The sequence below is a fragment of the Alligator mississippiensis genome, chromosome 2 (genome assembly GCF_030867095.1).
Source record: "Alligator mississippiensis isolate rAllMis1 chromosome 2, rAllMis1, whole genome shotgun sequence".
Classification (NCBI taxonomy): Eukaryota; Metazoa; Chordata; order Crocodylia; family Alligatoridae; genus Alligator; species Alligator mississippiensis.
In genome coordinates this window covers 14,317,859-14,389,549 of record NC_081825.1, presented here as the reverse complement: position 1 = coordinate 14,389,549, position 71,691 = coordinate 14,317,859, and the positions used below count along the sequence as shown (strand labels likewise).

At 45.0% G+C, this 71,691-nt stretch overlaps 2 protein-coding genes and 1 long non-coding RNA gene across 9 annotated transcripts in view; 1 reads left to right on the top strand and 2 right to left on the bottom strand.

Annotated features, from left to right (window-relative positions):
- CD8B (CD8 subunit beta) overlaps positions 1-19,880 on the bottom strand; it is a 30,697-nt gene extending 10,817 nt beyond the window's left edge. Inside the window, exons 1-2 of the mRNA XM_019478351.2 lie at positions 19,782-19,880; positions 2,633-2,741 (exon numbers count right to left, since the gene is read on the bottom strand). Of these exons, the coding sequence (XP_019333896.1) occupies positions 2,633-2,741; positions 19,782-19,871 (199 nt within the window). The 5' untranslated portion in view covers positions 19,872-19,880. The remainder of the gene's footprint in view (positions 1-2,632; positions 2,742-19,781) is intronic.
- A 6,464-nt stretch (positions 19,881-26,344) lies between these two features.
- On the bottom strand, positions 26,345-68,273 carry KRCC1 (lysine rich coiled-coil 1). 6 transcript variants are annotated; one of them, XM_019478342.2, is made up of 9 exons: positions 66,904-66,994; positions 34,424-34,511; positions 32,261-32,367; positions 31,287-31,486; positions 30,869-30,976; positions 30,614-30,788; positions 29,470-29,751; positions 28,213-28,312; positions 26,345-27,712 (listed from the first exon to the last, which is right to left on the bottom strand). In XM_019478342.2, exons 6-9 carry the CDS (start codon positions 30,786-30,788, stop codon positions 26,911-26,913), a joined length of 1,359 nt encoding a protein of 452 aa, XP_019333887.2. In that variant the 5' UTR covers positions 30,869-30,976; positions 31,287-31,486; positions 32,261-32,367; positions 34,424-34,511; positions 66,904-66,994; the 3' UTR covers positions 26,345-26,910. The 6 variants fall into 6 exon arrangements, with proteins under 6 accessions (XP_019333887.2, XP_019333872.2, XP_014463104.3 ...); XM_019478327.2 differs by lacking the exons at positions 31,287-31,486; positions 34,424-34,511 and adding an exon at positions 67,925-68,273 and having other exon boundaries at positions 28,213-28,309; positions 66,904-67,580; XM_014607618.3 differs by lacking the exons at positions 31,287-31,486; positions 34,424-34,511 and adding an exon at positions 67,925-68,272 and having other exon boundaries at positions 66,904-67,580.
- LOC132248482 (uncharacterized) lies at positions 53,552-64,983 on the top strand. 2 transcript variants are annotated; one of them, XR_009459672.1, is made up of 3 exons: positions 53,552-53,837; positions 58,554-58,674; positions 64,005-64,983. It is a non-coding gene; the product is annotated as an uncharacterized LOC132248482 (long non-coding RNA). The 2 variants fall into 2 exon arrangements; XR_009459671.1 differs by lacking the exon at positions 58,554-58,674.
- Positions 68,274-71,691: the final 3,418 nt, after the last annotated feature.

Here is a 71,691-nt window from a genome sequence, read left to right as displayed (position 1 = left end):
ATACATGCTTGTGCAGGAGTGATACAGGGAATTACGTTTTTTTTTCAGCAGACGCACCAACAAACTCTGTGTATTGTGCAACAGAATAAAAATAATACTGCACAACCACGACCCCTGCCCCACCAACCTGCTTCCTGTGTATGTTTGTGAGGCATGCCTTCAGCGAGACAGGTTTCTCTCACATTTCTGGCCCCTTGGTCATAGAGGGCACATGCTCTTTTAGAAACCTGGGCTCACACATAGCAAGTGTTGCTAATAATAATGCTTGAGCCCCCATCTTGCTTGAATGCTTGATCCACGCAGCTGAATTCTGCACCTGTACAGACCCCACAGACCAGATATCAGGGGCTGACACCTGCCTGCAAGGATCATTGCTTTAACCATAACGTAGCACTCCTGACCCCATTTTTAACCTAGGGTTAAAAATGGGGTCAGGTGGCTACATTACCATTAGCCTAAAACCCGCTCTAGAGTAATGCTTAGCTCAGGAATTCGGCTGGACTAGGGATTAGATTTATGGGTGAATTTCAGGTGCATTCGTCTGGGCCTTTGGAGACAGTGTTGACTTTAATACATTTAATACATTCCCGTTGATCTCTGAATGCTTCTGGGAAGAACACACTCAACTATTTTTTCCAGCAAACGAAAAGCTAAGCCTGGTTGCCTTTATCTCAGCAAAATTCCCATTGGAGTGAGTGGGTGTTTTTCCTGGAAGAGTATTTCTGGATGTGGTCTCCACTCTCAGAGCAGGCCTGAATCTGCCTCAACTTCCTCACATTAACAGTTCCACCGGTGTCTGCACACTGAGGCAAACCAACAGGATTTGGTCCCTTGTAAATACATGGACTCTGACTTTGCAGCACAATCCCTTTTTCTCTCTCGAAAATGTCTAGCACGACACAGGGGATCAGGCTGCCAGTATAATACGCTGATGGCCAGTGTCATGTAATTTTAATTTTTATGTGCTGTATCCAAGTCTGTTTCTGTAAAATCTTATTCTGGCAAATACTTCCTTGTCTTGCAAAGTGAATGAGATGGCATCCATACATGTGTGCGGGATTGTTGTTCTAGTGTCCATAGAATGAAAAAGTCCACGTCATTGCTTACCAAATGGACTACTGTATACATGGGTGCAATTCTTAAGAGTGCTCAGTAGTGGCCTAACCCTATTCCCATTGAAGCCAATGGTAAGGCTCTCAGGGATAGCAATAGGAACAGACTGAGAATATGGTAATGCCAAAAATCCCATCCTAAATTGCACTTAAACATACTCCTGGGCCTACTGTGAGTTCACAGCTAGGGTGATATTGCAGAATTACATCACAGTTTTGTATTTGCTACTGAAGGGAATAAGGATTGTAAGGATGATTTTGTGTCGCAGCCGGATTCCTCTTCACCCGGCTTTCACGGAGATGCTAATGGAATGCTACTCTTTATAAATGTTCATTCCCGATCAGATTTGCCATGGAAACCACCAAAATTACAAACATTTTTCTATATCTAATTTGTGTAATTATAACATTTGGAGTTTCTCAAAATGAGAATGAAGTAAAACTCTAGTCATAACTTGTATCTTCTATTTTATGCCATATTAGTTAATTTAATCCCTATATTCTGTCTTGACTTTCAGCCTTTATGATCTCAGTATAACCAACAGGAGTATAGAGGCTGCATAATCAAGCAGGGGGAAAACTCTACCGAGTCTCCATTCCTGGAAAGAATAAGTAGAATAGTTCATGGTACTTGATACTAAAAACTTAGCATCTAATTTTAAATTCATGGTGCTCTCGCCTTACTCTGGCCTTACACTTAATCAACTATAAAGCATCCCATAAAATTCATAATGCACTAAACCTGTCGGTACAACTCAAGCTAAATTTATATTTATAATATACTATCCTAGTACGTACATATATCGTGGATGTTTTGAATGCTCCAAGCACCATAGTATGTAAGTGCTGTTAAAAGCAATGCTAAACTGTATGGGGTTATAGCAACCATAATACCACAGAACCTATCCTTAATCTGCACCTTTGGTACTATTTCAATGATTAAACATAACATAGCATATTTTAATAACATGTCCATATTTACTACGAGTCTGTGGAGCAGATTCAGCACTTGGTTATATTGCCATAATTTTGGAATACATTTTTATCTATCTGTCTGTCCGCCTATCCATTCCTCTCTCCATACACACTCAAGCAGATGTGTGCTAGTTGAACTGATTACAGAAGCTGGCTTTGTGAACGTATTTTAAACTGATAACATCCTTTCATGTACATCGACTAATATATCTATGGCGGAATCGATGCTAGACCTACAACATCAACCTGGAACATTACACAGTTGCCATATACTACATTACGTTCCAGAAATGAGCATTACGGTTTGGCGACATGCACATATAATGAGATTACATCCATGTGTAATGCAACACAACCGTAAATCAATAACTTCCTTTAATCTATCTACATGGTAACATGTTCTATTCTGTACCAGTGATAGAACACAAAGGGAAGGAGAGTCTAAGGTTATCACCGCGCACCATGGTTTCTCAGTCTCCCGCACGGTTGTTTTTAGAGTTCACTTCTTGTTAATAAGTACTATATACAAAGGGTACCTTTCCTACCTGTGGTATGTAGCCAGACGCAGAGGCAGAGCCACTGCCGCTCCATCTTAGATCTGAGGGCACTTGACATCTGGTGCACTTCTTCACTCTGGGACCAAAAGTCTTGAGTCTGCAGAAACAAGAGAGTGCTGGGGGCGGGGTGTATGACGGAACCCACAGCTAGCGTGTGAGCTGCTTCTCGCTAGCATCTGCTGCAAGGCAGCCTGAGGTGAGGATGAGGGACACTGCTTGGTTGAGCTGTTTGTTCCTGTACAATGTGTCACTGGTATGAAGCTGGATAGGGGTGGCGTGGGAAGTGGATCCATCTCACGTAGCTTGCACTCGGTGAGCTGGATGCAGCATGGCTCTGAAGGTATCTGCACTCCTGGCACAGAAAGGGTGTTACCCACCAGTCTCCTCTCATCAGTCACATATTCTAGCTCCCAGCCCTAGGACAGCAGTCTCTCTTGTCTCCCCAGGGTGATTCTGGAGCAACCATGCGGACCCCAGCGGGGCTGCACTGACACGAATGAGATGCCAGGCTGGCTCCATCTGCGCTCTGCTGGGGAGCTGGATGAATTCCTTGTGCATCCTAATCCTGGCCTCCTCTCCAGGCCTGGGCTGGCTTACTGCCTGGTGCACTCCCAAACCTTTCCAAGCATTAGGAGAAGAGGGGTGATGGCAGGTTTAAGGGAGGGTTGGAGGACAGACGGATCATTTGGCACTTTCCTGGTTACTCCTAGGGGAGGATGCCAGATGGCGGGCAGAAAGGAGGGGGCCAGGCTGAGCGGATGAGCCTCTCTCTTCACTTTGCATATGGCCTGCCTGGCAGGTCTGCTTGCTGGTGAGCTTTCAGCATAATTTTTGCTGTAGCTGAGAGCTGGGAAGGCAGAGAAGTCTTGAAGGTGGAGAAGGTCTGGGTATAACTGCCTAACGGGGTCAGTAGCCCTACATGGTCTGTCCCAAAGCCCAAAGAAAGCAGCAGAGAGATGATAAGAGAACTGCTCCTATGGTACCAGGCCCTGTAAAAGCTCAGGATTACTTTGTATTATTGTTATACAGATAATTTATTAGCATTTAAACATAAGGACGCAGTTCGCTTCAAGTCACTTATTAGAGCTCCAGGTTACTTTTCTCTTTCAAGAATAGCTGGTTGACTCTAATCTGAAACTACTAAGGCTTTTGCTAAAGAAACAGGCATTTTACATAATTCCCCCCTCCCCAGTAAGTCTTGCTACTGCCTTTGCAAGGGTCTGGGGCCTAGTCTTGTTGCTGTCCTATCGCACCAAAAAGCTCCTGCCGCCTCACCCAAATTGTCTCCTAAGATAAAACACTTCTTGGATGCTCGGAGGACTTACACTACATTGCATTGCCAGCAGCACTCTGGAAACACCTTTTTTTTTGTTGCATTCTGCTTTCCAAAAACAAGGGGTGTGTTGTATTTAGTGGTATGCGAGAAAATACACTAATCTGTCCACAGAGGAGTTTTCTTCTTATCCCCTGTCGGCTGCCGGTCAGCGTTAGCCCTAAATCTGACAGTTTATATCTGTGTTGACTTGAGTCTCCAAAGCAATGCCTCACTTTGTTCTGAGATCTACCAGGCTGTCGGTCGTAGTTACTTTATTTTAACAGCTTGTCTTTCTGATGCAATGTTAGCAAAGCCCACTGAAGATAAGGGGAGTCTCCACTCCAGCTGGTCTTCACTCAGGACTTGTATGTATAGGTTGCTTGTCCTTTTAATTACATACTCTCAGCAACGCTGGTCAAAAACCAGATGTTTGGGGGGAAAATACCACTTTCTCAATATTTTTTCATGATATTTTTAATTGGCAAGTTTTAAAAGAAGAAAATGAAGACTAAATGGAACACTTTTTTTGGCTTTTCCTTTGGGGCGCCCCTCTCAGTTCCATTACATCCGTTTAGCTTTGATCGCTTTGCCCCTGACAAAAACAACTATATAATGAAAAAGGTTGAATTCCAGCTTCTGGTTTTTTCATTAAAAATCAGAAATTTTCAAAACATCAAAGATGTACTGAATAATTGTTCACTTTTAGAAAAAAAAATGGGCATTTTTAATTGAAAAAGGGTTGTCACTAGGTTTCCTACCCAGGAGGAGTGTCCATCTATTTACACTTTGACTGGAGGTGGAAATAGCCTCTTCCTTTTCTGTAAGTAAGGCGTTTCTCCTTGTCTTGGATAATGCTGAATGCAAAACTTACTCTCCATAATCCAAACACCAGAGGCACTAAGAGAATTACAGGAAGTTTTGAAAGCTACAGCAAGAAACCTCAAACATGTTTCATGGCTGACAAAGCCACAAAAGTAAGGCAATTCTGCTAAGGTTCATTGCCAGCTGCCGGTGTGTTGCCACATTAAATTCTATCCTCTCGGGTGTACGTGCAGTAATACTGAAGCATGAAAGTTGCTCTGAGTGTTGGTAGGCTTCAATATGTACTACTTTAATAGTGAAATGTCTTGAGTTGATTTAGTTTTTTCCCCAGTTGGGTGGGAGCTATCATCAAACTTCTGTATTTTTGCAGGTTTAGGAGAAACCCAGACAAGTCACAAGCATTTATACAGCGCTTTGCCCCTTCGGGTGACACTGCCATTGCTCATTTTTATTTATGACCTCACACATTTTCCTTTCCAATCAATGAATCAGAAGTCTTTCTTTCCCAGTGGAAGAGGTTCAAGAGGAAGTGCTACCTTGACTACCCCTTAGCCTAATGGATAAGGTGTGCTCCTGCTGGAGACGTAGCAGGAAACAATCATCTCCCAATCTGAGCGGAGAGAAAAATAGGAAGATGACTTTACATAACATTTCAAGGCAGTTTCCATTCTGCTGGCAGACTTCATTTTCCGTTCCCCCCCCCCCCCCCCCCACCCGGGCTTCTCCAGGGTATTTTAACTCCTTGATTGCCAAAATTATTTTTGAAATCAATACAGGATTTTGGGTAACGAAACAGTCCAAGTACATATTTTGAGAAAAACGTTGATACAAATGTCATGGGAAATGCAACTGTCTCTATAAAAACAGTTTGGCATGAAAACTGTTTATTGAATAAAAAGACATCTCTGATGGGAGAGACTCCTCAGGCATGAAATATTGACCAGCTCTATTCCTGCTCATTTTACAGTCCCCCAGACTGAACTGTAGCATCAATTAATAATAGCAGTGGTGTAACGAGATTCTTGTTTTACCTTGTTCACGCACAGTGAATTCCTGCGTTTCCTTGAATCGTGAGAAACATCTCTCCCAGGTTCCTATGACAGTATGCTACCCTGGACAGTTTGAGTGAAGTCATTTTTCCCCTCGGTTTTTCTTTATGATGGAAAGAAAAACTGAGCTGTACCTTTCAGTCCTGTATATATGAATCTGCCCCGTTTTCAATAGTTTTTCTAAGCTTTATGATTGCAATTCAGTTCTCGCTTCTCCAGGCTGCACAAGGAGAACGGAGACATGCATTTCAGGGATTTAAAAATTATTTAGCTGAGTTCACTTCTCCCCATTTTGGGGAGTGTATTACAACCAGCTGCAATGCTCAAGGGATCTGATTCCATCAAACAAATCTGCTGAGTTTATTATGCAAGTAATAGCCCCATTTTCCTTCTCGGAGAGCTATCACAAAAAATCTCATCTGTGCCTGTTTTGGTGCAGGCAGTTTTCATACTTGGTTTAGTTTCATTGGAAGTCATTTCAGATGTGGTAAAACTACCGGCTGCAGAATTAAACGTACCTTTAGAACAAACTTGGAGGTTTGAGCCAAAGCGCAGAGCACACATTACGAGTAACAGCAGCACAATACACGAAATAAGATTCTCAGTTGGTGTAAATCGATGTAGATCCTTTGTCTTGAGGGGGCTATGCTAATGTATACCAGCTGAGGAGCCTGCCCTGCTATCGTCCTACTGTGAAGACTGATACTGGCCCATTGTACAACTCGATATCACACTGGATTAGGCTGAATTTAGGTGCTGGGTGGAGTTTGTTCTTGAAAATTTCACTTTATTCCTGTTCTCCAGCAATGGCAGGAGAGTTTTTTCATGTTGCTGCCAGGATGCATTTTCCTGGGGGCACGTGCAGAATTTGGGTGAAATGCTTAACTCTTTTGTAAGGAAGGAACCCACCTCTTAATAACTGAAGACCTGTGAAGGAGGAGAGTGGAAGGCAGTAACTGCATTCAGAATTGGTTAATGCTCTTTGGGACTGAAATGAGAAGGCAACTCATTTGTCTCCATTGTACAGAGCACAGAGGCATGGCTGGATTCAGCAAGCTATGCAGAGCACAGAAATGGGACTTGAAGCCAGACCCCCTGCATCCCAGTGCAATGCTCTTCACAAGGCTCTTCTTAACAGCAGAAGCAAGTCAAATGAACAGATGATAAGCTATGGTACTTAAGGCAAAATGAGCAAGGTGCCTCCCTAAGAAAAGATCCAGCCTAATGACGTTAGGGAGGGAAAAAGCACCAGAACTGAATGGGTCGCTGGGCTTGGAGCCCCAGGGGGAAAAGGCTACGATAAGAGATCTGAAAATGATTTTCCTGTGACTGTCATTTATGACATTCACCCTTCATACTACACAGCGAAGCTCTGGTCCGGGTGAGGAACAGACAGGCGCGATGGGCACGTGGCTATGAAGGAAGTGGTTTCTGTCAAGCTGGTAACCCTGGCAGCCCTCTCTGAACTTCCTTTCATACTCCTGCAACCCCTCCACAGCCCATCAGATAGGCTGAATAGCTTATAGCATTTTCTTTTCTTTCAGTGGGATAGCAAACCAAACCTACACAAGAAACAAAGGCCTAAACATCTTCTTTGAGCTGTGCTAATCATGGCTCTCCATTCCCAGAGGCTCTAAACACTTCAGCAGCTATAACACATCTGTCCTTGCAGCTGGCATGGAAAGCAGTAATGTGGTCGACCTATACACATGCGGTTGCCATGCCCAGGCATGGCTCAGACACCCTCACCGATCCAGTTACATGGGAGCATCCTTGATGAAAGGCAGAAACATTGTCAACCTCACTGACAGAGATGAATTTGCTAATTGTGAGATGAGCAGAGTGAGGAAGCCCAAAGACTCATCTTCATCCTCAGCACCAGCATTTGTAAAGGAGCAGAGACGTGCTTTGGACTGCACCCCTGAAACACCATTTTGCCACTTGTCTTCATGCTTAGTTTTCCAAGGGGGGTTGGAAATGAAATCTTATTCCAGCCCAATCAAGTTAGCAAAGAGCAAATCCAGCACTCAAAGAAAAGGAAACTCTCAAGTTCCTTGGCCCAGGGCAACACTGGTCCTGAGTACAGGAGCTCAGATGAGATGATGTTATGGGCCTTTCTGGCCCCAATTGTACAGCTTTCAGTGATGCTAGAGCCACTTTTATACAAATTTCAGAAGGCTATAACAGATCAGCTTAAACCAATAGAGCCCATCGGGTATAACTTAGCCATGACTCAATGAAAAGGAAGTCTCAGATATGGACTATAATAGAGAAATCAATGCGAGGGTATGTTCCTGCTTCCTCAGTATGGAGCCAAGCAGCATGGACCTGAGGCATGCTGCACCTACTCCACACCTGCCTTCCAAACTGGGATGAGTATAACCACCTTGATGTAGCATTTGGCACAGCAAGAGGCTGTGCCTCTCAGAAGAGCTTTTTGGTAGATGCCCAGTGCTGCATGAAAGTGTCTACGCTGCTTCTGGTGGGGGAGTAGCAGATGTGGCATGCCTCGGTGTGGCACTGCTTGGTGCTGTAGTGAGGGGTGTAGACACGCACTGAATTGCTTCTCTTGCAGATGGACGTGAAAGACATCCCCCTAGAACAGCTATGCAAAAGCAGCTATGAAGACAGCTCTACTACTTTCCCCCTTGCAGGCAGCCCAAACCTGACATGGGTCACATGAATAAATAAAAGCATTAATATAATTCATTGTTAGTATAATGTTAGTAAGTCCAGGCTCCTACGCACATGCAGATCCTTTTGTTAATCTACCTACAAACTTTGCCCTGAAGAGCTTTTGCTCCACACTTCAGGCAGAATTTGCTGGGTGGAGACATCTTTCTGCTTCTGGCTATAAGGGATTGTAGATGTCAACACCAACACGAAATAACAACCACGTGTCCTTGTAATACGGACATGATCCTGCATCCCTGCAGCAAATGGGAGCACGATCAAACCCATGCAAGCAGACCCTCTCTTGGTGTAAACCGTTGGGAGTCTATTGGCTTAGTGGAGCTGTGACAATTTTATACCAGCTTAGGATAGGTCCCTCCTCATCATTTATCATTACAAGGTGAACAGTGCTAATGTGAACCCAATGCCACACAAGCAGTGCCTTTCAGGGCACTTAAACAGCGAGCACCTTGTGGCAGTGCTCTGTGCAGCTTGGACTTTCTCCCTGAGTGGGTTTGTCACTGTTACATAGATACCTTATTATGTGGGAGCCTTTTATTTACAGAAAGAGGCTCACATTTAACTGTAACCCTGAGAAGTCTGTGGCAACGGCAGTGAGATGTACTTACTTGAGTGGGACCGCTTTTTGTGGAAGCAATTCAAAAGTGTTGGGGCAACTTTACTCTCTCTTCCATGCTGCTTTGGATCACGTGACTCCTATCAGAAAGCAGCTGCAAAGAGCGTTTGCAGTGTAAGGGTTTAATACAATATACGTGTGCTGGAATGTCACATTCAGATTTTTTTTTAAAAAAAAACCCTACCATTTATACACAGTTCAGCTATTTGGTTGAACAATATTTAGGACCGAGGGGTGTAACCACTAGAAAACACCTTTGGAATTGGGCAGCAAGAGTCTCTTAGATGATCCATTGCAAAAAAAATTCTATATTATTTTGCAGGTCTGGTGACAGACTGTTGCGTGTAATAGTGCCACTCCACTATTTGAGACCATTGTAGGGTTTTTTGTAGGAGACTACAGAAAATAAGAGGAAAACAAGACTTGTGAGTTGATGAAAGGATTAAAGAAACTGGCCCCCCCCAATTCATTAATATTTTCATGCTTAAAAGTGCCAAGTTTGGTTTTCTGTTTTGGGTAGGGATGCATGATTCTTTCTTCATGAATTGCTGGATAATCAAAGGATAGGGGGCAAAAGTATTTCATGACTTGTAGCAGACAGATGTCTTATATTCAGAGATTTAGAGCAACAGTGTTCCCAGAAACAAGGCTAGCACTGCAATGGTAACAGGATTGGGTGTACCTCAGCCCCCTTTCTGGTCACTCTAGTGCATTTTCTATGGGTCTGGCCTCTTGCTCTGACTTGTGTTCAGCTGGGATCTTACCACCCTTTCACTCCAAGGCCAGAACCCAGCTGCATTGCATGTGCATGTCACCTGTTCACCACTTCGCAGTCCCAACTGGATTTAAGGCACTTGTGCTTCCTTCCTCTGGTAACCCACTGTAGCTACCAGAAACCTTCTAAAACAGGGTTTGTATTTAGCAGCTAGAACAAAGCATTGTGGAAAAAGGGATTTTAAACCAGCAAACAGCTTTGAGGCCTAGAGCATCTCCTCTAAACTTAAACTGCACTACTGGCTAAATCAGACAGGGTTGATTCCATGATACGGACCAGCCATCTAGTGACAGCTCCAGCTACAATAGCAATCATTATTAAACCCCCCCCAAAAAAACCAAAACACTTCCCATTTGTCAGTGATACCATATAATTTTAGTGAACAATTACACACGGCAACAAATATTTAAAGTAAACATCAAAGGAAGACAGAAACCATTTGAATAATGCTTGTAGGTAACCACTATAGGCACACCTGCCAGCACTGGATCTGAAGAACTGTCTAACCGAAACAAGGAAGCAAAATGCTTAATGAACATTATCTGATAAAAACAACACAGCCAGCTTTTGAAATAACTCATCCATTTCAGAAGGGCGATTATAATGACGATGCACTTAAAAGTCGAGCTGGTTGACACCTGTCCATCTTATGGGAAATTCTATTTCAAATTTACTTTTCTTCTTAATTGGTTGCACCATTGACAGGGCTCCACTGGGGTACCAGGGCAGTTCAACCGGATGGAAGGCTGCAGTGCACCATGGGAGATACAGTTCATTGAATGCGCCTAACCCACTGAGAAAAAAATAGGGACATAAGGCATGCAAGCAAAAATTTCCATGAGGAACCAGAGCAACGAAAGCAGATCTGTACTGAGGTTGAACTGGGCCATGATGCCACATGTCAGCTCCATTCAAACCAAAGGTTTTTTCCAAAGGGAGAACAAAAAATCTAATTTTGAAGGAACTGCATTTTCTGTTGCTGGGAAAAAAAAATATTTCAATGAAAAATTCCCAATCGACTCCAATAAAAAGCTGGATGTGTTTTCATGGTTACTTATTTCCATGAAAGGTGTGGTATCTTAAACTCAGGAGCATTTTATAAAGAAATAAAGCTAGAAATCAAAATGTTGACTGTTCTTTCACTGGATGATATTTCTGCTTCCTTTCACAGGGAAGAAAAAACAAGCAAACAAACAAAGAAACAGTCCCCCTTCTTTGCTTCTCATTGCTGAAGAGTTGCTTGATTGACCATTTTCTTTTCTTTTTTGGGGGGGTAGGGAGGGGGGTTACTTTGCCATTTAGTGTTTTTGTTTGTTTTGTTTTTGTTTTTTGCAGGTGCATTTTTACACACCCAATTTAGGTCAGGGCACATCAGGAACGCAGTCACCAAAGGTATCCTAAGTAACCTAAATTGCAGGTGTAGATAATTCTAGGTACAAAATTGCACCCTCAAAGATTCACTCCAGTGTCTGAAAAGCTGGTATGTGGCAAAGAAATCTTGCTCTTTCAAGTCAACAACCTAAAAAAAAATAGCACGTGAAAATGGTGTGGATTTTATTGAGATGAAACCAGCAGATCTCTTAACTAATAAGCTCAAATGTGCAGGATATACAAACTAGCACCGCAGACCATCAGGGTTCATTACAGGTGCCAGGTGCAAAAACTGTGGATTCAGAGCTGCACAGTAGGACCTGGTGCACTGCCTGTGATCTTTGCTTGAAGCACAGCTGTTAAAACCATTGTGCTCAAGAAGGATGGCACAAACTGTGCAATGTGCGTGCAGAGAAAATGCCTGAAAATCTCCAAAAGAGAACGTGTTGGTTTTATAAGAGTCCAGTCACTTTTTTTTTCTTTCTTTCTTTCTTTTTTTTTTTTTGAAGTGTTCAATAAGTCTGAAAATCCTCCACTTTGGTCCACAAAATGTGAATCCCTGAGCTGGCATTCTAGATGTCCCTAAATGCACAGACTTTGCTTAGATTAACTTTTTAAGGAGTGGGCAGAACTTTTCTGAGTTCTGTCATCAGAGAGAGAGAGAGTGTGGAACGACGCAGCTGGGTTTGCTCGCTTCCAATCCACATGGCAGATCTATGTATTTTAAAATACCTCGGCTATCTTGGGAACAAACTTCTATCCCACGAACCCCTCTTTTACATGAGGACCTCTGATGCCCTCCCCTTACATCAAAAATAACCATCAATAAAATCACCATAACAGTAAAAGCTGGTTGCACAATATACCAGTAGCTGCCCAGCTGTTTAATTTCTTACATTTTCCTGCACTTCCTGGTATTTGTCTCTTCCTTGTTTCTAACAGGTTCCTGTACTTCTTTTTAACTCCACTGACTTCACGGGAACTAAGCTGATTCACACCAGAGAAGTTTGCACGCCAACCACCTACACCTAACTGGGACTCCTTGGAGCCCTGTAAGTGCTGACAGATCTGCAGGTCCCTGCTCTAACTCAGTGGTTTTCAACCCTTTTGTACAAGGCCCCATTTGTAAACATCTATGACCAGTCCTGACCCAGTGCCCCTCACTCCCGACCCGCTGTCCCCTGCCACCAGACACCCAGTGTGTGGGGCAGGGGTGGGTGTGTGGGGCAGGGGGTCCCCCAAGCAGGGGGGTCGGACTCGATGATCTATTGAGGTCCCTTCCGACCCTAACGTCTATGAATCTATGAACCTTGCAGGGTGGAACTCTGCCAGCCTGCTAGGGAAAAGCCACGGTTTCCCACATTTTCCTCCTTTAAAAAGAGAATCCATTTTTAAAGTTTGCTCGTGACCCTGTCATATATTCTTGTGACTTAGTTTTGGGTTGCAAAACACAGGTTGAGAAACACTGCATCTAACACTGCATCTAGTTAAAGAATTGCCCCCCCCGACTCAACAAACATTCACGTGTTGGGTTGGGGAGAGGGGAAGTGGAGTGGAGGAGCCTGCCCTCTCTCCCAGGGCTGCCCCCCCTCCCAGTTCAGGCGCTTTCTGCAGGAAGAGAGGGGAGAGGGAGTGAGCTGCAGGCTGGGGTTTGCTGGGCCTGAGCTGGAGTGGGTGGGGGCTGGGGGTGGGCTCCAATCCACCTACCCCCCAGTCCAGCTCAAGCCAGTCAAACCACAGCACGCAGCTCCCTCCCTTCCTCCAGACAGCCCCAGGGCCAGCCCTGATTGCTCAACAGATTGACCCTAGCGAACAGAAATGTCCTAAGATGCTGCATGTCGGAGTGCCTTCATCGGACCCCTCATTAGATGAGGGTTAAGTTGTTATGCAATCAGCCACTTTAAATGTGCTCTGCAGCCGTGCATGTGTGTCATAGCATAGCTGTAGAGTGCTTTCAGGGCACCAACTGCATGACAAATGTAACTTCTGTCTGCACCCATGGGTCAGTTTCCATTGCATCCAGTAGGCACATAAGTAGACATATGGGCCTGAGGGTGGGGGGAAGGGGCAGTGGCCAAATGGAGGTTCTGGCAGAACCAAATGCAGAAGGTCTGGCTCTATTTAGCTTGAAACAATCAGAGATAACGAATAATAGAGTTCTTCAATCCGAAAGCTTGGCTTGGCAAGCATAACAATTGATGTCATGTGGTACTCCCTTATTAGTAAAAAAAATGAAGCTAATATCCATGAAATTAGAGATGGGGGGAGGGGCGGGGGAAGCTTCAATGGTATTAGCAGCATCAATTTGAATTTTTAGTGTGGATTAATCTATGGAAACTACAGGAAAATCTGATTAATTAGTCATTGGTAGAGTCAGTGTTATCACTCTAGTCTTTAATTCAGTGGCCAGAAATCCCTACCAGTGTCCTATTGATTGTATACCAAACTCTTTGGCTGAGGTATCATTAGTTATAGTGTAATTATTCACTTCCAAATGCACATGCATGCTCAATCACACAGGGATTCATTCCTGATAATCATGCAGTCCATCCAATAAAAGATAATCACCCACAACAATTCATGCCTTACAATTCATTCCTGGTTATAAATCAGCTTAAAAGGTACTGACCTACATCATTCATAGCACCTCTGAAGCCAGGTGATACTCACAAAGCCATGGATGATTTTGGACTCTTCTTGGCTCAGTAAGACAGATGATTAACTGCTCCATTTTGAAGAATTATCTTTTGTTTTGATGTTGAGTGCATGCATGGGTGCAAAGCAAAAATCTCTGACTACTTATTTTGCTCCATCATAATCATGTAATTCTATAGAGTGATCATACTGAATTTTTATAGTAAGAAATCATACATTTAGCATGTATCTGTATAATCATGCACTTTTCATATAGTAAGCCAGGGTGCGTACAATTTGTATTCAGAATTATTGTAATATTTGAGTATGTTTTTATTCATTATAAACGGCAAAGATAATTCTTTTCTGCCTCTTAATACAACCCATGCAGAATACAACTCACAGAAAGTTAAAAACAGCTAGCTACTGATAAGGGATAATTAATCATCATGGCTAAACCCCTCGGGGTAATGAATAAACTAGATTTTATAACAAGGAGTTATCAGGCCAGAATGATAGCTGCCAAACTTGGCAACTGTAATTGGATGCTGCCACCTATGGCTGGGAACCAGTAATACACATACATTTAGAAATAAGAGTGGAAGAAGGGAGGCTAAAATACCAAGATTTACTGTAACAGAGTATATGCAATTTACTAGTGCATACTTTTAAAGTGAATTTAGTACTGGCAAGAGTTGCCAGGCCAACAGACCTGGAAAATGAAGTCCTTCATTCAACTAGAACGCAAAGAGTAGCAGAGTAAGTTTCCCCACGTTGCCTCATTCATGCTACCAACCAGACGTAGGGCTGTTTTTAGTGACACAGTAGTTGGATCTCTCTCAACTCACTCATTCCTTGGCCTTTCTGCTTGTACAAGGATTGCAGAGACTTGCATAAACTTCTGTCCTTTAGGAACTGGAGTGAGACCAGACACTTATTTGCTGTAGGCCACAGAAGCCCCAGTAGAAGGTAAGAGCTTTTTGTCCTGACTGCTCCATAGTGGACCAGTGAGCAGGCTGCATGAGAAAGGGTCCATTATCAATCCCCCTACACCAGTGGTGCTCAAACCCAGCCCACAGAGCCACGCCATCCAGCCCACAGGGCTCTCCATGGGTTCAGAAATTTGGCAGCTGCGAGCAATAGCAATTAACACTGCTGCTGCTCTTCTACTACCAAATTTCCAGGACCTGTGGGCCCTGATGATATAGGCTTGCACACTGGTTTGGGGCCTAATCCAGTATGCAGGACAGGGGTCGTGTGTTGAGTAGGCTTCACATGCTGTATCAGGCCCACTCATCTGGTATGCCATGCTGAAAGGTTGGGCACTGCTACCTTAAAGCAGTCCATATTGCACCACCTTTATCTTGTTTTAATAACAAAGCATCCACAGAAAATATTCAGGGTCAGTTCCTTCACCGTGCTATTAATAGGTGGATACCACAAAGCCAGCAATATCCCATCTTAGCCCTGATCACAGTAACTAATTAGTGCAGCAGGTGAGAAGAACTGAGGAAGTGAGTTCATCGCCAACACTCCCGTACTAACCCTTTTCTGTATGAAACCCTATAGCTTGCACTCCAGGATCAGGCTGCTTTGAACAGGGCAGATGATGCACATCTGGTGCTAGCTTGCACATGGAACAAATGCTGGCACTGCTAACATGCTGCAAGAGTTTACAGCCAGGGTAAAAAGGTTGTCATTTTTAATAGCTAGAAAACATGTAATTTTGCTTGGGGAGTCTATTTGACACTCACTCCATCTGCATAACTATTTGAGTGGAGCTTCATGCATGGGTAAAGTGGAGAAGAGCTCTAAATATGGGCTCTGATATTACTAAGCAGCTGTGCACCAAAATAGTTGGAGCCAGATCCTATCTCACCTACTGGTGTCTGAAGTGGTCCTATTCCACCCTGCTCAAGTCCCTTAAAACAGTTAGCAAAAGAAAAGAAGGCAGGTGGGACTTCCTGCTGGTCACTGATGCCTGTGACTTAGAATTAAGGCTATGATAAGGCTGCCTTACAAAATAGGTCTGTTAGCAGTAAAACAGGTGCTGTGAAAAATGTATGCAGCATGCCAGTGCAATTGAAGAGCAAAGCAAGCACTTATTCATAAATGAAGAACTGCAACATTTATTCAAATCCATGACACCTAGTAGGTTTATAGCATGAGACAAGCATCAAGAATATTGAAAGAACTACACTGTTGCAATTAGTTTGATAAAAATAAGAAAAACTTTATACCCACCAGAAAAACTGAAAGGTTTTTATTTACAGGGAAAGTCAGGTCAGGGAACAAAAGGCCCCAAACCTGCAAACACTTCTAGACTGCTCAAATGTTTGAGTAATTAAGATAGACTGAAATAAGATAAAAAAAAACAAAACACACACAACCATTAACAATGCAAAATTATGTCAATAAGTAACTTCCCCAATCCCAAGCAAGAATTTGTTCTGCTCCATTTTAAAGCAGTGACATATAATATAGTTGCATCTGATTTATTTCTGGGATCTTAAAGCTCTGAAGAGTGATAGGAATCATCACCTCCAACGTATGCTTGAGAAAACTTAGGCAGAGGGATGATATAACTTTCTCGAATGGTGCACCAGTGTGGTAGCTCCTAGAGAGTCTCAGCAGTAGGCCAGGGCCTCAGCAGTAGCCTGTTTGGGGAGCTTGCATTGAAGCATCAGCAGCCCCTGCTGCCCCACCTGCCTCTGTACAAGGAGGTAAGTGCTGGGTGGTGGGACAATTGAGCCCAGTGGCGGGACGCACATGGCATTGTGCCGCTCTCCAGGCAGTAGTAGTGGCAGCAGGGCACAGAGCCCAGCGTGCAGGGGAAACCGCCTCTGCCCCATGCAGAGATTGGGGGGGGCATGTGCCCTCTGGGCCTCCACTGGGGCGTGCACAGCAGCAAGAGCCCCTCTGCAGCCCTGGATGAGCCGCCTGGGCTTTGACTGTCCCATGACCTGGCCCAGCCAGGTCCCCATTGTCCCACCACCCAGCCTGGCTGGGGCCCCATTCACCCTTGCCCCGGCCCCTCTCCTGTGGGGGCCGCAATCTGCCCCTCCAGACTCCTTCCCTCTCCCCTCGCTCCCTCCCCCACAGACTTACCTGCTGGGGGGGGAGGGTGAATACCCACATAATTTTTTCTCCCTCCTCTAATGGTGTAGACATACCCTTAATCTCCTCCTTCAAATTTTACTCCACTGAACTCATTGCTAGAGCGAGGATCTTCCTACCCTTTCTCTATTGCCTCCGTGGTCTTGGCCTTCCCAGCCCTGAACTAACTCGCAAACTGGTTTACATGGCCTAAAACCATGGCAGACACATCACAGGGTCCCCACCCCAAAGTAATTCCTGTCTAATTTTAGACCAGACCTGGGAGGAATAGAATAAGGCTCTCGTTTAGGTGCACATATCTCATAGTTCAGCAATAGTTATTATATGATGTAGATATAATTACTAGCTCACTGTTTGTTGGCATGATGGAAGAAATAAGTCACAAGGGAGAACTGGAATGTGAACTGCGGCCTAGTGAATTAACAAGATCATTTAGATATATTTTCTGAAAGGAATTATCCAAAAACCTGGTGCCTCAGCTGAGATGTGGTGACAGGTTCTGGCTTTTCTTGTTCCTCTGCAGTGCACATCTGCAATACAGCAGAGAGGCTTCTTTCTATGTTCTGTAACATCTGAAAGCTCTTGAACTTGATGTAAAAGATGATTTATGGTCTACTCCAAGTGGCAGTCATAGGACAAAGGTAAAGGGCATAGATCATCCAGACTAAGGGCACCTATACACATTCTGGGGAGGCGGGGCACTTTAATTAGAGTGCCTCCAAGAGCCACTCCAATTAAAACGCCCACAGCATCACGTGCGTTCAGCGTGCGTCAGAGCAGATGTCCTGCATGTGTGTAGGTGCTCCGAGATAATGACAAGCATCTCTGTAGAGCCTTTGGATACACTGCGTCTATTTTTACGGGAACTTGAATGACTGGAATGATGTTTTAAGATGCTTTGAGACACAGTGACCTCTTATAGATTCCTACCTTTAACCCTGAATAAAAATAATTAAAAGCTCATAATAACAAATGTGTAGAGACCTACTGACTCATTTCTTCCATCATGCCCACAAGCAGTGAGCCAGTAATTATATCTACATGTGCACTTTACTGTGGAGTAGTTTAATTAGCTCTGCAGTAAAGCATCATTGTCTACATTTGTGCTGGTATTAGGGTGCTGTAAACTAATTAACTCCACCATAAGATGGTATTGTTGGTGACAGTACTATCTTATGGTGGAGTAATTTACTGAGCTGAAATGCACATGTAGATGCTGACCACGGTCATAAATTGCACTGGATGTCGGCTTGTTCCACCCTGGCTCAAACTGCTGCTGTTCCAGGCACACGTGTAGATGCTGTGGCTAGGAGCAGTTTACTCTGGTTCAAACTTCTCTGGAGTTTATTGCATCACATTAATTGTGTAGATGCACTAAGAAGTAGTTGAGACTGACAAGTTGGAGTTTTGCAAAACTTGATGAGGGTGAAAATATTGTCAGCTAAGAAGCTGAGTGAAAACATCAGTTTTCCCTGACAGCCCTAAACACCCATCAGTAATTTTGCTGATGCATGGGAACCACGGCTGCCAGAAGAAACTGAGACTGATGAAGGTGCTATTCCTGTCTGAAATAAGCAGAAAGGTGGATTCAGTTTTAACCTAAGAACCCAATTAAGGAGCTACTAGCACAGAGAAGTAATAGTACTTTAATGTTGCTCCTGGCCTTTACAGCTGAAATAATAAAAGGCTTTAACCTAAGCTAACAGGACATGGAAATTTGGTGGAAGTGATGTTTCCTCCTTGATTTGCTCTATTGAACATACGTGATAGGGCAGGTTTCAGCTCAAGTGGGATGCACACGCACTGACTCCCATTCTCCAGTCTGATTTGTGCAGGTGGCCTTTACAAGCCCTCAGCGCCCCATGGAAGGCAGCCTGCCTGTATGGATCAGTCTGCTGGACAGGGGCTAGTACGTTTCCTCAACACCAGAGAGAATAAATTGAGGCTGGAATTGTTTGCTTCAGTAAATACATCAGTTATCCTGTGCCCAAAGCAAATTTGAAGACCTTTCTAGCACTGCTCCTCCACCCTGGTGTGGTGGTAGGTGTGCTTGGTACTAGCTTGGGAAGGAAGAAGCCTTAAGCCCTGGATTTCCTTGCCTTTGATCTGTAATGTTTGATCATAGAACTCATAGAGAAGTAGGGCTTCAAGGGACCTCCAGAGGTCACCTATCTGCCTGAGGCAGAATCATCCCTATCCAAACCATCCTATATAATCCATAATCTATTTATTTATAAAATTCTTTTGCTTTTTTCAAGTAGTCCTCCAGAGAGAGCGCTCTCGTACCAAACACAATCAGAGGATACACATATATGGTCTCTCAAGAAGTGCATCCACATGTGACTATTACCTGTTATTTGGGGCTGTACTGAGTGCCTGGATGTCAATGTTGAACATTTTGAAACACACCACCGTGAAACACACACTAAGTTGCGCCACTTGCTCTCTAAGGAGACAAGCACCAGCACTGCTGAACAATACATCTCTATGTTCCCGTCAGCTAAAGAATGTGCACGTGCTTTGATACACCCTTTACATTAGAATAGCCATAAAGCAGCCTCATTATATAGCATCAGGCAAGCTTTAAAGCGCACCTCCGAACAATGAGATGAGCACTCCACGTTCTGCAATTAGTTCCTAAGACAAATACATTTTTCTGTGTACGTAAGAGAACATTATGTGACCTACAACCACTAGGCAGCACTGGGGAGGGGGGTGGGGGAGAGAGCACTGAGAAGACTTACCTTGCTTTCATGGGCTTGAGCGTTATTCTGGGGTGGATAAAACAGCATCAACCAGCTAGCAAAGCACACCATGTGGGGGGAGCAGATCATCCATGGACCTACTGAGCAAATAAACAAAGGGCATATTGAAAAGTAAACCAATTGAAAAGTTGCAGCTTTTTCAACTACTCTTAGACTTATTACGGTCAAATGTTTTCAACTTGGGTCTAATAAAAGATATCAGAGTTACCCAAAGAAACCTGTCTGCCTATGTCCTTAGACCAAGACGGCTACAACCAATACACCTGAAATCTATGTTTAGGTATCTCCACTGGTGGCCTCTGATTTTCTGAGGTGCAAGACAATCCAAGTCAACTGGACCTGGAGGGGATCCGCACTTCTGAAACCCAGGCCTCCTGTCTGGATGCCTAAATACACTTAGTTTAGATTTACACAGAGCAGGAATGTTTTTGTCTAGGCTTACATTTCCAGCTCACCTGTAAAGTCGCAGTTATCCAAGAGATGCAATATAGGCACATAATCGAAATATATAAATCTTACAGTTGTGATCAAATTAAAATACTTGAGCCCCATACTTTTGAGCACCGATACAATACCAAGGCCCCTCAATATGAGTACAGACCTGTGTAGTATTTACTCTCTGCATGTACAAGTTTAGAAAAAAAACTTGTGTTACAATGGTGCTATGTCTGAAAGATATACCAAATCCCATCAGAACATATTATCATTTTTTACAACAAAGTTTTCCATTCCGCTGTATTTCATTTCCTTCCATAAAATCCCAATGAGTGATCTCAGTCCAGTTGCTGTGTTTCTAAATTGTAACAGATATTGTTGTCAACTGGGAACATAATACAAAAACTTACGTGGATGAAACAGATGGCAATCAGATGTCAGGTCACAGGTATACTGCAGGTCTCTGATTCCTCACTTACTACATTAACTTTATTTCATCACCCGCACGGAGAAGGGGGGTCAACATGCGAGGGACAGGGAGGGTTACACCATCACAACTCTTTTTGCAACAAGTGATATACACAGCAGGGCCTTGCAAGCACCTGTTGCTTACAGCTAAGATGTACCCAATCTACACAGCTTTGTGCGTGCAAGCCTACGTGACCCCTTCGCCACATGAACAGCAAAGCAGTCAGTACAAAAGGCAGCCCTAGATGAGTCCTGGCATTGGTATCGAGGTTGCAGGATGTGGTCTGCTGTAGCTGTCCTCTTCCCTTGGGACAAAGGCTCTTTTCCTCATTTGGTAAACTAGAAAGAAAACACATACATGCAAAACGGGGCAACCAGTTACATACCGAAGGTGATATTCTCCCAAGGATTTGAGGTGAAAGCCTAATTCTCATGCATGAAGAGGCACCTTTACATCACTCCGGTAGAATTCAGATGCCTTAAAGGGGATGTGGATGTAACTTATGCCTTGTCCAGTTATTCTGCTGCCCTGCCCTGCCAATGCTGTAGGGATGTTTTCATGTAAACGAGAACCAGACCTTGAGTTTTTGAAAGAATGTTTCTGTTAGACCCCGACTCCGTGCGGTGCCCAACGACTAGGGAGATGACGATCCAGTTGACCATGCATCCTGTTAGTCATTAGCCAGAGCAGAGCAGGGAGCAAACACCAGCACACGTTGCTCGCAACAGCTTTATTCAGAATGGAGACAGCTTTGGACTAGCTCCCAAAAAACCAACAAACCGGGGAGCCGCAGTGAACAATAGTTCTTTTCACATTTTATACGCCTTGATTCATCCTCATTAACATTCATTGCACCCTTGCTCCTCCTATGTTCTGCCCATCTGTCCTCCTATCTCAAGCTACGCCTCTGTTTATTGCTTACTTAGCATGGAATTGCCTATGCATTTCACTCATTTACATGTCTTTCTGCTAAGAGCGCATGTCTAAGACCTTGACTTTACTTCTTTGGTCAATGGGCGAACTTCGACCAAAACCTGGAAGCTTCTTCACCAATCACCTTTTTGCATATGTTCATTTCAGATTCTGCTTGTGTTGTTTTTTCACATTCCAGTCTGTTTTTCAGTCCTAATTTCTACCATCTTCCACATTCCTAAAGCTTCACCTCATTCACAGCACACAGACTCGCACAGACTCACTTGCTGCTTTTTTTTCAGAAAAATGGTTAACACAGTTAAGATGGTTACTTAGCATAAGCAAATGGCTGGCTTAGATATCATTCTGCCTTGTGGTTAGCAGCTTTTGCTAGGCCACAGGTAAAGCCTTTATTCAGCTGTAAGTCCAGTGCTCCCCAAGATCCGAATATAGTCACCCCAACAGTTTCCACATCCAAGTGGATCATAAACTGGAAGCTTTTACACTTACACATCTTGTTACAAATAATTCCAAATGATACTAAACCTGTAACACAAAAAATCCATGCCTGCACTGGGTGGAAAGCACTAATGTGAAGTGGCTCAGGTCTGGTCTGGCCCGTCACTGGAGATGTGCTGCTCTTGTTCTGAAAACCTCTCCAATTCAGAACTGTGGTCACTCAGCATGTCGTGTGAAGCAGCTGGTCACATGTTTGGCCGAATGGAGATGGAAACATCTGTCAGGTCCATGGAAGGTGGCAAGAAGCAGAGTAAGGTCCATTGACTGCTAAGCATGTTGGATGAATCAGAGAGAGGTTCAAGGCCAGGTAGGAAGGCAATACACATATGTAGAAAGCCATCATTCAAGTTTCATCCCATGTTCTTGACAATACACCCCAGTCCTGAACTACAACACTTCCTGATCTAGGCATGGTCAGGAGCCTGCTGCAACGAGGCTCTCTTCCTGCCAAAGCCAGTGCTGTGGCAATGTTACACTGGAGATGAATAATTTCTGTTGGACTTGGGATACAGCTAGAGACCCCTCCAGGGCTGAAAGGGCTGGTAGAGGAAAGCTTCAGGTTTACCAGAAGCCATTAGTGATTTTGGGTGTGCAGCCTGAAACTATAATGAATCCAGATGTTAACAGTGGGAGATGCTATGTATTTTTACTGAAAAAAAAATCAAGGCCCTAAAATGTCACTAAATTGGCCACCTGAATGCTGAGGCAGCCAAAATCACATTAAAAAACTAAAGCCCTAAATCTCTGCTCCAGCTTTACTTTGAAACTATTATTCAAGAGAGTTCACCAGGTGCATGGGGCTGTGGTAAAGGTGGGTGTGTGGTTTTCCTGTAGCTCTCTGAAAACTCCACGTTCATTGATGATTTAACAGCCAAAATGTTGATTTCATAGTAGCGACTGTCAAAATGAGTGCATTTTTGTTTTAAGTATAGATTGAGTATTTCAAGAAGGGATTAATTTTAAGGAATTTCTTGTAGCACTTCATTTTATTAGCCACTACTGTACATATTTATATAGCTTTATTTATGACCACTTTTTAAGAATCCAGGACCCAAGCATCTACACGCCTCATAAATGTTGGCTCCTATGAGATGGGAAAGTTGTTATCCTGATTCTACAGATGCAAAACAAACACATCAAGACATTTTGTCGATCACAATCACAGGAAATCGATGGAAAGGCCAGAAAGAGAAACAAGAGCCTTGACTCTCATTCTCCTACTTTGATGTCAGTAATCTGATGGATAAGTGTTTTAAAAGCCAACTGTCATCACCTTTTTATGCAAGGAAAAAACATTTGTGGGCTCCATTTGACTCTTCTGAAGGTGTAGAATTGAATGCTCCCCATTTCGGTCAGGTATCACTGAAAGTAATGGAGCACACAATAAAGTATGAGATAAAACCTCAAGTTAGCTCTCAGTGATTGTTCAGTGACTTTGCTACAATTTAAGGTCATGTAAAAAAACCCCAAACCTCAGCATTTTATCACAATAACATGAGCAATAACACGTGTGCTATTTAGAGTAATTTTAGGAATGAATAATTTTGAAATTATTAATGTGATGCTCTGATTTTTTTAAATAAATCTGAAAATGTGCCCATTTTATATATTTTACAACCTTTCTAATGCCCCTGTGGAGTTACAGTAACCCATGAAAGAATTACCATACTTCTTATATACTAAAGTTGAATTATGCGGAAAAATGTAAGCTCAGAAGCTGGTCGAAGGACATTAGAATCAGACTATATACATTGTCTTAAATTGAATTTCTCTCTATCCTACAGTGCTGCTGCCAGGACATACTTTCAGAAGAGATTTTAAAGGGATAGGCCCAATTCAGGCATATACTTAAGCATGTTTAAGCACATGCCAAGACTCAAGGTACCTTGTTGAGGTAGGGGCATATCAAGTAAACCCCGATTCATGCTTTTATCTTTAGGTTGCACACTGTGAAGACTCCAAAGGGTCTTTTTTGCTACATATCCTGTTCTGCACTGAAGATGATTTCTATCCTGATTTTGACCATGTCCTATTTAGTCAGAGCCTCTCTCAAATGCATCAATTCTAGGGTATCACAACAAGCAGTTTCAGGCAACTTGTACCACGAAGAAAAGGCAGGTGGCACAGGAAACAGCCAAATCACAAAAAAGGATCCGTGCTTTCCACTCTCATAGTATGTTCTAGCTGTGGATCACAATGTCCTTTTCTAAATACCCTGCAGTCCTCTCTTAGAAGTACATAGTAGAATAATCACCTAACAGACTGTGAAAATGGAGCACAAGATGTAAGTGATTGATCAAGATTGCATGGCAAGCAATTGGTGGAGTTGAGAATGAAACCATACCTCCTCAATTCTTATTGCCTTGTTGTAACCATTAGACTATCCTTTTTCACACTAACCCCATGCTTATGATGATGTAGTCTTTAATTTAGCCATGACATTCTGCGTTAACACGTACACTCTGACTATAGCTTCCATTTATTATGTTGCTATATATGGCCTGTCTCTTTAAAGATCCCTGTTGTATATGGATTTGCTAAAGCATGAGTTTTAGATTAAGTCACTTATCTTGCAACTGGATCTTTAGGCGGATTGCTGCACCTGCAGAAAGCACCAGCTGATTTCAAAGGGCCTCAATACCAATGCCAGGGCCTACCTGTGCAAAACTGAGGGCAGGATTGGTAATTTACTGCTTCAGTTCTCCTGCATCGTTGGTTTTAATTAGGTTGATAACCTTAGACGAGCAGATTTAGCTTTAGTTATAAACACGGTTTTGATCAGATTCTCAGCCGGGGCATCACAGCACCTCAGGGTGCTGCGAGACCCTTTGAAGGGTGGTGTAAGGAGGTATGTCACCACCTAGCCTCCCTGAAGGGAGGTAAGCACTGTGATAATTAAATCAGTTTTTGAAGTGGGGTGCCACACAGTTCACAAAGGCTAAGGAGGGGTGCCTGGAGTCTAAAAGTGTTGAAAACCACTGATCTAGAAACTTTTGCAAGTAAGATGGGAAAACAGTGCATCTTGGAAAGACATGTTTACAATACATGGTAATTTTCCTTTTAAAGGCCTGCCTATTATTGAAAGTAGGTCTCTCATAAAAATACATATCAACACAAATATGGAAATACAGGTAAACAGGTCACTAGAGAACTATGAATTATACTTATTATTAATATAAAATGCAGTATAGCATATTATAAATCTCTTTTTATATAAACTACAGAAACATATCCAGATGCTGGTGGAGAATATTTGACCTGTTACCTGCAATCTTAAAATCACACCCAATGTCAGGCAAATGGATCTGAAGCGATGATACAATTTCTAGATCAAGCATCTTCCAATGAATGGACACACTGATGTGGAATTCAGCTATGAACATGGATACAACCAATACTATTTCCTATGCATCATCAACACAGTTGCATAACTGGTTACGCCTGGGCAAGCTCACTAGAGGCCCAGGGTCTAACAAGGGCATAGTGGAGAGAACCACTATGATTTTCAGATTTCCAGTGCAGGGGTAAGAAAACTTTTTTATTTGAACCTGAACACAATGTGTTTTAAAATCACTACGAGCAAATGAAGTTCCACGCTGGCATTTTCACGTGGTTATTTTCAGAGTAGAATGGCATTTAATTTAATGCAGTCAATTTAATGCTGCATCAGGTGCCAGAATAAGATTACAGGAGACCAAAATCCGCCATTTAACCCCATATACTGTAAGCAGACACGGTGCAAGCTCCCTTCTACCTCCATTGTGCACATGTCTCATCCCAATACAGAAGAATCAAATCTGAGGGCTCAAGGTACTTCCAGTTTCCTTGTCCCACCGTACCTCTGACCCAAGAGCAGCACAGACCAAGACCATAGCTCATCTCACCTACCTGCAGGATGCCCGCTGTTCCATTAGCGTTATACTGCCCAGGTCTAATTCCACATCATAAATGAAGAGCTGTTAAAACCATATTTAAAAAAACGCAAAGCTGGTTTAAAATTTTTTCAAACATTATTTTTTTATATTAACTTCCAATCCAAGACTTCTGGGTGGAGTTTTTTAAGCAAATTAGTTTGAACTGGTGAAATAATAAATAGTATATAGTTTCAATTAACAATTTAAATTAATTTTGCATCTGGTATTATTTCAGTATTTCCTAAACTAAAAATCTGGATTACAGCAATAAGAAAAGCATACTGGACAACATATTCTGACAATCAGCTGCATGTTTAATAAAGACCTTTTCACTTTCCACCCTCAGAGCTGGGTGAAAAAACAACAATAGTAAATAAGAATTGGAACCCAAAGCCTAAATAGGCTTACAGTCTTCTTTAAAATCCTTTAGTGAAACACATACAGAAATGGTTGGGAATATTGTGTACTTATTTTTAATTTTACAAGCTTTGGTATGCTGGAAGAATGAAAGAAGCCCTCCATACTCTGTGTCTTTATTTCTAGTAAAATACTTCTAGTATTCGAATATTATTTGGAAGAAACAATACATGGTGATGGAACTCCAAAATGAATGCTGTAAACTGCTGACCTAGATTTGAAGTTCATACAGACTGTTGCATAACTGCTGTGTGTGTGAGATTAGTAAAAACAGATTCCTATCTACTACCTGATAGTTTCAGAAGATAGGCTCTCGTTCACTTCAAAGACTGGAACCAAAAAGTTTGGTTATTTTTCTTTAAAAAAATGAATCATAATATAGTACACCATGGTTAAGAGACTACAAAGTGAGATGACTTCTTATTGTTAATCAAAACATCTCTCAGTATCCCAGGATAGACTCATCCCAAAGTATCTCCTCATCCGTTTTGCCATCAATTTGGGGCTTCTTTTTATCCTTTTTGTGTTTTCTGCTCTCCTTTTCAGTGACTATTTCTTTAAGTCTTTTATCTTTACTGTGCTTTGACTTCTTTTCAATTGCTGAGTCTGTATCAACCTTCCTTCGCTTTTGCTTCTCACTTTCCTTTCCAGAATCAGGGTCTTCATTGTTTTCCTTCCTCTTCTGCTTTGCGGGCTCTTTCTCATGTTTCACTTCTTTTCCAAAGTGGTGTTCCTCCTCGTCTTGTTTCCTCTGAACCTTTTGTTCTTTCTTATGAGAGCTGGTGCTTGTATCAGAAGAGATGTGGTCATAGCAGTCACCCGATTCTTTTGATTCTGGGCCATAGCTGTTACCTCTGTAGGCGGTCACCTGAGATGATGTCATTTCCAAATAACGATCCTTACTGTAGTGACATGTAAGTGTGTTTTCTAGTCTTAGCCTAGTCTGATAAGCTGGCGACCAGCACGGCAGTCTGTTTTCAACAGCATATGATGACGTCCACGTTTCTGAAAAAGGGCTGCAATACTCGTCTCGTTCAAACTTAGCATCCAAAGGTACAGTGTCGTCATGGTCATTATTTTCTTCAAATTCACTGGTCTTAAACTCATCTTCCTCTGGTTTTCTGAAATATGTTTTTGGTTCCAGGCCTCTTGCTTTCTGCACTTTGATGTAATCAGCTAATTCATCTTGAAAGGAGTCATATGTTTTCTTTGAATTCTTTATGAGATTGACAACCATGGTTTCTCTGCAAAAATTGGATATAAAGTCTCAGTTATTAAAACTGATCGGTTTTGATTTGAGCTACTGTAGAATGCCGGGTAAAATTCGAAACCAGAGAGATTTAAGAATGTGGCGTGCCACATGATGCATCTGGGTCAAATGAGTTAACTAGGCAAAGAAAACCAATTCTCAGGGAGAGGTTCACAAATGCATTACTCCAGTTTTACATGTGCTTGGCCCAGGGGTGGTCAGTGAAGTTACATTGGCATAGAATGGGCTGTCCATGTATAGGACTTCTGCAAGGGAGTGTTACCACCCAAAAGGAGGTGAACATTTTTGGCCAGAAGTATGTTTTTTACATTGAGAGCATCTCTTTCACCAGTAGGATATAGTCACTTGATATAACAACCAACAAAAAGGGACCATACAAGTCTGCACTTTTCCCTTCTATTGTCATTCTCTAACATAAACTCCCACATGCAGTAAAGTGCTGCAAACAGAGAGGTACATTAACAAAATACTTACTTAATCTGATGTTTATTTCCTTGCATGTGGGACTGGTACATTTCTATAGAGGTAAGGGTGATGTTACATATAGGACATATGTAGTTACCAACCCCGACTGCTGAAAGAACAGAGAGTTGGATATTAAAGAGGTTGTAAGCATCACCACCACACAAGAGACATCTCGTTCACTCCCCTACACAACGGACCTCATATAGAGATCATCACCCATAACTACACTTTTTTTCCCCTTTAAACAGAGATGGGTGCTGTGAAGGTAAACCATGAAGCATACAGAGCAACACAGGCACTATTCAAACAGTAATGAGAATGTTATTTATGTTAATTGACACTGATTATGATCTCCCCTCCTAAAATATTTCTAGAGTTTTATTTAATAGCTTTATTAAATACACAGTGTAGGTAATGTGCAAATATCCACAGTATAAACTGGTCCTGAATCTGAGTACAATGGGTACACATGACAGACCTTTGCTCCGACACGTGCTAATTAGCACGTTGGAACAGACTCAGTTAATTGAGTCTGGGGCAGGGTCAGAACAGCTGGATTGGCCTGAAGTACATTGAGCCTGTGGGCCAACACCACATGGGATCCAGCCTCCAGACCTACCTCAGGCCATCCATCTGGCCTGCAGGGTCAGAAAGTTGAGTGCCACAGGTATAATAGCCATCAAATACAAAAAAGGGCTGGTATAAAGAGGATATAGACCAGCGTTTCTCAATCCGTGGGTTGTGACCCAAAAGTGGATAGCCTGAATATATGAAAAGGTCTTGAACAAACTTTAAAAATGGATCAAACTTTAAAAAGGGATTCTCCTTTAAAGGAGAAAAACGTGGGAAACTGGCTTTTCCCTTGGAGGCTGGCAGACTTCCACACCCCCTCTCCCCACACACTCATGCCCTACCCCACAAACCAGGGGGCTGGGGCCTGGGGGTGCAGGGCAGCAGGTTGGAAGCGAAGGGCACTGGGTTGGGACTGGCCACTTACGTTTACAAATGGGTCCTGGTACAGAAAAGGTTGAGAACTACTGATATAAACTATAGTCTGTGTCCAGAGGGTAAAAGATAAGAAATAATGGTCTCACACAGCACCAAGAGAAACTTGGTTTAGGTAATACGAAGAACTTGAAAACTATGAGGGTGGTTAAATATTGGGACAGATGACCTAGAAGCATTGTGGAAGCTCTGTCACTGGAGGTTTTTAAGTGCCAGTCACTTCACTGAAGACCCTGGAATAATTCTCCACTACTCACTTACCATTTGCACTGGATTCTGCAGGAACAGCTTCATCCCCCAGGTCCTTCATCATTTTCTTCCTCAATTCATTCCTTTTGTGCTTCTTACCAACATAGTGCTGATGGGCCACCAGTGGGTTATTGAAGGGAGCTGAACAGAGCTTGCAAAACTTGTCTGGATCATTTAAATCTAAAGTCATACTGGAGGATGATGCAGACTCTTCAGTCTCTATGTCTTGTGAGGACTTCTCTGCTGAGGGCTGCTGGGGTGCTGGCAATGCGGAAGCACCAGTGGGTGAACTTGCTGATAACACAAGAAAGGAAAGTCTGGCACAATTCTTTGGAATAATGCACACAGAAGCATTGAGCTATTCTAGCTGGAGGAAAGCAGCCTTCTGGCCCGGCTGTTAATAACCATGTGTGCACACTCTCCATGCAGCTCTCAGGAGCACTGCCACAAAGTATGTCCTGCCTACTCGCTACCACTCTGTGCATGCCAGCTCCCCCAGATATGGCAAGAGTTGCCTGGAGTGCCCTTGAACTGCACATTAGCTTCCTGTCTCTGGCATGCTTATGGGCATGCGTTCATGGCTGCTCTATGCACTGCTCATTATTGGGATTTGGTACACATGGAGAAGCAGCAAGTGAAGTTGGTATAGATAAACCCAAAGAGTCTACATAATCCTGCAGTTTTCTCCAGAGTGTTATGACCTTATTTCACCAGCATATTCCCTTCTCCTGTCTCCTCCAGGTATATTGGATGGATGGTGTGACAATAAGAGGGTTGCTTTAGAACTCACTCTTAGGACATAGGGCCAGTCTCAGTAACACGTTCCTGGATAGATTTTCTTAATTAGTATAATAGCTGCTAAGGCCTGCAATCAATCCTCACACAACCCTACAGTACATCTTACTCCCATTTCACAAGTAGAGAAATGGAAATACAGAGACACCTGCCAAGGGCCCATCAATGTAAAAACAGGGACTTATGGATCTTTAGCTCCAAACTTGTGCTGAAACAATATTTTCAGCAAGGTGTTTGCCACACTTCAGACTGCAAAAGCACTGAGAAGTAGTGATGGGAGGATACTTCATTTTAACTGTTTCAGGGAAGAACCAGGAATACACATGTATCAAAGCGGACATAAAGATTATTTGGTTCTCACCAGTTTCTGGCTGGATGCTCTGCGCTAGCATCTGAGCTTGGTCTCCTGATAATTGCCTTAGCTTTTTGGCATGGATTTTTCCCACGTAATGAGACTGAGCAACAACTGGGGAAGTAAAAATCATGTTGCAGAGACTGCAGTATTTGTTTTTATCCACTACTCCACTTTCATCCATCTGAAACCAAAGGCAGGTTCAGTTACCAGGCGAACAATGAGCAGTTTAACATTCTCGATAGTGCTCCGAACAGACATCACCTGAAAGTTGATATAATCTGTCTTCTTCTGTTTTCCAGCCTTTTGCCCCTCATCTTGCTTACCGTGGACTTGGAAATAAAGTCGAACTTTCTGAGCATGCTTTTTGCCCTGGAATGAGACTGGAATTATTCCTACTTCATTAGTGAGGACCCATGTGCTTTCTCATCCAGAAATTAGAATGGGCTTGAGCAAAGTTGCTTTTGCACTTTCTGATTGTAGTCACACAGAGAGTGAACCACAAATGAACACATAACAGTGTAATAATATTTACTAAAAAATAATGCTAATACTTGATACTTCTATCCGACAATTCATTCATGGATCTCAAAGCAGTTGTTACAGTCACCAGTCCCCAGGATATCAAGGAAACAAATATCCTTTCTGTCCTCTCACAGATGAAGGCAGGCTACATACACACCTCAGGTTGCAGAGCAAGTCCACTGTAGAACCAAGACTAGAACCCAGCTCCTCTGCCTCCCAGTTTGGTGCATCCTGCCTCACAGTGTGGAGATCAGCTGTTTCTACAGATTTTAAATTTGGGGTGATATCTCCTCACCACTTTTATGCCCACGTCCCTGCATTGCAGTAGTACACGTAGCTCCATGACATATTAGTCACCTACAAATTCAAAAGAAATTTGCTTCCTTTGAGCTGACACTGTCCAAATGGCTTCAAAAGAGCAACCTAGTCTGTCCAACGCATGGACCAGGAGAATCGAGAGGTCAGTTTCCCCAATGATGTCTCCCTAGGACTGTGGAGTCGGGGAGCCATTACAGCTATCTGCAGCTATATCTAAGGTCAGATCCAGCAAAGAGAAACTTAAGCTTGATTTTTGTGGGATGCCAAATGTCTGATGTCAGCTCTAGCTGAAGGAGTTAAAGAAAAGCTCAACCTTGCAGGACCAAGCTTTCTGTTACTACTAAAAGCCAAAAAATGGCACTTGCTTTGGCAGTTCTTTTAAAAACTATTTAACTTGGCCAGGATGAGAGTGAAGAGATCATAGTGTTTTGACTGAAATTGGGGGAAATGCTAGTGCCTGAAAAATCTCTCTATATATACAGGACCTGGTTTACAAACAAAGTATACTGTTTGACATATGTGGCATTTGCTCAACGTATTTATTAGTTCTGAGAAATACTTTCAATAGGATTTGCAGTTTGCTTTATCATATAAGATTGAATTAGGCTACTTGCATAGCATTGTATAAATGCTGTTAACTCAAGATATAGAACTGTAACAGTCACTGCATGCAAATAAAACCAACATTTATCAACAAGGGTAACTCTGAGTTATGTCATTATACAAAAAATAGGTGGCCATAATCTGTATAATCAGCACTGAATATAGCAATGTCATCAGTATCCTCTTATATGTATATCCGCTGTGACCTACCACATAGTGTGAAATCCTTTGGGACTCAAATTGCAGCACAGCTCCACACACTTTACAGAAGGTGTCTGTAAAAAGGTCTTTTCTTGTTGCCTCATCCAATGTGCCATCTAGAATCAGAGATCAGAAAGAGAAGCAGTCACAAATGAGAGCAGGAAGAAATCCCATTTCTTTATTCATGAAAAAAGCAGCCACTGTTGAAGATCTACAGCCAGTAAGTGATGAACAACAAAGGTTCATTTCATACTGTATAAACCAAGAAATCACAAGGCTCCCAGCTATTTTCAAAGGACTTCTGTGAAGCCATTTAAGCCTTCTCACTCACAAAACTGCTGCTCTAACACACCTTCACAGCATTATTCATAGAAAGCTATAAACATAAGTGGACCTCTAAATACAAAGAGAGAAATTTTCATTTTGAGGTGCTTACGTTCTAGTTCAGATAGTAGGACAAATAAAAAATAGCTGAAAAGAGGTGTGGACAGGGGCTTCAGCAGTGTGGATGTCATGGATAGGTCTGTACAGGGTTGAGATCAGATGCAAGGTCAGTGTGGGAAAGCTTGATAAAAGGAACTCAGCAACAGAAAGGAGTGAGTCAGCTGGGAAGGAAATACAGTACTCCAGGGGTTAGAAAGGACCATTTGGGGAGAGGGTTGTTGGTTACGATTGCAAATGGTAAGGGAAAGAGTCTGCTTGATGAGACACTGATGATGATGAAGTGATGATCCACCCAATGAATTTTGCAAACCCTTGGCTGAGCGCTCATAGGACTCTGAATGCAAGCTCCTATGCTACCTCTGCAGAGAGCACGTCCCATCCTAACTGCACACAAGCAAAACCACACCTTTGCAAGAAATCCTTCTATTAAATGAGTACAACTTTACTGGCAGCAGAATCAAGGCCAAATTAATGCATAGGCAAACTAGGCACATGCCTAGGGCCCTGAGCTGCTGGGGTGAGGACTCGGTCCTTCCCTCTGCGGTGGTGGGGAATGACCCGGTCTGCCTCCTTTCCACTCCCTATGGGTGGCAGCGCTTGGGTGGGGAGCAGGGTCTTGAACTGGCCTGGGGCCCACGAGTTTGTTTGCCTAGGGCCCACTAAAGGGTTAATCCAGCCCTGAGCAGCATACACATCAAATAACCCAACACTTGTCATGCTGCTGAAAGGGGAGACTAGCTGGGACTTCAAGAAGGTGGAATACTGAAATGCAGCATTGCAAAACCGCTTGGTACGTTCTTTTCATTTAAGACCCAAAAGGGAAGCTTCTACCCCAACCTTTATATAATTGTACACCTGAGGGTTTGCAAATGCAGTTTTGATTGTATCCATGCACATGTACAACTCCGACTTGTACATGTCAATTGTGTGGCAGTTCAGTAGTGGGGTCCTTTAAAAATTTGGCTCCGACAGTCTGCTGTGCCAGGTTCCTGCTCTAACTGTGCGACAGCTGTCGTGTTTAAGATGAGGGCTGTCAACAGTCATTGGCTCAAATGTCATTTCCTAATAAAAAATATTTTATCCGCTTTTTATGAGTTACAGGGGCCTGAGGCATAATCCTGCAGATGCTTTTTAGATCTACAGCGTGATCCCCACCAAGATTTTCAGTACTTTACCATTTTTGTTAATTTTGATGGGATATGAGAGATGCAGAAAGAATAAGCAACTTTTTCCAAGCCACAAAATAAATTCAATGCAGAATGGGAAAAGTAGTCAAGAGTTAATAACTCAGGTTGGGACTTTAGCCTATAGTCCATTTTAAGTTTCTGAAAATGATGAATGTTCGGGCTTCTTCGCAGAAGAGAAGTGGTGAAAACGTTCCACTGGCCTGAATAAATTAACAAGAACACTGAACTGGAGGTATTCACACCAGGAAAATATAAAAGAAGCAACAACCTCTTATAAAACAAAATGAACTGCAGTGTCACTGAATAGGGGAGAGAATATTACCATGTGCAATGGTTTTCCTATTGCAATTTGCAAAATTTCTAACTAGAAAACGTTTGTAATATTTCTTTGTCCTAATTTCCCTTTTCAAAATGATCTTTCCTATACTACCGGGGAGAATAATTGTAAATAGACTTTCATGACTTTAGATGCACTTTGAGCAAACTTTCCTAGCAGAGGAAAAAACTATAAAATGTACTAGAAAAAACTTCTCCAACACACCTGAGTTTTAATCCTGAGTTCTAGGGCAAAAACATATTCTAGTGCTTAGCAGCAGAGAATATGAATCTGATAACTTCAAAGGACTCATCTGAAACAATGAAAAAGACTGTGAAAATACATGTTTTATCATTGTAGTAGAAGAAACAACCATTGATTTGCTATTTGAGCTTTACAGGAAACAGTAGGTTTCTTAAGTGACCTATCCAAAAAGAAGTCTACTGATAGCTCTCAAATGGATGAAGTGACATTCTGGAACCGATTTCGAGTGCTGGTACAGTCATTTTCACTGATCTTAATACAAAAAAAAGTATCTGGATACCTTTTGCTGCTTTGAAAAAAATCACAGACCTACTGCTCAAGCTGCACACTGCCTGAATACTGCAGATGCTGGCTTACAATGGATAATATTGATCTTATTTTATGTGACAACAATTCAAAGGGGAAAACAATTCTGTATAAAGTAGAATTCTGCAACCATCTTGTATTCTGGATTCCCACTTTTTCTATCATTTTAAAGCAAACCAACCAGGCAAGAAAGACTTCCTTCTTTTATACCAATAGGCAGGAATAGCGCACACAGCCTAATGTCGCTAGAATGTCCAAAAAAAGTTTGTCTTATGTTCTAAAATCCATAACTGGGCATCTAAATTGCCTGATTTTTCAAGTGCCAAGTGCTCAGCGGCTCCCACTGACCTAATTTGGATATAAAAGCAGAAATATATATATAACCTTAGCACTCTTGCTGAACTTCCCAATATCCACCCAGAGTTTGAAGCAATTCCGTTTTCTTGCAGAAGTCTGAATGCATTTACCAAACTCAGTGTCTCCATTACGTTATTACGTTAGCTAGAGATCTGCTATGTAAGTGCTGCACAAAATTAAAGAGCATTATAAAAGGAAGTTAATCATAGCTTAAGACATCTGCAAGACGTTGTTTATGTGCACAAGACTACCAAACTTACAACACTGGAGTTTGAACTACTGGCCATTTCCCCTTTATAACTTCCATGGTTTTGTCAAACACTTGTACCTGAGACTGTCCCTTTATGATCGAAGTGAAATGTAAGTGTGCAACTGCTGTGCTTCTTTGCCCTAAGCGTCATTATGGTGAGGATTTTTTGGAGAAAAATGCCTGTACATCATGTTCCTGCATGCACTTCCTTCTTGGTGCAGCCAGCATCTACCACCTACTTCCTCTCTTCCTTAGTGCCTACCAACTTTAATTTTACATTAAATGCACGATGGGGAGCCACAGAACAATGCTTCCCCTCTGGCGATGGCCAGGGGCAATTCCCATAAGCGGCATTCTTCCATATGCATGCTTTTTATCAGGAAATGAGCAGAATACTTTAAACCAAAGGCGTTGCTGGGGCTGGCCTAGCTGCAATCATTCTTATTTGGGAACTAAAAATGAGAAATGAATGCTGGTCTAATGCCTTTCCCTCCGTCAGCAGCTGAAGTACAGACAACTAACTTTGCCTGCCAGACCAACATGACTACAACGAAAAACCCTACAGCTAACTGATGCTGCTTTCTCAATTAGCTCTATGCACGTGGCAAACAAAGATGTGAAACCATCAACATCTTTTAGACTCATAGCTGCGATAGGTTTAGACATGCTAGCCTGGGTACAAATAATAGTGAAGGTACACGGACGCTGGCTTCAGCCTGTTCCAGCATCCAAACTAGTCCTTCCCACCAGGGACATTGGGCGAATACCCTGGTTACCATCATGAGATGAAGCTTGTGTCAACGTGACTGTTGCTGTGGTTACTTGCATTAAGTATTTTAAAGCTGGTGTGGATTTGCCGGTGTGAACTCCAGTGACACCTTCCTTTTGTTGTGCAGACGCACACAATAGGATTTGTCAGCTTCTGCTCATCATCAAACTCAAAGGCTCAAAGGGACGGGCACACACGACTTGCCCTACTAAGCCAGATGAGCAGTTTGTGTATTCTGATAACCCATATCTAATAGCAGCCAAAACCTGACCCTTCACAAGAAACTTGCTAATGACCTATTAAGAAATCATCTGTAATAGGAAACTTCTTTCTTATTCTATTACTTGCTCCATTATACTTCAAAGCCTGAAGATTTACTTCAGTGGTTTTTAATCTTTTGAGACTCGAGGCACCCCTCAAAACTTTGTGACACGAGTGGCAGCCCATTTAGAAGCTAAATTACGGTGCCTATGTCCTTGCAGAGGGCCAGGAAGTGAGTGTGGAGGAGCTGCAAGACAGGGAGAGTCTGATAAGCCTTATCTGTTCATCTCTTCACACCTGGAGATTGAGTGATAAGTCTTAACTGGTTATCTCCTCGCACTTCCTGCAAGTAGAGGCACTGTGGTGTAGGATCACTGGTTTACATGCTTAGTAACAAAAACAAGTTGAAGCTAATGGGAATTAAGCAGAAAATTTCAGTAGGGGCAGATTAGTCTATTATTGCCTGCTGTGGGTTAATTTTTTATTGCAACTCCTTCTAAAACACCAAATACTAGCCACTGTAAGCAGCAGTGAGCCACTGATTTGAACTGGCATTGCAACTTTTGTGTTTGCTTTCTTATAGCTTTTCTAATCCTTTTCTGAATCAGTAAGGCCACTGTGTTCAGCGATGTCTTGTAGTAATGACTTCTGCTGGTTGGTCAAGCATTGCATGAAAAAAATCCTTGTAGCAGTTGTAATATTTCTTTTCCCTCGTTTCTTGTATCATGCAAAAGCATAAATAGGACTTTTAGACCCTGTGTACACCGTTCTCTCAGTTGTATTGCCTATGATATCCGTTCTCTCTTAGTGGTCTTTATGGTCTTTCTCCATAGATCCTTCCATGGCTATCCTACAGTCTCCAGACATGTGTGCCCCTCTGTTTTAGCTGTATTTTTTCTTGGGGTATGGACCATAATCAACTTACCATAGGAAAAAAAAAAAAAGATGGGCTTTATCAGGTCCCAACTGCTCCGTGGCAACTTCCCACATGCATGCTCTTACACCATGCAAATGGAAGGTAAACTGTGGTGCCTGCCCCCCCTTCATTAAGGGGTAAACCACCACCATTTAGCCCCCATTGCCCATGGAAGTCATGCTGACACAGCGATGTCCCGGGGAATTCTCCGTAGCGTTTTCTACTCTGCTCTTTACACAACCCGATATTTGGGGTAACGCCACCATCAAGTATTCAAAAATTGTATGGTAGATTCCCCCCAAATTACATGATTTTAAAAAAATGGCAGATGTGGGATTTGTATTACTTGCCTTGTTTCTAGAGCAGGAGCTGACGTTTTTGGGCAAAGTGCCAAAAGCACCTGCAACCTCGACTTGTAAGATGGCACGCCAAGTGAGGAAGCCACGAGAGGCCCAATCCCTGTTGTGGCAGTGCAGCCCTGGCCCCTTCCCTGCCACCCGCCCTGAAGTGCATGTGCCAAGCAAAATAGCCTTTGCGTGCCATGTTCTGGCACCAGTGCCAGCGGTTGCCTACCCCTGTTCTCGAGTCTTAAGAGCTTGTAATCGCCAGGTTTTTTCCCCACAGTTTGAAAGGTGGGAAACCTTCATTAAAAAATAAATAAGCAAGCTGAAATTTTCATCTAATAGAGTGACTCCAGGAGCTGAGGCTTTCAGAGGCATTAAATATCCTGAGTCTTGTGAGAAACAGCACCAGAATTTACAAAATGATATTTGTCTGCTTTTTAACAGAGGTTTTTGTTCCTCTGATGGACAAGAGTTAATTTAGAATAAAAGTATGTGCGTGTATGTATGTGTGTGCATGTGCGCACATAACTCAAATGATTCTACACAACCCTCAATACCTTACATTTGACAAAATACCCATTTATTGGCATCTTGCATTGTGATCCTGAAAGAAACTGCACTGGTTATTTTTCCTTTGCAAACCGTAAAAATGTAAAACAGCAAGTAAAGTTGCAACCGATTTCTTTTTGATGATGCATGTGACAGCTGGGCAAGTTGGTTTTGAACTTTCATTGGTAAACTGTCATGTATGCTTTGCAGCAATGCTGAAAAGAATGAGCATTTTGTAGGATTACGGCCAACTTTTTCAATGTGATTATGTTATGTTTGGCACTTAGGTACGGCTTTGCCAAGACTGGGAAAGAGGTTAAAGAACGGTCACACTGCAACATGAGCTAACTTGCACCCAACTACTAGTTCGAGTGCAAGTGTGGAGGCAGACTCACACCTTTGGCAGGCTTACGTGTCCTGCTAAAGCAGGGGTGGGCAAAATGCGGTCCGGGGGCCAGATGCAGCCCTCCAGGCCATTCTATCCAGCCCCCGGGGCCCCCACAAAATTAAGAAATTTAATATTTATCTGCCCCTGGCTGCCTGTCATGCGGCCCTTGATGGCTTGCCAAAACTCAGTGCTTGAGATAATTGCCCGCCCCTGTGCTAAAGGCATTACTTGTATTGGCATTACAATTACAATTTAACTCAGGCATAGCCAGTTTGCATTAGCAGGCCCAATCCAAATCTTCCTCTTTTTTATCAACCAGAAAAGGCCCAAGTGGCCTTGTCTGCAAAGCTGCTGAGCACATGTGCCTCTTACTGAAGTTGGACATATCTGCAGAAGCCCAGCACTTCTGCAATGTCGAGTCATTTCCTTGAGACTTATTTTAGGATGCTGATCTGAAAACATCAGTCATAGGCACGTGGAATACAAATATTTTTTACCTCTGCGTAGCTAAGATTTTAGTAAAACATTTGCCAAGTAATGTGCCCTACTAGTTGATGTTATGTGAACAGAGAACAAACATTACAGAACCGAATTCAGGCTTCAAACTCATGCGATGCCTGACAAAGCCGAAACCGCCAACAGATCACCGAAGCTCTACAGCACGACTTGTTCAATATCAAGCCCACTTCTCAGTGTTCAGACGTGCACACTGCAAAACCCCAGTACTCTGTGCCACTTCCTTTGAATTTGCAGCAGAGGTCAAGAACCAGTCTGCACCCCGCTTCCTTTCAGCAATCCCAAATGTTATTGACAGTGGTAGTACGGCATGAGAATACTTGCACCGACTCGACCCTGAACCCGAGGGCTTCATTCATCCTTGACAATAACTCTCCTGACAATTAAAGTGCACGTTACCACTGAATCAAATACGTCAGAGCGCACAGTTAGGTGGAAACTGTTACTGAAACGAGTGACAAGGCTGCAGGTGCCATTTTGTCTAAGACAAAATTCAGAAATCTACAGCATTCAGGCTAGATCTGCCCACCAAGCAATTTAATCCAACCTACAAAGCTTGGATATTGGAGGCATTGTGGCGGTGGAGCAATTCTGCAGTGGGTTGCATGCATGTCAGGAACAAAAAGTGGTGGTGGCCAGGTTGTAAGTGCTAACCTGATTTGGACCAAGTTGTATTATTCTGGCCCCCAGCTCCTTACAGGATGCTGACCACTGCTCTATGAACAAAAAACTCAATATAAAGCATGAATTCAAAATGACTTTCCTCTCACAAAACAAATAATTGCTCATCCCTACACGGTAGATCCTTGATGACTCGGCCAGGGATTCTCAACCAGGTGACACGAGACCCTTTTAAGGGTGCCATAAAATATTGCCACTGATAGGTGTGCAAACAGCCACTACATATGCTTCACAAGATAAACCCAGGGATTTCAAATAGCAGTCCACAGCGTCAAAATCATTCTCATCCGTTGTGGTCTGAATTTTTTCTGCAACAGAAAAATTGCTCTATTAACTATTGCTGTAAAGCTAAAAAGTAGCAATTTCTGAGGGGTTCCTTGAGACTAAAACACTGAACTAGGCATTTACTTGCATAATGAGAACAACTCAGTTCATCAGATAGGATGAAAAAATGTCGGAAGGGATACAAACCTTTTTGCTTCATGGAGCAAGTAAACCAGCAATGCAGTGAGGTTATAAAGAGGCTTTGCCAATGGATGTCAGTCCCCAACTGCCCACTACATGGTTTCTCCCAAATGCCTCTGAAGCACTGGCTATTTGCCTAGGCACTACATTGAGCATGACTTTCGTATGACTGCAGGGCCTGCTGGCAACTTGGTGGAGCTACTCGTGGCAGGGTAGCTCCTATAAAATACCAATCATTGGCACCAACTTTTATTTTTGCTGGGAGAGGAGGGGGCTAAGATGATGGACATGTGGAAAGTTTTATGAATTCCAGGTGACAGCCCTCTTTGCGAGGTGGACCAGGGTCCTCAGGCCCCCATGTCCTTGGCATGTTTGAACAATGTTGCAAACTCTAGAGTAAGGTGAGTATAGGGGGTCTCAAAACCCTAGCCCCCACTGCCTTGTGGGTACTCCTTGGTTGGAGAAAGGGCAAGGGACATCCCCCTGACAGAAACACGCCCTTGCTCACGTTAGGCCAGGGGTGGGTAAAATGCGGCCTGTGGCCTGGATGCGGCCTGCCAGGCTATTCTATCCAACCCGCAGGGCCCACCCCTCCCCCAAATTTAGCAAATTAATATTTATCTGTCCCTAGCTGCCTGTCACGTGGCCCTCAATGGCTTGCTAAAACTCAGTAAGCGGCCCTCTGCCCGAAATAATTGCCCACCCCTGTGTTAGGCAGTCGGCAGCGGTTCTTATCTGTTGCTCTCTGGCAGAAGCTACAACTATGGAGGCAGCGAACATCTGGACTCAGTCTGCCCTTTGGAATTGTCTCAATGGTCTCAAGAGGGAATGGTAGGTTTGAAGCAGCTTCCAGTCCTCCATGCTTTTGCCTAGGCATCCACATTGAAGGTCTTGGTGTGAAGACATCTCATGTAGACATCCATATCATATACCATCATATCATATCATAGACATTGCATAGACATAGACATCTCACATGTAATCCATGATCAGGAGGATCAACAGTGGCCAAGACACTGGGCAGCGGACCTAATCTGTGCCTCTGTTACTGTTTCATTGTGTAACCTCGGACAAGTGACTTTACCTACTTCCATCTATATAATGAGGATCATAGGGCTCACCCATCTCAGACAGGCTGTGAGGCTCAGTGCCCTGTAAAGTCTATCAAGATGCTCAGAAAAGGGGCATCTTTAGCCATGAAAGACACTGACTGGAATACTGCCATCACACCCTCATGTATGAAGAAGACATTATCTACCCACCTGGGTGAAATCTTTCCTTTACTGAAATAATTGGCCATTGTGCCATCAACTTTAATGACACCAGGGTTTCATCTTGTACGCTGTTAGGGCCCCCGTTGTTGCAGATTTGAGGATGCTCATAGGCATTAATTAATTTATCCTCAATACCGCTGGGAAGTAAGGAACCATTTTTGGCCAGGGATTATTCCATCAGTTTTCTGATCTCATAAATACTACACAACAGTCTAAGGAAAGAAGCGGCAATTCTCCCCCGCGATTTTAGGGGCTATATTTAGCCAATACAGAACCAGTTTCTCGGCACTTCTTTTTCTTAAAGCTGCCTCAGAACAGATTGAACACAAGTCTATCTTGGTCGGTACCACTCCTGAATACAATACACAGCTGAACAAATGTCTATTGGCAATGCATTCCAGTTGGTAAGATCAGACACTACTGTTGCTAAAAGCTACAGGGTCTAGAGGGCTAGGTTAGAACGACAGCACTATGAGGCCACAAAAAAGACATGCCACCAAAGCTCTTTGCTGCCTGAGAAGCAGCTCTGGCGACATCGGTGTACATGACATCATGAAGACTGATGCAATTATTGTAATGCTGAGGCCCAGATCAGGACTAGAACCACCTTGTGCAGGGCGCTGGCACACAGTCTCCACTCCAGTCTGAAGAGGCTCTGGGTGTGACAAGGAAATGGAGAACACGGTGCAAGAGAGCCAGAAGACAGGAGTAGATGTGTAGCAACACCATGCTGCACCTGTTGACTGTGTGCGTGATTTGTAGATTTGATATTTAAAGCGAGAGATCAAGATTAACCAGTTACTAACAGTGTCTGCACAGCCATGATCATTCAAGCACTCCATTCTTGGCTTGTAAAAGCTCAAAAGCTCAAGATCTCGAAACGAGACTGGACGCACACCTTGCTGGGGTGATTTGACCCCAGCCGTCTTTCCTGCCCAGAGCAGGGGGGTTGGACCCGATGATCTTACGAGGTCCCTTCGGGCCCTAAACTTCTGTGAATCTTCTTTTCAGAATTATATGAGGCTAGAAGGATAAAGAAATTAGTTCAGTGTGTGGACCAGGTGGGACAAAACAGACTCACTACAGAGAATTGGGAGAACAATTCTAGCAATTGAGAAGCATGGTATGCAGCCAGTTCTTACAATGGAGTTATTAAAAAAAAAAAAAAAATCACCTTTTACTAACTTTTCTTGTTTAAATACACAGTCCACATGGCATACCCATTAATAAAGCACTTTATAAAATGGAGCCAGTGGAGAAACCGAACCTCTGGAGGGTGGAAGGAACAGAACAGCCAACTGTGACCACCGTGCAGTAAACAGAGACCTGTCTAGCTGTTCATCGCCAGCCCTTCCCAGGTTCCTGTTGCTAAATCACATTAAAAGCAGCTAAAAATCCATGAAATATTTTCCTGGTGTTACTTTTCCCATATATGCAGTTGCCACAGGGATATCTACAATGACTGGGGGTGAATGCAGGTGACAGCGAATGGGAGCATTTGTGTTCCTGCAGTCTAGTAAAATATGGCGACATTTCCACACTTCAAAGGGGTTGAAGAATCCCTGAAACAGAACAATGTCCTCACTTTAGGATCTCCCAAAACAGGTTAGCACTGCTTGACTGATTAAGGCCTTTGGCTTCATGCCTTGCATGTGCAGTAATGACTTAGAGTCAACGTATCACAGGGCTTTTAGTAGAGATGCAGACAGTGTCCATTCAGCAGATTTGCTATCTTTCTGCCACCCTCATTGGCACTTTGAGCATTTACCAACTGTAACGCATTGCCAGTAGACATTGTTCAGCTGTGTATTGTATTCAGGAGTGGTACTGACCAAGATAAACTTGTGTTTGAGCACTTGTGTTTGAGCATTAATCAAGTTTACTAGGAACCTCAATATCATTCTGGATTCAAACGTACTCCTTTTCACCCAAAGCTCAGGCTAACTTATTTGGCTGTAATCTCCAAAGAATATGAAGACTGCTTTCACTCCTATAGAGACTTACACTGGCACTGTCATAGCAATAGATGAGAACAGGTAAATTCTAATCACAAGGAAATGCTCTAGAGAGCTGACATACAAAACTAATGCTAGGATGATCCCAGAGACATACAAGGCTACTACAGATGTATTCAGTGATCTCCCTAGGCCCCGAATCTTGGCATCTGAACCAATGACTTGGAGGAGAGTCTTCGAAACATTATCAAGCAGCACTCACTGGACCGACCCCTGCAGTGCTTACTCAGGAAAAAGGCCCCACTGAACAAGTTCAATCTGACCTGACTGTGGTCAGCCTGATGAGTCATTTGAGATTTTGCATTTTAAGAAACAGTGTGTTAAAAATTGGAAATGAACTTTAAACTTCTGGGTATGTGACTTGCAATAAAATATGCCAGATGTTCAGACAGTGGCCCTATTAGCAACTTGACAGGAGACCAAGACTAGCTGCTTATTTGTATAAAATGTTATAACCAAGTCTCAGATTTATTCATATTAACTACAGACTACAAATCCCATCATGCAAAGCTTCAGCCCAATGGGAGTGGATACTGGAACTTTTTGACCTTGTGGACCAAGTAGGGCCAGCCCTGGTTGCAAGCAAAGTTGCTGACTTGCGTATAATTAGAAGTTACAATCTTCTGAATGACAACTGGCAAAAAGACACATGCAGGGGAGAATGTGCAACGTGCGTTTTGTTTTTACTCAACGCACACTTCAGGATTACTATTAATGATGTAGCTGCAGGGGAATATTGAGTAAATTTACTTGAAGAATGGAGTTTGCAGAGAAAGGGTAAAGTTGGGAATGTAAAAACTGTATAAGTGTTTCCTTCTCTAAAAACTAATTCTGAATGAAAATCCCGCTGGACCTGGGGTCTCAAACATTTGGCCCATGGAGCTGTGTCACGTGGCCTGCAGGGCTCCCGGAAGAGCTATGAATTTGCAGGCAGGGCTGCTGTCAAAATATAGAGTACAGAGCCTTGTTGGGAATATCTGTTGTGGGGGGAGTGATAGCTGCATTAACCCCTGTAACTATTGCTTGCCCTGCAATGAGCCCCACGTGGCTTAGGGGGCTTTCACAGGGTTTAACACCCCTGCTCTAGACCTGCTAAAACAAATCCTGGGACAAAATTCGTCTACAGCCTAGTGTACATTACAACATTGGCAAGTGCATCTACAGCTTGGGCTCCTCTGCTTTGGCAGCACCCTCCTTTCTATGGCAGTTCCACCACCAATGCCAAGCAGAAAAAGGCCTCTGCTGCTGGCTGGCAGAAGATGCATGTAAATATTCCTGTGCTTTCTGTTGCGGTCCTCAGCAGCTGGGCACACCGCATGCTCCGACAGCCCCGCTGCTGCGTGGAGCTGCACGCAACTACCACAAGTCCTCGTGCTCCAGCGGCTTGGTGGCGATTGCTGTCTGCTGCTACAACGTCCGCTGGCAGAGGCAGGTAAACACAGACAAGGCCCATGTTACGTCCTTCAAGATAAGGTTTTTTCCCCTTCCATCGTGCACACAACCTCACGTTCTGACCTGACTGCCAACTTTGTCTGACAATGGGACCACGACCCGTAACCTGGCCCTGATCTAAAGCTCATGCTTTGAAAAGGCAGCCTCATTGGAGTTCAATGTCTTCATCGGTTGGACAAATGCAGCACTGCTGAAGATGCATTAGTTCACTACTGAAAAACCTTTCGAAGCTTTCTGAAGATACTACTACAGAAATAGTCTCCCAAGAGCTTCTGTTCTAACCTTATAAAAATCCTTGTAAAGCTGACTGAACATTGCCAGCCCTGATGAACTGCCAGGTGCTTCAGAAAAATACATGAAACTGCATGAAAGACTTGTCATATTTTCAGCCCCAGAATAAATGCACTTGGTATATACGCCAGTGTTGACCATGCCCTTATTCTTTATTAAATGACATCTGGGATGAGTGCTTTTTAAATTCATCACTCATCTTCTGATGTTTATCTTTATAGAAGGTTTATTTCTACTGTATGCAACCACCAGTTAATCCTCACTTGAGTCAATCAATTCTTAGTTTGGCAAAACTGGATGATCTTTCACCACAGCTAAACACAGTATTATTACTCACCATGTTAGGAACGCACAACAACAGAGAGGAGCAATCTTACACAACTTGAACAGACACGCTCATCTGGCTCACTTCTGCATATGCCCACTAGTACCATCATGCATAATAAAGCCATTAGTAGTCCGTCTTGGCTAATGGCAGAGCAAACAAAGCTTCTTTGTAGGTCCTACATTAATAGGGTCTAATTTTTCAAAACAGGGACCTAATAAAAGCTTCTTTTCTTCAGTATAATACCAAAACCATTGCTGGGCCCAAGTAGCATCAGCTATTCTTATAAGGTCATAATTAAACGCACTGCTGTGATTAAAATTTGTTTCTACTTTTTCTGAAGTGCCTTCCTGTATCTCTGGAATAAGTGTTTTTGCCCCTTCCCATCACATTTTGTTTTGATTGCCTGAAGTTAATACATTTATTTCATTTACTTCCTTGCTTTATTTATACCACATTTTTAGCATACCACATGCCCCCAAATAAGACACACGCAACTTCTTTTTGGAGGGGAGAATATAGAAAAAAAAAAGATTTTTTTCCCCCCCCAGAGTCACGGCTAACTATGTGACATAAAATAAGTTATTCTGGAAATAGAGTGTCCAGAAGTGTGGCATCGCAGGAAAACTGGATGAGACGAAAGGAATGTCCTGGTTTTGCAAGAAGGCAAGAAGGCTAGGTCGCAGAGCCTTACAAGGGCAGTAGCAAGATTGTTTCTTCTTTATTTTAAGTAGTACTTTATATAAGTTTCTGTACATATAGCTACATTCATTAGCACCTGCAAGAAGATTAACACTGGACTCGATCCCCTCTGCCTGCTGGGCCAGAGACAAGAGAAAACCATTTGACAGCCATTAGAGCAGTGGCTCTGTGCTTCTATTCCAGTGAAGAAAAAAAACAGCTTCCCTGCTTAAGACATACACCCCAATTTTGGAGGGGTGATCTGGTGGAAAAGATGTGTGTGGTATGCAAGTGAACACAGAGTAGTTATGCTCTTAAACCACCCGGATCAAGAGGATCTTTACACAAGTTTCAATGAGTTGCAAAATACCCCTTTTTTGTTAACTGCAGCCCAGATAAAATGAACACTGCAAAATTGCTTTGATGTGGTTCTGCTGGATTGTGACCAATTTAAAGACAGGAGTAAGGCACTTAACTGTAGTCTTTTGTATTTAAATATAATTGTAAAAGCTTTTAAAGGTTATTAGTAAAAAAAAAAAATCACGAAGTAATTAAACAGTGAGCAGTAATTAGATGTCATGGGAATCGTACTGACACCAAATGTTATCATTCAATACCCAAATTGAAGTAAAAATGCAACATCCAGCCTTATGCACACATATACTTTGGAATGGCGTTTCCATCCAAAGCTCTGACTGAGCCTTACCAAGGTGGGTTAGCTTTACTACCTGTATTATACTGGTAGGGTTTCAGATAATAAGATGATAAGACCCACCTTTTCATTAGTAGATCCATTTTGAGCATTCACATTTAGATACTGCAGAAGATAAAAGGAGCTGCTAGCGCTCAGCACTCCCAGAAACCAGGGCTGAGGAAGTTTAAGTCAGACTTCCAAAATATCTGGAGTCATAGTTGGAACTCAATTGTCACTGAATTGTCTACAATCAGAGAGTGAGTTAGTGGTGAGCTAAGGATTCAAATCCCGATTCCTGGCTCCCACTGCAGAAGTATACTTGATAGTATTTTTTGGGTAGTTTTCTGATACAGCAACACATTGACAGATGCAGACCCTCAAAAGTGCTTCTCAGTGTCCCAACCTATTTTTGCTACATGCTACAAGTGCTAGGACATTTCTCTTAACTCTCTCTTAACAAAAATTAGGGATGGCTATTGAAAGATAACATTTGAAGGGTGCATTTAGAGCTCCCAGAGAAATCCTCTCTGCATGCAATCAATTTTTACTTCCTTTTGGTCTTTCACTCTCTAAGCAGCACAGAATTAAAGCAGGTAGGGCAGCCTATTCTGAAAACATTAGAAGACAGGTTATTTGGAAGACATCCTATTTTAGTCAGCAACTTTTTGATTAAGGTGCACGTGAAAAAGTGTGCTCAGCTTCACTATTTCTAATGTTTTGTCTTCTCTGCTCCTCAAGGACATTTTGACAGATACCATAAAGCTGAAAGAACGCAGCAAAGGAAAATTGTGGGCAAAGTATGGCCCTTAGGGAAGTGTGTGCAATGGGGCTTCAGCTTGAAGGTACCCAGAATACACAAGGATATAGCCAAGTTTTGCCCCCAAATACCAGAGGTGGACTTGGTAACAACATTTAGAAATGGAATATTAAGAGGCATGCATTGGATCCCACAGCACTCTACTCCCATGAGAGGTACAAGATCTATTTATTGTTAAACAGACTTTTATTTTTAAAGGCTGACCCTTAAGGCTGGTTTGAAAAACAGTGAAAACTGCGCTGTGAAAGAGAAATGTGTTGCTAGGAATGAAGACAGAGTAGAACTAGACAGGGGCTTCCAGAGGTGGCTGTTCAGAAGATAAAGCTCCCCGTGGAAAGATGTCATCCTGTTAATGCACTGCAGTTTTCACAAAATTATTTTAACTAGTAAAAGTGCATTTGAATGTGAAAATAGGCCAGAAAAAAAATCCCCAAGTTATTTTATAATAACTGAACATTAAAAAGTCTATCTTCTTGCTTGGACAAGAATAAAACTGACTGCCACACTTCAGAATTCAGTAAACTGGCTTTGCTTTTTAAGGTACCAGATAATTGAAGAGACACTTCTGCAAAATCTTAGCCCTAGATTTCCTGTTTCTGTTCAAGCCAACTGAATTTTACCATGGCCGTCCATTTAAGTTTGGCTGATGCTGAGTGCATCTGAAAAATCACTTGTATTTCCAAGATAAACAACAAGTCCATGACACACAGATGTACAATCTGACATGGGATAAAAGATAATAGAGCTTTACTATGCATTAACTACCTAGGTGCACACTCTTACCCTGGTAAGCGGAAGTTAAACTGCAATACCTTCAGTGAAGGTGGGTTAAGCTACACCTTAGTTTCTGCTTACAACAGGGTAAAAGCATGCACACAGGCAGTTGCCACAGAGCAGGCAATGCATGGTAAAACTCGACCCTCGCTTGGAAATGATAAATTGTTCATCTGCTCATGCCTTATTTTAGTAATTGCCTGTGTAGCTTGGTGAACAAAGTTACTTGTGAACCCTCATTCCATATGTGCTCACCTTGACCTAGGCATAGTCTCATTGACTTCAATGTGCACAAATTAAATATAAGCATTAGCAGAACCAGGGCCTGTCACCTGGTCTAATGCCACAACACAGGGACTCAAGAGGGACTGGTGAACCTGAAGCTGGCCATACCAGGTCATGAGACAGTTTGGTTCTGACTATACAAGTTATGTCAAAGTAATGTGCTGTAATTATGGCACATTAAGTTTAGTACTCGTGGGCACCTATACATGAGCGCAGAGGCTAGAATTAATTGAGTCTGCTGGGAATGTGGCAATTACTGAACTCCAGCAGTCTCCTGCATCTTGTATATCAGTGTCCCTGCACTTAAAAATGGTGGCAGGGGACCTTGAACTAAAGCTTGTTGAACGGGGATGCTGATACACGAGATGCAGCAGTGTTTTAATCAGAGTGACTCTCAGAGCCGCTCTAATTAAAGTGCTGCCTCCCACCACATCCCCGAAGCACAAGTAAAAGTGCACTGAAATTACAGGTACAAACTTAATGTGCCGTAATCGGCACTGCTGTGCACTAGCTGATGCATGTTTTTTTGACACTAGTGCACAGTAGACTAATTCTACTGCGCATTAGCGTGTTTTTTGCTGGCTGTGCTAATGTGCAGTAGAATTAGTCTACCTACGGCACCTGTAGTGTCTCATGTAGATGTGCCCACTATGTTGTGGGCTGTGGCTAAAGTGAACAGGCTTTTGGACCACCTCGACACAGAGCAGTGAAAAGATATTGTGCTTGACTTAATGTGAAATGGGCATGTTTTGGCAAAGCTGGCCACAGAGGGAGTACAGCTACAACTCTCTTGTAAGATCCCAAATGGGACTGAGGTGCTTAAATTCTGTCTAACTCACAGAAATCAATTCCCATTAAACCCACATAGCAGCCAAAAAACCCAGTTAGGTGCCCCTGCTTTGGCCTGAAAAACTTTGCAGGCATTTTGGGTTAGGCTTGCACATGTGCCCATAAGCAAGGACCAACATTTTTAACTCCCACTTAAGCTTTGCTGTGATGCAGCTGGGTGCTGGAGGCCTGCATATGCCTAATGCCCTGGTCTGTTAGGCCTCTGCAGATCATGCCTGATTCATGATCAATCCAGGCAACACAGAGCTCAGAACAAAGCACAGCGCATCATATGGTCACTCTTTAGTTGAGATGCTCCCCTAGGAGGGGAAAATCAGTCCCTGCTGCCAGGTCTGCTTGTATACTCAATGCCAGTCAATTTGCATAAAAAACAGAAATAATTCTGGCAGCAGACAAGAACTGCCCCCCTGCCCCAGAAGCCCCACTGGACTACTGGGTCAGGCCCTCTATTGTTTTCTTGCTTTTTGGGTCTAGCATCCAAGCTTCGACAGGAAAGATGGACACCCTGAAACCCCTCACTCTCCTAGTCTAATCCATAACCTAATGATTAGGGAACACTCCTAGGAATTGAGAGACAGGGGACTGAGTTTCCTTAAGCCAGGGAGGGCCTGCAACCCAGGTCTATCACTTACCAGGCAAATGTTCTAGCTGATACAAAAGGTGGGCAACATCTGCCCTCATGTTCAGGAGGGAACACAAAGCACTGTGCTTTTCAGTGCAGCTAATGGTGCTGTCACTGTATTTAGGAGCCCCTCACTATTCTGAATCCCGAGAGGACAGAGGTGCTAGTATGCAGCCCAAAGTCAGAAAGCTGAGCTCTGAGGAGTAGTTCAAACACACCCTTGCACCCACAGGCTTCCTGCAGGAATCAGCAATCAGGCAATGTAGACCACTCTTTGGAGGCAACTGTCTCCATTCATGGTATGAAGGGCCCAGGTGCTCAACCCTGTTGATTCGGTTTACTCTCTTCAGAAGAGTCACTTGGTTTGGGGACACTGCAATGGCCGAGAGGAGAAAATGACTATTTGATCTGGCTCGTCCCTTCCCCAAATTTTTCTAAAGTTAGACTCCGCTTCAACAGAGAACTTTAAAGGAAAAGAACTGGTCTTAAAGGATATTAATATGGAAATCTCATCTCTCAGTTGTTGTTGCCCCTGAACACGAAGAAGCCTCTGCTCACCCAGGTTATTCTTTGATTCCCTCTCTCCCATTCCCCTTTCTTCCATTATGTTCTTTTTTCCCCTCACTTTTAATCTAGATTCCCTTTTGTTGGGCGCATGGCTACATATTTCACTGAACACTGCCCATTGATCCACCAACCTGAACTCAATAAGCTCATTACAGTTGAGGCCAATGGAAATTAACACGATTTTTTTAAAAAACTAGATGAAATTTATGTTGTGTCAGTGTCCAGCCACTTTCACTGCAAATATTGCTCAAGGTTTGAACAATCTGGTTTCTAGAACATCTATAAGAGAGAGATTTCACTTGGCAAATACTTCTGAATTATTTCTGAATAACATAAAACATACAGGTTGGTAAGCCCCTGCTGCAATTCACTTCTTAAAGGAAGAATGAATTTTAAGCGTTGTATTATAGAATTGTACCCAAGGCTGACCAAAGCAGGTCAAACCAGAGCATAAACAAGTTAGGGAAATTGTAGGGTAGTAGACTGTATTGACTTCTCATGCCAAAAGTGTTATCCTGTTTTCTGAGGATGGCAGAGGCATTTAACTTTGCATTTCTTAGCTCTTAAGAGCACAAAACAATTAAAAAATAAATAAATATGGCTGTTAAAACATGCAATGCAGCTAAAAATCATTCTGCAGGCTACCAGATACAGTTTTCTACTGTATGCTCTTCTGGCATGAAAGAATGCTTGTTAAGACCAAAGAGACTGGATCTGCTGGCATCCGTAATAGCATCTCCAAAGGATTTGTGCTATACCCAGTACACCTTTGAAACTAGCTTGTGGAACAATGGCTAAGAGCTCGAATGTTAGGGCTATTATGTTTTTGAGGGTGAGTGGGTAGGAAGTGAAAGGGATCTGAATTATAGCTAAGAGATCCACAGTGATAGAAATCATTTCTTTTCTCTGCAGAAAGGAAACATGTTTGCAATCCTGGAGCTATTACGCTTTTTAGAAGCTCACAACGTTTGGTTTCAGTAACCACAACAGGAGTTAAAACCTGAAGAAGCCACCCAAAAAATTTCAGGCTAGGAAAGCCAAGAGGAGGCTGTAGAGTTACTACCAGAAAGGGTTCCCAAAGCCAAAAGGTCCCCCTCACTTAAAAACCCATGCATTTCCTCTGGTAAAGGGAGGCCAGCACAAATGAAAAGCATGCATAGTTGGTTAACTTTGCTTTGACATGGCTGTTTACTTTTTTTCTTTAGGATACTTAACATGTCTCTGTCAGGCCGATTATGCTCCCACACACGGCTGCACAGCCCCCCAGCTGCAAGCGGTGGGAGCTACATGCTGCGCACACGTGCTCCCACCACACTACAGGTGGGCATGTGCCACCCAGGTCGCTCCTGTGTGCTGCACAGCACACAACCACTTTGTTTTACCAGTTCAATGCCCTGTATAGCACCGCACAAGTTCCCTGGGTGCCTCTGGGACAGAAGGGAGGGGAGCCAAGAGACTCCAACAGCAGCAGCAGCAGCTGCCACAGCAGCAAAGGGAGCGTTACTCCGGCTGGGAGCCCAGGGGTCCGCAAGTGACCCGCGAGCTGCTAGATCAACAACTCTGCTCTAAGGAAGAGCAGCAAGTTACGTACTTCATGCACATGGCTGCTACAGCAGGCTGTCCTGGGAACAGAGATATAGCGAGGGTGGAAGAATTTATCATTTTTCAAAATAAAAGATTTTTTTAACCACTGAATTGAGACTCCTCTTAGATGGCTTTATTTTTATCTAATTGGAATGCAACCACTTTCATTGAAAAATGCTGACGGGAAGTCCTAAAACAAAGACCCTTTAAATAGCTAGTAGTGAAGGGTTTTGTTGTATTTTGTTTTTGCCAATGAGGAAATACGTTCAAGTTGTAATCAGTGTTTTTACCCAGGAGCTTGAGCATTACCAAGTTTGGGGGAATGGTATGATTGAAACACCGCATTCCTCCTCCAAAAGGGAAAAACAGCGAGGAAACAAGGCTTTGTATTTGTACTTTTCCTACGCACATTCTTCCGGAGAGAGTAAGCATTCATCTTGCTTTTGCAAGACTGACTCTCTGGCAAGGTTTACTGTCAGTTAAACACACATTTAAAATGCTTCTGTTAGCTTATAAGGAATCACAGTCGCTTTCTGTCTACTTTAGAGTGGAACTTAACTGTTTTACACTGGATATGTGGAGATCTACTGATCACTTAAGATACTTCTGAAGCTTTCATTGACTTAAGAAAATAAATTTGATGCATCACTGGTTGTGCATGCTTAGCTTATTTTGACAACTTTGAATATTGCAAGTGATGAAAAAGTTAGTGACCTAGCAAGTGCTTTTTAATAAAGGATGAAATGAAGCCTTATAACATGGCAAATATATCAGAGCTGCCACAAAAGCTTTAGCAAAACGACAGTCTGACAGCTTGCAGGGGTTTAGGTTGTAGCCGTGTCGGTCTAAGGACATAGGCAGACAAGTTTCCATCCAGGAAGAGCACACACCAACTGCTGCAGCTTCCTTAGCCTGACAAAGGGTTTTTGAACCTGAAAGCTTGCTTAATAACTATTCTCCAACCACTTGGGTTGGTCTAATAAAAGATATCAAATTCACCCAAGGAACCTTGTCAGTCTGACAGCTTGTGTTTCACCAGACAGGAGTTTGTTTTGAACGGGCAGGATGTGGCAATGTCCTTACTGCTCCCTCAGCCACAACCTCTACTTCCCCAGGCCGACGTGTAAGGGGTTGTTTCAACTGTCGCTGACATTTAAAATCCCCAGGGAGCTCATGACACTGCCCTAACCCCTCCCGGCATGGAGGTCTCTCCGTGTCAAATACTCTGCCCAGACGCGTACCCTACCTGCTTTGCAGAGTCGTGCCAAAACCGAACGGCGTCTTTCCACAAGCAAAACGCACACAAGCCACCACTCTCCGTGTGACCCGCTGCCCCTTTACATGTAAGTGTCTTCCTTAGCGTTCACGTTCGATTTGCTTTGAAACACGGGCAGGGGGAGAAACCTTTTATTTTGCAGCGGGGCAACACTTCCACTACCACGTTCCTGCCGCCTTCACGCTCAAGGCGGCCACGGACGGAGGCTCCCGACAGCTGCGAGGATTTCAGCGAGTGAGACTTTAAAGGTCTCGTAGACGCGCACGGCAAAGTCCGGCCTGCCCAGTTAGACGCCTGCACCCCCAGCGCGACGGGCACGGTGGGGAAAGGGGTCGGGGGGGGGGACGCGCAAATGGGTCACGGGCTCGGAGGAAGCTTTGCCGGGCGCTGCCCTGAGATTTAAAGTCTCCCTCGCTCAAACCCCCGCAGCCCCGGGGGGGCCTGGACGCACCGAGCCCCCAGGGCACGGCGACACCCGGGGGGCACAGCCACGGCCTCCTGCAGCTCCCACCTCGCCCCCCCCTGGCGCCCCTCCCCCACCTATTAACCCCTCCCCGCCCGTGCCAGGCCCAGCAGCCCCGGCCGCACTCACCTGCAGTCCGGCCGCCGCCGGGCCCCCCCCCGCCCTCCTCCCGCCCCGCGGGGGCCGCCGCCGCCGCCGCCATGAGGAGCCGAGGGGCGGCCCCCCCCCCCGGCTTGGCTCGCGCGGCCCAGCCAGGCCCGGCGGGAGTGCGCCTGCGCGAGGGGGAGAGCCCCGCCCCTCCCGCTGGCCCCGCCCCGCCCCTGGACCGCGCCCGGCCGGCGTTGCCGGGGCAACGTCCCGGGCGCGCTGCGGGCAGCTTCAGTGCGTGGCTCGTGGGCGCGCGGAGCAGTGCCGCGCAGGGGCGCCCCCAGCTGTTCTCATTAGCATGGGTGCACCCGGGGGTGGGGGGGCAGGTGGGCCGCTTGCCCCCCGCCCTTGGATTCCTGCTCCCCGCAAAGTTTGAAGCCGGCGGCCTGGCAGCGGCGGCAGCGTTTCTATCATCCGGGTGGACCTCTCCATGGAGACCCCCGGAGCAGCGGGGGGGCCAGGGTTTCCATGGAGACTGGCCCCAGCGCGCACAACTGAACAGCTGGGATCTTGCCTGGAGCGTGCGGGCAGCAGATCGCAGCTCTGCCCCAGCTCCGGCCCATGCTGTCACCACTGCGAGATGCTGAAGAAGGCCTGATTTTGTTTTACAAACCTGAAAGAGATGTACATTTAATTCTAATAAGGACAGGACTAAAGCAACACTATCTTTTGAGTATTTTTGCCTGGTTTCTTGTGCTTTTTAATACATGAGAGATGATGCGACAAATGAATGCACATTCTGATTCAGTCAGGGGTGCGGGTTGTAGCCGTGTTGGGCTAAGGACATGCGTCTGCATTCTGATAAAATGATATTTATTTTCGCAGCAATCTAAAACTGACTAACACAGCCCGAGGCCCCTAGCATATTAGTAAAGCTTCTAGTTTCTTTTTATCTGGAGGAAAATATGTGTTGTGTCATACGTGGTGATGCACCTCACCATCTTCACCCTCTTTTCAAAATCCTCGATCCGCCCAGGGCTGTGGCAATGCCCTGAGGTCTGCCGTGTCTACTCTCCAAAGCCTCCCTCTGCTTGATACTGTCCGTGCTTCAATTCTCTAATCCTGCCCTCCTGCCTGACCTTCTGAAAGGCTGCGTCCTGCAGGGTTGCCCGCTTCCCTCACAGTTTTAAAATGCCAAGTTGGGCTGCTTTTGTGTTGCCTGCTTGTATTGTATCTGGCCCTTGGGGGTGTGCGGCTTATATTGTCAGGCCTCCAAGGGAAGACATTGCAACACCCAAAGGGAAAAGCATATGTGCAAAAAAAGGGAAAGTTGCAAAGAGGTGACCTCGGTGCCCTGCAGGCGGCAGTCTGGCAGGAAATGATACAACTGGTTAGGAAGGCCGAATGCCAAACCACAAACCCCATTACTTGAGAGTCCCAGAATAGTCCCAAACCAAGGTTCCTTTAGCCTCCTCTTATGAATAAGGTCTCCACTCCTCTGGTCATCCTAGAAGCCCTCTTTCTACCAACCCTGCTTTCAAATCCACATTTCCTGAGTGATAGGTGACCTAGAACTGCACCTGGTCTTCAAGCTGCGGTCTCACCAGTGCCCTGTGCCATGGCACTAATAGCGTCCTACAGAGCATGTTCAACCCCTGTTATCAACTCAGGATGACATTGCAGGAAGAGAGTCATTGTTGTCCTAGCTCCAGGGCAACTGGGGCTCTGTTAGATAACTTCAAGTTGGAATGGGGATTGGCGGGGGGTGGTAGAGAAAGGCTACTAGGATGACCAGGGGAATAGAGAGCCTAATTAATTTATAAGAGGAAACCAGAAGAACTTCTCTTGTTTAGCCCCACAGAACAAAGGCTGAGAGCAATCTCTAACATTACTCTGTATAACTACATCAGAAAGCTAAATGCCAGGAAAGGAAAACACCTATTTCATCTAAAGGACAGTGATGATACAAGAGCAAAAGCAGATAAACTGGCTAGGAACACATGTGTAGGTAAGTAAAGTAAGCTCCTAAGTGTAGGACGAGTCAAGTTCCTAACCTGGAAGAGTGAGATTTTAGAAGAGCAGGAGAAGCAGGGGCAAAAACCCTGAGTAGGAGGGGTTATGGAGGGGGCTATATGACACAGGTACCAGCAACAGCAAGACACCAGATGTCCCTTCCAGCCTGTATGTCTCCCAAATTTAGGCACAGTTCCCGTGTGTCTTTGTCATGGAGCTGAGCAGGCCCAAGTTACTGGACCCATATTTAGCTGTTTCATGTAGTACAATGCCAAAGGGATATTAACCCCCTTGAATCGACAGTCCTGTAATATGTGTAATGCATACACCTAGTAGAATACTGGACATTTTTGTCTCTTTAATCAAGACAACTATATACATATATAAGTGACTGGCTTAGTTCATGTGACCGTATCTGTGTCTCTGTCCTCCTCCATTATTCTCCTGTTCCCCTATAAAACACTCTGATAACTTTGATTCCCACTCCAAAGTCCCTACTATCATTACAGACCTCTTTTACTTTATTTATTCACAAAGCCACCTACTCTTCAGAATCACATTTCAAGGCACCCAGCTACTTATTGGGAGTGTCTACACAAGATGCAGCGTTGCTGTAGCAATGCGCTACAGGGACACAAAATGTGACACCGCCACTACATCACCGTAGCAATGCACTCCTCCATTATAGCTTGTTGCTATGGCGACCTAGCGGCTAAGAATAACTGTGCACCACCTGCACAGTGCAGTAACGGCTGGTACTGCACCGTCATTTAGTACTTCCTAAATGAAGTACTAATGATGGCGCAGTAACAACAGTGCTGTGCTGTAGGGGCACATGTAGATGTGCCCGCAGTCTCACAGAAGAAGATTCACTGCAGCATGCACTGTCAAATGCCATCAAATTCACATATTAATTAGTAATGGAGAGGGTGAAGACAGTTAAAAATGACTTCAGATTATGCTTAAGGTATTGGAGATGGGCCTGAGCTATGACATTCATTCGGACCTAGGCTGGAATCTGAGGGCACCTATACACATGCCGTATGTCTGCTCCAATGTGTGCTAATCAGTCTGCAGGAGCTAATTCGACTCTAAACATGATTAATTGAGTCTGCTGGAGTATGTGAATTGACGTGCTCCAGCAGCCTCCACATCACAACTATTTAGCATCCCCACGCTTCAAAATGGCGGCAGGGGCGCTTTAACTAAAGCTCATTGAACAAGCTTTAGTTCAAGCGCCCCTGCCACCATTTTGAACCATGGGCATGCTGATACATGTGATGTTGTGAGCACTGTAATTAAAGCGGCTCTCAGAGATAGATGCTGTTGGGTCCCAACAATGCCCTGAGTTTGGAAGGTCTGGGATTTCGGCCATATCCATTACAGGGAAAGGTGGTCAATGTTGGATGTGGATGTGGTTTAAATTTGGACTTCTCTGGACCAGGGGTATTCAAATGGTGTTCAGCAAACCCTTGGGGCTTCATGACAGGTTGTCAGGGGCTCTGCAAAGAGATTGGAGGTAATGGTGCAACGATCCGGGAGGCAGGGCGCCACCATTGCTGGGCCAGGTTGCGGGCACCACATCAGCCTTTAAGAAAGGGGAAGGGGAAGGGGGTTCATGACACTTAAATGTTGTGGATTCAGCTGTGTAGTTGAGAACATCAGGGTGGGCAGCAGAGGGTGCTGTTTGTTTTATGCTGCTACACCGACACCAGCAACTTGAAATCCAGTTGATGTTTAAAATTATAGCAGAGCGTTGCTCTATTTGAGGTTGAGCACATATTCGCAGTTATTATAATTACCATGCGTAAAACTATAAAACCAGAAGTCCTATTCCATGCAAGGGAAGAGAAGCACTGACGAATCCCACTGTACCTTTTCTTAGGCACATCTACACAAGACTAATTAACTGCACAGTAAATGTCTCAGCATCTACACATACGCCCCTACTAAGCTGGAGTAACCTAATTTACTCCACACAGTAAATACAAGTACTTTCCTGTTGCTGAGTAAAAAGCTGTGCAGCAGCGCACATGTACACTGCCTGGTTGGCTGGGGCATGAGCGCGGGGCATGCACTACATTGCCATTTCTTTCTTTCTGAATAAAGGCTTCCTACTGTAACCAGAGGCAAAAAGATGGTGGAGTTATAATGAGTTGAGTGGGTTGATGAGTTCCCCTATACAGAGACAATTTACTTACTAGACTATCCTGCATGTAGGCTTCCTTCTAGGTGGATACACTCAGATGTCATCTGTACGTAGCTGGAACATTGGGCACATGTAGGTAACTGAACTCTTAGGACCAGAAACTCTGCTGGTTAAATTAACCTGGGCATCAAGGTAAGCTGAGGATGATCCTTTTTTCTCTAGAGGTTTATTAAAATTCGGATGCTTGTTGATATCATTATATATTTTTCCTCCAAAAGTAGATTGTGCCAGATTAATTTGGTATATTTCTTGATAAGATGATTGATTTTCCAGGCAAAGAAAATGCAGGAGATCTTATCTAATTGGACTTAATGGAAGTATTTGATATGGTGCCACATAGGAATTTGTTAAACTGGATGAAATGGGATTAGTAAAAGAATTGTAAGGAACTGCCTGAAAGGCATATAGTCACATAGATTCATACATGCTAGGGTTGGAAGGTACCTCAACAGATTATTTAGTCCGACCCCCTGCCTGGGCAGGAAAGTGTGCTGGGGTCAGATGACCCCAGCCAGATGCCTATCCAGCCTTCTCTTGAAGACCCCCAAGGTAGGGGAGAGCACCACCTCCCTTGGAAGCCCATTCCTAATTTTGACCGCCCTTACTGTAAAGAAGTTTTTCCCGATATCTAGCCTAAATCTGCTCTCTGTCAATTTGTGACCATTGCTCCTTGTTATCCCAAAAGGTGCCCTGGTGAACAGAGCATCTTCGATCCCTTGCTGTGTCCCCCTAATGAATTTGTAGGTGGCCACAAGATCACCTCTCAGCCTTCTCTTGCAGAGGCTGACGAGGTCTAGGTCCCTCAGTCTCTCCTCATAGGGCTTGTCCTGTAAGCCCCTAACCATACAAGTGGCCCTCCTCTGGACCCTCTCGAGTCTATCAACATCCTTCTTGAAGTACGGTGCCCAAAACTGGATGCAGTACTCCAACTGCAGTCTGACCAATGCCGCATAGAGGGGAAGTATCGCCTCCTTGGATCTATTTGTCATGCATCTGTTGATGCATGATAAAGTGCGGTTAGCTTTGCTGATGATTTCGTCACACTGATGACTCATGCTCATCTTGGAGTCCACTATGACTCTGAGATCCCTTTCCGCTTTTGTGCTGCTGACAGGGTCACTTCCCAGCCAGTAGGTGTGCTGGATATTTTTGCGCCCTACGTGCAGCACTCTGCACTCGTCCTTGTTGTATTGCATGCTCTTGTGTACTGTCCACTTTTCTAACCTGTCCAGGTCTGCCTGCAATCATTCCCTACCCTCCAGAGTGTGCACCCCACAATTTAGTATCATCCACAAACTTGGACAGAGTACACTTCACACCCACATCCAAGTCACTGATGAAGATATTGAAGAGCGCAGGTCCAAGGACCGAACCCTGCGGGACCCCACTACCCACATCCTTCCAGGTTCATACCGACCCGTCTACTACCACTCTCTGGGTGCAACCCCTAAGCCAATTTGCCACCCACTGGACCATGTAAACATCTATGCCACAGCCTCTTAATTTATTTATGAGAATGGGATGAGATACCGTATTGAAGGCCTTACTGAAGTCCAAGAAAACAACATTCACCTCTACTCCTGCGTTTAAGCATTTTGTGACCCTGTCATAAAACGAAACCAGATTGGTCAGCCATGATCTACCTGCTACAAATCCATGCTGATTTCCCTGCTGCATTATTTTTCCTGCTGGACTCCCACAAATATGATCCTTCATAATCTTTTCAAAGACCTTTCCAAGGATAGAGGTGAGATTGACTGGCCTATAATTACTCGGATCCTCCTTCCTCCCTTTCTTGAAAATAGGGACCACATTGGTCCTTTTCCAGTCCTTTGGGACCTGACCTGAGCACCACGAGCGCTCAAACAGCCGTGCCAGTGGTTTTCCTATGACACCGGCCAATTCCTTCAGTACCCTCGGCTGCAGATCATCTGGGCCTGCTGACTTGAACACATCCAGTCCATCCAAGTGACTCTGCATCAAGTCAGCATCGACAGTTGGTGGGCTGGTGTCCCTCTGATGCCCATCATTTAAGAACCCCTTAGGAGACTTATCTTGAGCCCTGTTCAGGAACACTGAGGCAAAAAATTCATTGAATAGCTCAGCCTTGTCCCCCTTCTCTGTTACTAATTGCTCCTTCTTGTTCAGTAGAGGTCCTATGATGCCCCACACCTTCCTTTTACTCCCTACATACCTAAAAAAAGACTTTTTGTTGTCTTTAATTTGTGTTGCCAGCCTCAGCTCTGTAGTTGCTGTGGCCTTTCTAACTGCCTCCCCACAAGTGTGGGTCAAGTAGGTATACTCCTGCTTGGTAGCTTCCCTCTGCTTCCACCACCTATACACCATTTTTTTTTTTGCCCTTAGGCTCCCCTGGATTTCCCTGTTTAGTCAAGGAAGATTTTTGGCTCCTTTCCCCCTTTTCCCTCGGACTGGGATAGTCTCCCTCTGTGCCCAAAGGATCGCTTTCTTTAGGAATGACCACCCTTCCTGGACTCCCATCTCGCCAATACTCCTATCCTGCAGTGCATCATTGACTAGACTCCTAAGCACACTGAAGTTAGCCTTCCTAAAGTCAAGCACTTCCACCCTACTAGCTATCTTACCCACCCTCCGCCTATGGTGAATTCAATTGATTGGTGGTTGTCATGACCCAAAGGTCTGATTTTTTTGTGTGTGCGCTTCGGCACTAAGAATTATCCCCGTGGGTATGTCGCTTCATTGCGCAGAGGAGTTCTGCTGCGCAGAGAACCCGCGCGCAGGGAAGTGTTCCCGCCACTTTGCAGCGATCTTTGCAGGGTGCATTTCCTTTGCAGCACAGAAATGCATGGTGCAAAGGTTTCCCGCTCGTCGTATGCAAATTCGTGCCCCGCAATTGGCTAGTTCTAAATTATTCACACGTGGCGGCTAGCGATTGGCCTGCTAGCCGTATAAGAGGCTTGAGCAGCTTCCGCCCAAGCCGAAGAGGACTCCGCATCCATCTCATGGGGACTCTGGGTGTGCGCGGCAGGGTAATAGAAACCCTGTGTGTCGCTCAGAGGAGTTTGGCGGCCTGATCCACCGCCCACCTCTTCCCGTCTTCGGACGGAGCCTACTATAAGATGTAACGACGAGTTTTATGCGCGCTTGTCCTGGACATCCGGAGTTTGTCTGCGTGGAGCCTTGCAACCTCCACGTGTGTTCATGTTTTTTGTTGTAACCGCAACTCAAGCAAGTTCTCAGCCTACACCACGACCATCTCGGTGTAAGTAAAATAATCTTAAAATCAACCGTTACGTGTCTGTGCCTAATTCTAGCTCGGCGCCCACCCTCTCCAACCCGGCCTGCCTGGGCTGCTGGCCACAGCCCGCGTGCAGAGCGACGTAAGCGACCCGGGGTCAGACCCGGCACGCACATGGCGATGAGGATGGGATCGGGATCACCACGACCCATGATGGGATTGGGATCACCGCAACCCATGATGGGATCCGGTGAAATCCTCGCCGCGCATGTGGCGACGAGGATGAGCTCAGGAGAGGGCTCGCTAGAGTTAGAATTAGTTGAGAACTGCCCTTGGAGAAGTGGGAGACGCAGCATAGCAAGCGTCGGAGAACTGGAGGCGCACCTCGCGTACCACCAGGCGGGCGGAACGGGCCGGAGATGTGTCCGTGGACACCTTTCGTTAAGGGGAGAAGAGGGAACTCCAGAAGTCGGAGCCCTGGAAGGGAAAGAGATATATCTTCACCCCGCGGCGTTCGGGTGTATCATGGGCGATGAGCGGGTCCTGTATAGGCCCCTCGAGGCTGTGACCCTTGCCAAAGTCGACCCGGCGAGTACAGTAAGTCCGACCCCCACCCGGGAGTGTGTCCATTGCTCACGGTGTGCCCGAGAGATGGGAGAGACGATGCCAATCGGCTGGTTTTCCCTGTGTATGGTGGTGCCTAGACTGAGGGGTCGTGAACGTCCATCCGAGCTCCGCTAAGACCCGGGGACGGAGGATCGCGCCGTAGATGAGAGAGTGGTCTTACGGTACGACAAGGGGGGAAAACTGAACACAGCTTTTCAAACTATGGCTGATTTAATGACTGAAACTTTAAGTTTAAAGACCCAGCTGCATATGGCCGTTTGAGCGGTCGGAGAAGCGGCTGAGAAAGGGGATCTTGAAAAGCCCCAACAAGATGGCGCCGAGCAGAGGGAAGACCGCGTGGAGGAGCTGGAAGTGAGGGATGAAGCTTCGGGAGAGCCCGCGAGGGTTCGGCCGGTGACTCTGCCCAGCGACGCAGAGTCGATTCTGCCGACCACGCCCCTCTGCCGAAGGGAGGGGGAGTCAAGCGGAGGAGTGCATCCGCCCCTCCCGCCTGAGACAGCGACGACTCCCACTGTAACAATGACTGCAGCTTCGACAGAAACAGCAACAGCAACGACAACTCGCGAAGAAATTGATTAGCCTGCAGCATCGAGCAGCCCAGTCATCGGTCCGCAGAGTGCAGTTCAAGCTACCACCTATTACACTCGATCCAGAGCCGAACTGCAGAATTTGTGTAGGGAATCCAGGATACAATCTGACGAAACTCTGGCTGTGTGGTTAGGACGTCTGGTCGTGGAACTTGGGTCCGACCTCCTGGACCAGGAAGAAGCAAGCTTCTTGGTGAGACAAGCTTCATGGAGTAGGGGACATGTCACCGACATCGACATGGTGGCGTTTAGCGTCCATTGGCCTATTCCGATTCCAGCGCTTGTGGCAGGAGTGATTGAACAGAAGGCCCACGCATGGCACGACGGACGACCAGAGCACACCGGTGCAGAACAGCTTGTACTGGCGATCATCGGAGTTTCATACTGCGCCTGGAACCCAAGAGAATGCACGTTGGGACTAACACCGCTCCAACAAATGCGACCGTGGCCTTACCGTCACCTGCGAGACCCTGGAACCATTCCAGCATAGATAGTTGCCTTAAAGTTTATGGGCAAAGAAACATCGTGGTTCTGCGAATTGTGCTGAACCCACTGGTCGATCATCCTGTGAGTAGTCTCCTTCATCAGTTGTCAAGACTGAGCGTCCTAATGGAGCCAAGACTAGCCAGTGATCGGGAGTGTCAATGCCCGACTGAGGCTCAGAACACGAAACACCGCGAATCCGAGAGTCCAGTATTACTCCAGAGAACACAGGAGGAGAGAGATATGTTTGGATTCCTCCTACAGCGTTCTGGACTTAATAAGAGACAGCTTTGGATTTTAGGAGATGCGGGACAATGGCAGCTAGCCTATGAGTTAGGTTTTCATTATCTAGAGGAAGGCGACGATGACTCATCAATGATTTCGTCGAGTTGCTGAGTCGAAAAAGAAAGAGAGCTGTCCAGTATAAAATCGTGTTTATATATTTGTATTTAATAGTACTGATAAGTTTAATTGACTGCGTTATCGTGCGGTCCTGTGTGATTTTATAGATAGTATTGAATAACCATTTTAAGAGAGTTCTTTTACAGATCTGGGATTCGGAGTGCGTGGTGGAGAGAGGCCCCGAGAGGGACAACATCACCGAGAGGAATGAAGGCCTGACGCGCGATTCCACCATGACGCCCACCGAAGTCATGATCGTTCAGTTTTTTGTTATGAATGTGATTTAATGTATGTGTGTGTGTGCCGGCTATTATTTGATTCGATCCCTTGAGGACGAACTTTTATTGTTGACTGATTTTGTTTTTGCTCGTTTAGTTTCGCAAACCATTGACAGAGCTATGAATAACCTGGATGATAGGTTTGAAGTATAATTCTATTGTGCCTTCAGCAAGGGGGGATGTCATGACCCAAAGGTCTGATGTTTTTGTGTGTGCTTCGGCACTAAGAATTATCCCCGTGGGTATATCGCTTCATTGCACGGAGGAGTTCTGCTGCGCAGAGAACCCGCATGCAAAGGAGTGTTCCCGCCACTTTGCAGCGATCTTTGCAGGGTGCATTTCCTTTGCAGCACAGAAATGCACGGTGCAAAGGTTTTCCGCTCGTCATATGCAAATTTGTGCCCCGCAATTGGCTAGTTCTAAATTATTCACACGTGGCAGCTAGTGATTGGCCTGCTAGCCATATAAGAGGCTTGAGCAGTTTCCGCCCAAGCCGAAGAGGACTCCGCATCCATCTCGTGGGGACTCTGGGTGTGCGCGGCAGGGTAATAGAAACCCTGTGTGTCGCTCAGAGGAGTTTGGCGGCCTGATCCACCGCCCACCTCTTCCCGTCTTCGAACGGAGCCTACTATAAGACGTAACAACGAGTTTTATGCGCGCTTGTCCTGGACATCCGGAGTTTGTCTGCGTGGAGCCTAGCAAGCTCCACGTAATTGTTCGTGTTCTGTCTGCGTGGAGCCTTGCAACCTCCACGTGTGTTCGTGTTTTTTGTTGTAACCGCGACTCAAGCAAGTTCTCAGCCTACACCACGACCATCTCGGTGTAAGTAAAATAATCTTAAAATCAACCGTTACGTGTCTGTGCCTAATTCTAGCTCGGCGCCCGCCCTCTCCGACCCGGCCTGCCTGGGCTGCTGGCCACAGCCCGCGTGCAGAGCGATGTAAGCGACCCGGGGTCAGACCCGGCGCGCACAGTGGTCACTGTCCCCAAGGTGACCATGAATCTGCAGCTCTCCTACCAGGTCCTCCCCCATAGCCAACACCAAGTCCAGTAAGGCATTCCCTCTAGTGGGACTGTATACCTCCTGTGTTAGGTGAAGGTCATGCACGCAGGTTAAGAACCTACGTGAATGGTTGGATTTTGCTAACTGCTCCTCCCAGCAGATGTCAGGGTAGTTGAAGTCCACCATGACAACCGCAGCCCTAGACTGTACGGCCCCTGAGAGCTGCCTTAAGATCTCCAAGTCTCTGTAGCAGACCCCTTGTGACAGGGATCTGCTCTGGGCCGCCCTTAATGTGGCCCACACACCTGTCCCTGGGGCAACTACCCACCTACTCGCCTGCCATGCCTTGTTCTTAATTAATTGATCAGTGTTAATCAGCAGGAGGCTGCCCTTGTACTGCTCCGCTGCTAGGGGTGCTATCTGAGGCTCCGTTTCCTCCCCTACACTGCAGTCCACACCTTGCCGATGTTGACTCAGGTCTATCCCTATTTTGGCCCCTTCCTGTTCTCTCTGGGCCTTCTCTGTGATGCTTACACCCTCTCCTGGGGCTCGCCGTGCCCACACTTGGGCTTCCCAATTATGCTGCCCCCTGTCTGGGGCTCGCTGTGCCCACACTTGGGCTCCTCAATAATGTGGCCCTCTCCTGGGGATCTCCGTGCCCACACTGGGGCTTTGCAATAGTGCCCCCTTTCTCTGGGGTTCGCCGTGCCCCCACTAGGGCTTCTCAATAGGCCCCCTCTCTGGGGTTCACCATGCCCACCGTGGGGCTTCTCAAACGCCCCTCTCTGGGGCTGGGGTCTATGCACCCCATATGCTGCACCCTCACTGGTGCTGGGGTCCTCACACTCCGCTGTGAGTCCCCTATGAGGCCTCCTCCATCCCCTTATAGTCTCACCCAAACCACCGGTGTAACAAACAGCAACACAAACTTGAGCCTCCTGGCTATAACTTGAACATAAGCCTCCAGGCTATCACAACATTGCTCAACTCAGGTCAAGCTGTACCTGCAGTTAGGCTTCTCCTCGCATCGTGGCTTAGGGAGCTCCTGCCTCTCTGGCTGCTGGTAGGGAACTGCCTCTTGCCTCAGCTCCTGGGCTTTATAAGGGCCAAGCCCTGCCCCTCCTGGTCAGCTGACCTTCTCTGGTTGCCCCGGCAACCCACAGCTGGGCTCCTTAGTCACTGCTAGGGCTCCCTCCCTAGCAGTTTTCCCCTCTTCAGGAGCAGGGCACCTCAGTGCTCTGTGACACCCCCACTACCAAGTCCCTTTCCCCACAACCTCCATGAATCCTAACCCACAATGCCTCAACTTTCTCCTCCTCTGATCCCATTTTGATTAAGGTAGATATATAATGCTCCTTTACATAGAGAGCATCCCCACCCCCTTTCCTCCCTACACTGTCCCTTCTGTACAACCTGTAGCCCTCAGTGTGTGCCACCCAGTCATGGGTAGGGTCCCACCAGGTTTCTGTTAGTCCCACTAAATCAAAGTTATTATCTGCAAGCAGAAGTGCAAGTTCTTTCTGCTTGTTCCCCATGCTCCTAACATTAGTATAGAGGCTCCTGAGCCTTCTGAATGGTGCCTTTGGTGCCCCCACTTTCTGATGCCCACAGGGACCCTTGGTAATTACCTGGGGTGTATTGCTGCATGTCTTGCAGTTTGTAGGTTCTAGACTCTCTCCATTTCCTGTCTCCCTGTCCCCTGTCGTACTTAGTTTAAAGCCCAATGAAGGAGGTCAACCAACCTGTAAGAAAAGAGACTCTTACCTTTTGTGGAGCGATGAAGCCCATTGCATCGCAGAAGGTCCCCTGTACGGAAGTGCAGATCATGGTCCAGGAAGCCAAAACCCGCACAATGGCACCAACTCCAGAGCTGTGGGTTGACTTCGTTGACACAGGTAATGTGACGCCTACTGTGACCGTTGACCAGGAGGATCAAGAAGAAGACCACCTGTGCCCCTGTCTTCCTAAGCCTGGTCCCCAGAGCCCTGTAGACACTCATGATATGGTCTGGACTACTCCTGGCCACATCATTTGTTCCCACATGGATGAGGACCATGGGATAGTTGTCGGAGGGCCGGATGAGGTCAGGAATTCTTGCCGTGACATTCCTGATCCTGGTTCCAGGCAGGCAGCAGACCTCATGCACTGTGGTGCCCCTCTGTTCCTCTCAGCAAGGAGTCACTCACAATGATGACACAGTGTCTCTTCTTCTGCTTACCTGGCCAGCCCCCAGCTTGTGCAGTGATAGTGGCAGGCCCTTCCAGTGCACTTTCCCCCGTTGCACACTTCTCCAGTGCAGCCAGGGTCTCATATTTGTTCCCCAACTGCACCGGGGGAGCTGTTTCTGTGGTGGGAGTTCTGGCCCCTGAGATGACTGTCCTCCACTCACCAGCATCTGCTTCAGGGCATTCCCATGCAGTTTCCCCACCAGGAGTCTTGTCCTGCAGAGAACGGAAGTAGCCATCAATCTCTTCTTCAATTGCTGTGATCCCCCACAGCCTGCTCACCTCTGCCTGGAGTTCCCTCACCTGTCCCTCCAGAGACTCAATCTGGGCACATGTAGGACAGGCAAGGGAACCCCCAGCCCCCATGCTACCCCCAGGCCTCAGAGGTCCCGCCAGGCAACACCCGCAGACAAGGGGCCAGGGCACTGCTGACCCATCCAAGGGGCCTGTCTGGGTGGAGGCCCCACAGGAGCTCCGGGCTGGAGGCAGCAGCAGGGCAGAGGCCCTGGCTGCGCTACGTGTCACTACCCCCATAGTAGCCCTTCTCCTCATTCACTTACCTGAAGTCCCTGTCTGAAGCTCCCGTGTACTCCTGCCCATGACTGGCCTGAGAGCTGCCTGCAAACTGCTCCCCTTTGGCAGTCCCTGTTCACTGGCTCCCTGGTCACAGGCTCTCTGGTCACCTGGGGGGTCTCCTTTTATACCCTTCTGGGCCTGGGCTCACTCAGGCCGAGGCAGCAATCACACAGTCAGCAATCCCACAGCAATCAACAGTCACTTAGCACTCAGCGCTCACTTCCAGCTTCTCAGAGCACACACCTGCCAAACAAACAGACAGCCAGCTAAACCAAAGGTACAGGCAGCTGGATCACTTACCTTTTCTGGGTAGGATCTAGTGCCTGGCCTGGCTTCTCTCCCCCTCCCTCCCTCCCTCCTCTTGCCTCCAACAACTGCCTGCAAACTGCTCCCCTGTTGGCAGTTGCTGTTTGCTGGCTCCCTCATCACAGCTGGTTTTTTAACATGTAATGTTAAAAGAAAAGGTATCAAACTGCAAGGAAGTTACTAATGGACTTCTTGAAGGATCAACCTCTGGAACAATCTTGTTTAACATTTTCATTAACAGCCTTGACACTGTAGCAGGTCCAGTGCTGGGGGAGCAAAATCACCTCTCTGGGTATCTGCCTAAACTTTACTTGCCCCCTCTGACCTCTCAGGGTCCCACCCTGTTATCTTTCCTTCCATACCTTTATGTTATGATTGGACAGGGAGGGTGCCCCTAAGGTAGGGGAGTTGTGAGTGTTAGGCCCTTGTTTGGGCTGAGGCCCCCTGGCCTGGGTCCACTTTACTCTGGCTGGGCCCCTCCACCTGAGGTCCACTGTCTCAGGACTGTAGGCTCCTGGGCCCCAGCTCCAGCCACACCCTTGTAGGCTCTGGGCCTTTTGGCCCCTGGTCTCACCCTTGTGGGCTCTGGGCCCCTCAGCCCCTGGTCTTGCCCTCATGGGCTAAGGCTTGCACCCCCAATCCTTCCACTAACAGCAGCACTAGACCCTTTGAAGGGTCTAGGACCTGGTGTGTCCTTGGCACCATTCTCGGTGGCCTCCTCCACCCCTATAGCCACAATCTGGTCTTCCAGTATTTAAACACAAATGAAAAGATATGAGCATTTGCTCTCAAACAAAAGGTTCCCCATCCTGGATTAACACCACACTGTGGGAAAACCACCATGCCGGGCCCCAAAATACTTATCTTTGGCTGCCAGGTGTTGCAGGGGCTTCCTGCAGCATCCCTGCAGCCTGAAGTCCTTCCTCCTTGTCCGGTCAGGCCCTAGTCCTCCCTGGAGCTCTGCTTCCTACAGCCTGTGGGGCCAGACTGCCCAACTTGCTTCAGGTCCTGGGCTTTTATCTCTCTCTCTGGGGTACTTGAGCCACTACTTCCACCCCAGGCTTGTCAGTCACTGGCTGCACCTGAGGCAGGCAGGCATTTTATTCAAGGGCCTTCTGCCACCATCAGTTTGTCCAGGAGGCTGGAGTTGGCCAGCTGATCCTCAGCTCCCTCTCTCCTTCAGTAATGGGGTAGGAGTCCCATTGCACACACAAAATTGAGGAGTATGCTGACGGCAAAAGGTTAAAAGTATCATTCATATAGAGGTATATCTCATATCAAATCAAAACATGAAGCACTGAACTGCTATTGACTCATCTGTTTCTAACTGGTGTCCACTCTTCAACTGATGCACTTGCATTCATAGGAGTTGAGCATGAATATCAAGACAGATGTGATCAGCTTCAGCTTCTTGACTGGAAGGGATTCTTGTCTTTTGCCATTGCAGGGCTACTTCTTCGCACTCATAAGTTGGTGTGGTAGGGCACCAAGAGACAAAAGATATTGTAACAAATCCAAAGCCTTGGACTGCAGTTTCCCCTCTTCTGCACAGCGTGACTGCTCAGATGTTTGGATGGCAGCAGTACAACTCAGATCCTCTGCTTCAAAATCACAGACCCCCCCCAGTAGTGTTTAGCAATAAAGGTAGGTGTCTGGTTGGCTGGATAGCAATCAGAGCACTATTACAGATCACATGTGTGCTATGATTAGCCTGAATTTGCTTATGTTTCTGGAAGTAACTAGTTCATGCTTATCAGGCTCAGAACAACCTCGGAGTAGGTATTTATATTACTATGTGATTCCTATCGTTACTTCAGCTATTTTCACTAAAGAAGAATCTCCATTAACTCTTGGCTGCATATAAAGTCTAAGATGCAGAGTTGAGCAGTTTGGAAACTGTCCAAAAGATAGCAGTGGCACTCACGTATGCATGTGTACACACACACACATACACACCCCCCAGCACAGACAGATCTAGGAGGGTGCAGTGGTGCAGTTGCATTATCTCCTCTTCCCTCTCTTCCTGTCCCCACTTTGATTCCTGCTCCACCCAACTTTTAAACCAACTGCCTGGGTGGAGTAGCAGCATTTCTATTCAGGCAGCACTGAAGGAGTCCATTGACTTCTTGGCCCATTATCATTTCCCTGATTCCTGCTACTCTCTCTCCACTCCACGGTGTGTCAATGACTCTCTCTTTTTTTTAATGGTCCTTAATATTAACTTAAGTGTAGACATGGCTGATAGTGAAGTACTGGGAGCACTACTCAGATGCTCAAGATTTTGTTTTATGAATCTGACTAAGAGACATACATTTAAGTAGAATGACTACAGGACTAATGGCACAATATCTTTTGACTTATTTTAACTATTTTTGCCTAATTTGTTGTGTTTTTTTAAAAAACTGTGTATATAATCTATCAAATTAGCACACACTCCAATAATTGTATTTGTTTTTGCTTTGATCTTAAACTAAATCTTATAGTGCTAGCCCCCTAGCATACTAATAAAGCATCTAGGTTCTCTTTACTTGGAGAAAGATATGTGTTCTTTGATGCACCACATGAAAATCCTAGATCCATTTGTGTACACCAGCCTATTACATACTGCTCAAGGTAGATGCCACTCATCCTCCAACTCAGGCAACTTTGGGTGGGCTGACAGGTATTAACCAATTCATCTCTCGATCCCTCAGTTTACCCATCTGTTATGCAGACATAGCCCTTACTTCTCTCACAGAGGGACAGAGAGTCTACATACGTTCATGTGCGCAAGGCACTCTGAATTCCCAGTGATAGATGTGGTAAAATTACTGGGACCTTAGACATACAAAGTATTAATAAATAATACTGAAATACCAAATACCAATGCTGACTGGTTTGTTTTCACAGCAAGACTCTTCTTTCTGTTAACATCAGCAGAAATCTGGAGGGATCCCAGTGACTTCAGTGGTGTTATTTTGGTTTTACACTGATGGGTGCGGGTGAAGGGTAGAAACAATGTCCTATTTTATAAATCATTTGAGCTTGCTGGGGATATTATCCTCTTTTTACCTGCTTTGGGTCCAGTCCATCCTTTGAATTCCATGGAGTTGCATCGGGGATAAACACAGCCCTCAAGCTTGCTAGCATTTCAATGAGTTTAGTCTGTTGAACTCCTGACAGACAGCTAATATGTCATGCCTGCTTCTAAAGAGGCGCCTTCCAGCTCATTCCCTGCACTTCTCCAAGTCACTCAGTTGGCATGTGGCAAGCATCTCTCTTTTGTGCCTGTTTTCTGCAGCAGCAGATGGGGTAATTTTAGCCTGCATGTTTGACAGACCTTCCTCACCCTTGCCTCCAGCATATCTCCTGGAGGGTAAAAATAAAGCAGCATTGTTTGATTTCTGGAAGAACCTAAATGACAGTGGAAAGAACCCCAGACACACAACCCACCCACCACTTACGG

Bases quoted from the DNA above. Each gene is read 5' to 3' on its own strand.
- KRCC1 (XM_014607618.3), bottom strand. From the start codon at position 67,195: ATGGTCCTCATCCATGTGGGAACAAATGATGTGGCCAGGAGTAGTCCA. The intron at 30,977-32,260 runs GTAGGTCACAGC...GTCTCATTCCAG, and splicing joins AAAGGATTTCACACTATGTG to GGCAAAAAGCATGCTCAGAA. The intron at 30,789-30,868 runs GTGATGTCTGTT...CTTTGGTTTCAG, and splicing joins CAGATTATATCAACTTTCAG to ATGGATGAAAGTGGAGTAGT.